Below are 69,469 nucleotides of genomic sequence, written 5' to 3'. Positions count from 1 at the left end.
ATTAAATGATTTTTTTATTTGAATTGAGAATTTATATTGATCCTACTGATGAAGAGATGAGTAGTTTTAACTGGAATCTATGTCAAAATAATTCCTTCAATATAGCTAAAAAAATGACAGCTGAGAAAGAACTTTATCATATATCTCATAAGCCTTTCACTCATGCCTATGTTAGTTCTTCCTAAACATTTTTAATTTTTTTGGTACAAATAACGCAAAAGAACTTAAACCTCTGAATTTTTGCAAATTACTGAAAAACTCTATTCATTTCTGCTCTTGTACATTCTTGTTATTTTGTTCTTGTACTAATTTTAACGGCAAAAAGCTGATCCATTCCCTTGGTGTGCGTAGGAGCTTTTGACAAGGCATAAATCTACAGTTGCGGAGTTTCTTTCTAAAAATTTCGACTGGGTAAGTACATTTGATGTAGTTTTTTCGCGATATCCTTAAGCTATGCACTTTCCATATGTCTTTACCGTATCTGCTTTCCTAAAGCAGGTGCGTGAAAGCATAGTAAGTTTTGCCGTGTATTTTCTTCTTAATTATGTCATCGTATTTACCTTTTACAGCTCTGTCCATATTCTAATGGTTAATTTCCTGAAGTTTCTTGCTTTTCTTTTCTCCTTTATCCCTCCGTACCTTTCAGTTTTTCCAAGAATATAGCTCTCAGTTACTGGAATCTTCCAGCTACATCACAAGACGACAAGGGATCAAGGTATATATGTGTATTATATTGTGTTTTCTTGAGAAATAACCTCGAGCAGCAATATATATATATATATATATATCAAAGTTTGCATTTTATTTCACATATACTTGGACTTATCCAGCACAAATCTGTCAAAAAAAAGAAGGAAAAATTAGCCAAATATCACCCACATAATCTTTACGGGGCATGAGAAATAAGTCACATTACTATTCTTGTCTTCATTAATGGATTATCAGAAAACACAGTGATCGGGTGCATCAAGTTGTGTTTTTAAATAAATTTGGACGAAGGTCTATTGATTTAATTAGTTCTGTGACTCCTGAGTATTTTTTATGTTTCTATTTCAATGCAACTTATTATTATTCTTATTGTTGCTTCTATTAGATGCCCTTCTAGCGGCAAAGTTTATGTGATTACGTATAGCTCTTTAAATATTAAGCACTTGACCAAGCCACTTACTATGAGAGTTAACTAACCAAACTCGGTTTTTGCTGTTGCATCAGTTATTAGCAGATATGCTGTTGGATCGCTCAAATTCTGCTGTGATGGTTCGGTACGTTAGCTCGTTGGATAACTTGAGGATCCTCATGAATCTTCTGAGGGTATATATGCTCCTCTTTCATTCATTCCCTTATGTATGTATATATATAGTGTAAGTAAATCACTTTCTCAAATTTTCTTTTAAAATTAAAAAAAAATTTAATTGCAGGACTCTAACAAGTCAATCCAGCTCGAAACTTTCCACGCGTTCAAGGTATGTTGTGGATGGAAAACCACGCAGGGTTCTCTTCATGTCTTCGAAAATGAGTGCTCTTTAATTAAGGTCCGAAATTTGAGATACTTTGATTTCGCATGTATTGACAGTTATTTGTTGCAAACCAAAACAAGCCTCCTGAGATTGTCAGCATACTTGTTACTAATAAGACTAAGCTTTTGCGGTTGTTGGCAAATATAGAGAAAGGTATGTATGAGCGCTCTCTATTTGGTGCATGCGTGTGTTCTCTGTGACAAGTGACGATATGTGTCCATGTCAAGAAATAAGCGTTATCTACTTTTCTCAGGTGATATAGTCTCACACGCAACCTACCACGTATATATATTGAGATTGAATTTGGGTATATAAGAAATGTCAAAGGATAATGTTGGGGACACAGACCAATTATCAAATCTAAAAACGTGTGTGTGTGTGTGTGTGTTTGTGTTTTTTCCTCCCTGGTGTAAGAGGTTGATTTTTTCTGGCCAGAGGACGAGCAATTCCAAGCAGACAAAGGGCAAATCATAAACGAGATTGCAGCTCTTGGTCCCTAGCAGTTCATGCATGTCTTTGGAGAATTGGGAAGTTCCATGTTGAATCTCTAGATTCTTCAACTTTTTCTTTTCTTTTTCTTTTTTAATTTTCTATGTTTCCTACGCATTTCCATGCTCACATGTGATTCTTCCTGTGGTACGTATACACCGATCAGGAAGAATTCAGTGCACACCAATGTAATTTTTTTTGGGTGCACTAATGAGCAAAGATTCATTGATAATTCAATATTTCTTATTGTTTATCCACACCGCGTCGTCCAGAAATCATGTCAAGCAGGTTTTGATAGTTTCAAAACTTTTAGAAATTGAAATAAATTGACAATTTCAAGCAAAGATGAACGCACTGTGGGATCTCACTTTTCCAATATTTTGGAAAGGACTAAAAATAATACTCCTCCGGTCCTTATTATAAGACCCAATTTGACTTTTTATTTGGTCCTAATTATAAGACCCAATCCATTTTGTCTCTTATATTTATGCATTTTTTCCAAGATAATCCTTCTAATAATGATAGTTTTAGCCAATATACTTAATTAGTAAGGATATTTTAGGAATGACAACACTTATTTATTATAAATAACCAACTTAACTTACTTCCTTAATTTCCTCAAATAAGTCAATTGGGTCTTATAATTAGGACCGGAGGAGTATATATTATTGAAAGCAGACAGAGTAAGACCTATATGATTACGGGAAGCTTAATCTTTGAATGATTAGAAGAACGTGTTTTATTTTAGTTACAAGTAATATTAGAGTTGTGTCCATAGTTAATAAATAATTCAAACATGGATCCCAAAACGAATGAGAAATTAAATTAAAAGAGAAGATATGATCATCTTGCGTTTCTTTTTGATATCTAGGTCCTTAATTATGAGATTTCCCCGATTAATTCGACAATATATTGTAATTATTCCTTTGAAAAAAAAACGTATTGTGTACTTTTTAATGTATCAACTCGCCAATTAGAATTTAATCACAAGTCTGTACCTAAAGATATATATATATATATATATATATATATATTTGTATAATACATATACTTGAAAAGTGTACTAAAAAGAGAAAAGAAAGAATGATTATGGCCTAGCTTCAAAGCAAAGCTAGCATAAGTAATAAAATCAAACAAAAATCATGGTTTCCCCGGAATAAATTTCCCAACCACCGTCAATAAGTATAGAAGCAACTTATATAGGATATTATATACGATATATATATTGTGTCGCCTTGCTAGATGTAGGAGTTCAACTTGAAGCAAGCACATGGAGCCAAAGCTTCCATTAATTTCAAATCCACCAAACGCACCCTTAAAAGCCTTTTCTTCAAAGTTAAGCACTCACTGTACTCAAAAAATCCATAATGGCTCCCATCGCTCTCATTTCTTCACAAACGCGTCATTTTCAAACGCAGAAAATGTTACAAAAGGACTCATATATGCTTTCACCTTCTTCCACTCTCCTGAACACTCCATCACCAAAATGCATCTTCTTCTTCCTCCTCTTTTCTTCTTCTTCTTCTTCCCGCTTGTTGCTTACTCATCCCATTGCACCACTCAGACTGCAACTAAATCCTTCCAAAAATGCATGACTCTTCCTACCCAACAAGCCTCCATAGCATGGACCTTCCACCCTCGTAACTCCACCTTAGACCTCGTCTTCTTTGGCACTTTCATTTCTCCTTCTGGTTGGGTTGGATGGGGCATGAATCCCACCTCGCCGGAGATGACCGGAACTCGAGCTTTGATAGCCTTTCCTGACCCCAACTCCGGCCAAATAGTCCTCCTGCCTTACATTCTAGACCCAACCGTTAAGCTCCAGAAATCTCCACTCCTCTCTCGCCCCCTCGATATCCACCTCCTCTCCTCCTCGGCAGCCATGTACGGCGGCAAATTGGCTACCGTACACAACGGCGCCACCATCCAAATCTTCTCAACCCTCAAACTAAAACCAAACAAAACCAAAATCCACCTCGTCTGGAACCGTGGACTCTACGTTCAAGGCTACTCCCCCACTATCCACCCAACAACCTCGACCGACCTGTCGTCCATCACCACCTTCGACGTCCTCTCCGGCTCCTCCGCCGTCCAACACAGCAACAACGTGAAGGCCCTGAGAGTTATCCACGGCACCATCAATGCCATCTCATGGGGACTCCTATTACCCGTGGGAGCAGTCACAGCTCGTTACCTCCGACACATCCAATCACTAGGACCCACATGGTTCTACGTGCACGCAGGGATACAACTCTTCGCGTTCACTCTAGGAACCTTAGGTTTCGCCATCGGAATATGTCTCGGAAGGCTGTCGCCGGGAGTTGAGTACAGCCTTCACAGGAAGCTAGGGTTCGCGGTATTCTGCCTCGGGGCGATGCAGACGGTGGCGTTATTGTTCAGGCCGAAGACGACGAACAAGTTCAGGAAGTACTGGAAGTCGTATCATCATTTTGTGGGGTATTCATGCGTGGTGCTAGGGTTCGTGAACGTGTTTCAGGGGTTCCAAGTGATGGGTTTGAGCAGATCGTACTCGAAGTTGGTTTACTGTTTGGGGTTGTCGACGTTGATCGGAGTTTGCATAGCTTTGGAGGTAAACTCATGGGTGGTTTTCTGTAGGAAGTCGAAGGAGGAGAAGCTGAGGAGGGAGGGACTCATTGGAACCTCTGAGAAAAGCAGCGGCATCCATAATTAATGGACTTCATTGGTGTCTCTCTTTTTTTGTGAGTTTTTAGTGTATTGATTATGAGGTGTATATGTATCTTTGAGTACATTTTACACCTCTCCCTCAAAATTTTTTTCCATCATTATTTATGGCAAAGTTTGGAAAAAGGGGAAAATAAATTTTTTACACTTTTTTTTCTGGCTAACTATAAGCATACCTTCACTCTAGCTTCCAAGTTTTTTGCTTCCTGTTTGAAATTTATTAAAATTTGTTATCAGGTAGGTCTTATAAAAAAGTGTACTCCTCTGATCCTATTTATAAGGCAGTTCCAACATGTTCTGCACAGACCAAGAAAAACCTTAAACTGTATTAATTCTTCATTAAAATATAGCAACTTTCCAACTTTATCCCTATTTAATATATATACACCTTTCAAAAAAAAATTATCTACGTTATAATAAATGAAGGACAATATAGTATATTCATGATAAACATTTAATGAAGTGACTTATAAATAGAATAAAAAAAACCTTCTCTCTCTGTCTTATAAATAGGACCAGAGCAGTAGTTTATAAGTGCAAAAAACTCTTCTCTTTCTAGTGTTGTTTTAAGTTTTTTGGGATTTGTTCTCCCGTGTTGCTTCCAATGAGAGGTCGATATATCCTGAAGAGGCCCGGTAAAATCACAGGGTATATTGAAAGAATTAATCTAGAACAACATTGATAGCAATAGTAATAATAATCCGAAAGATGTTATATGTATATTGGTTAAATATGGATGTGTTTTTCAAAGTTGAGATGAAATAAAAAAGGCCATGTTAAGAGGTGGTGAATGTGATGATATGGAAGACCAAAAAGCAGATACGAAAGTGGAAATATTTTCTTGGATTTTTGTGTCTGGAATGTTACAAGTGTGCGATGAATCAGAGGTTAGAGGAGTGCGTACGTACGTGGATGTGTCCAAAGTGGGAACTAGGAGGCGTGTCCCCCGGCCAATACTCAAAACAGTTTTGAGCCCTTCAATTCATCGTATTTGAATCATTGATATTTTCTCGTATTCTAAATATGAAACTCATTTTATAATATAATTTATATTATAAAATATATTTTATATTTAGAATCAGAAAGGTATTTGATGTGAATAGTCTATATTTAAAACTTTTAATTAATTATTTTTAAATAGAAAAAATTATTTTTAAAAAAATTGAGACTTAAAAGATTATTTCTATTTTAAATTCTATACATATTAAAATAATTATTCCGAACAAATAAAAAAAACCAAATTCAGACTATTGAAATAAAATATAAATGATTCAGATCTAATTAAATTATACTCATCCGGTCTTTAATATAGGACCCAATTCTTAAGTTGGTTTTGGTCCTAAATATAAGACTCCTTTCTCATATTTATCAATTTTCTCTAAATTACCCCTATGAATACTCCCTCAACCATAATCAAGTAAAAGAGGGAGAGGGGTATTAAGAAAAATGATTATGGTGTTTTAGGAAAAATGTGTCACTTTTTTTATAATTAACTAACTTACTTAACTTTCTTAATCTAATCAAATTAGTTAAATAGATTTTATATGAAGAACCGGAAGAGTAATGTTTATTGAAGTAATGAGCACCAAAACTTGTTTCATAGCACTGTAGAGTGAATTAATGACGCTGATGAGGCTGTAAAGGAGTGGACCCCACTGTAAGCTTCCTCAACGAACTAAACCCCAACTAAAATCAGTTATCAGTTATTTGCCACATGTTTTCTCCAAAAAGAATCTTACATCTTATTAATTTTATTTTAAAATTGAATAACTTTTAAATTTGTCCGTATAATGACTTCTTGCGGTGAATAATAAATAAGTACTATATAACACTTTTTACCTCATAAACAACATCAGAGGATTATATATAATAAATTTAATCATAAAAATTCTTCGTGTAATATATGAACAAGGCAAAAGGAAAATATTCAAACAACACTTACGGAAAATAATTACAATAAACATTTCAGGAAGTGTTTTACCGAATTTGTTTAGACAAGCCAAATCAAAGTATGCCAACGCATTTTTTTTTTATTCAAAAACATAATAGGTCACCAAATAAAAAAATTTCTGGGGCTGTGGAGTTTCTGGTTTCAAGTAGTTTTTGTTTTGAAAAACAAAAAAAAATCTGCGTGGTCATATGTCCTAAAAATAAGTTGAAATATATTCTAAACAATTAATTTTTTATATTTTAATTACTTTTATTCTACAACATTAGAAAAGATAAGGAGATCATATTGTTATTAATAATAATTATGTTAATAAAGAAAATTATTTTATCCTTCATTTTACTATTTTAGATATGCTTTTTAAAATAACAATTTCAAACAGTTCTTTTAAATTTTTTGTTTTGAAAATTTATTCTAAACACTACCCGAGAAAGTTCTTTTTGGTACCAAAAGATTTAAGAGTATTTGGTGCCAAAAGATTTAGGAGAGGAGGCTTTCAAGGGCTAGAACATGTCTTCAAACTCAAAAAACGCCACTGACCAACAAAATTCTCACATTAGCGGTAGAAATCAAACTCATGACCTTGTAAGTTGTAAACTGACTCCTTATCAACTAAAAGAACTGCTCCATAAAGTTGTTTTGATATCGTAAAAACATATATTAAGAACACCATGACATGTTAATTTCCCTTCAGAGAAAGAATCAGAATATATCTGAAGAGCTGGACACCTAAGGACGAAACCCCTTCAACGTTTTCTCACTAGAAATCAATTAAAACCTTGCTACAGTCTAACAACAAAGTCAAAAACAACCAAAATGATTGAGGAAACAAACACAACCTTTTGAGACATCACAGATTAAAACTTTACCAACAAGAACCAAATTAAAAAAATGTAAAAGAAGTGCTGCTTATCTTTTAATATTTGCCGCCACAAAAGTGAATGCATGATACACTTCCAACTATTTCCCGCAATCTGATTTTACACCTCACTCTCAAATCCCAAAAACTTAAATCCTAAAACCATAACCCAAAACTCCCAAAGCCTTAACATTCCCTTTGTAACTTTTATCTCTATATCTGATCTGACATCCTCAAAATAGGCACTCCAGTTAGTTCTACATAATCAAACATCTTATGTCTTTCATAAAAATAATATAGTAACACAGTGATCTGCAAAATTCACAATTCATCTGCTTCACTGCTTTTATCTTCACCTACAATTTCGTTCGTGTCTTCAAAATGACCTTCCTATGTAGCAATTCCTGCAAGTAACCACAGAAGAGGTTTCAGTGTTGGCATAACAGGATTATTCAAGTTAAACCAGAAAACAAACTATCATTAATATGAGTCCTCAATTGTCATTTTCTCAATCATCAAATCCAAGCCAAGTAAGCACATTAGATCATATAACAAATTCATGAACTAATATGTAGTAGGCTTTTGGAGGGTTGGAATTTGTGTTCTTAATTTTCACTTTCTTCAGGTTCAGTGAGCATCTCTTCATTTCTGCTCTGTACACAATTCGTCATTGCCCTCCTTATTCTTTTTCCATATAACATATCCTTGCGCATCAAGATCTAAGAAGCAGGGACACTAGAAAAGGATTGTGTCGGTATTCTACCTGTATCCATGCACCCAATATTAAGACTCATATTTCTCTCAATTCCCTCATGGACTGTCACGCAGCAGAAACTCCATTTATACTCTGATACATGCATAGAGCTATATAGCAAGCAGAGCTGAAGGGAGGGGAGATGGGGAAAAATGACATACAGTACTAACATTCTGGTCAGGATTAATGCTGTGCGATGGGAGAAAAGTGGTATGAAAGATAAAACAGCAAAGAATGAAGGGGGATTTAAGGGGGAAAAAATGAATCATCAACCGTCATAACATTCCCCAGTGCTACCATATGCGATATCTTTCCCACATATGCTGCATGCAAAACTAATTTGTTGTTCAAAAGTAATTATGTTTCAGAAGAATGAAGAAACAAAAAAAGAGGATCATTGGTAACTGGTAAGCAATTTTTCAGAATTTTTCAAAGAAGCTTCAACTTGAAGTTATACCCAAAAAATCTTAGCCCAAAAGGGGAAAAAAGGTCATGCAAAGAACATATTTAACGGCAAACACATTCAGCACAGACAATCAAGGAAATCAACTAAATCACACAGTTAGGTCCGCGGAAAGCAGATGCAATGCATAAAAAGAGGTCCAAATATGAACAAAAGGATTATGGAAGAAAATGAGAAAGGGGAAAAGGAGGAAAGGAAAAAAGCAGACAACAAACAGGAAGGTAAATAAGCGGAAAATAAGTACAACAGGTCATTCTAACAATATATATTTACACATCACTTTGAAAAGGAAAGATCCAAACCATATAAACTTCCCAAGTTTGTGTTATTGGAACTATAGCTGCCTAGCATGTGAGTGACAATTATTTCTATTGAAAGGCATGGATGTCCATACAGGAAGCTTGCCTTTTCAACCAAAAAGTGACAATTGATATGATGGATGTGATTGATAGAGGTGGGAACAGAATGATTAATAATACAGAGAAACTGAGACTTAAAAAGCCTTCATTATCATGCCCTTTTCCATTCATTTTATCCCATAACCTTACCTTTGATTTTGCGAGAAACCTCAGTATTATCCTACCTACAGAAAAATGAGCCAACTACATTCAACGCATTTGATGTTTTTGAAATCTGGATTCACATCCTCTCTAGTTTCAATAGTATTCTCATGCATGCCCTGAAACAAGAAGTTTGTAAAATCTACTCTCACGCCCTTCCTAGTATCAAAGAAACTACCCATAGGTCCTGTATTTGATGTTTGGATATGCATTAATGAAGCATTTTAATAATTTTCACAGCGTCAAATTACTCTACTATAAGTTGTTGGGAGAAAGGTTGGTGGTCTACAAGTTTTGTTGTCAATAGAAGGGAGATTTACATATAAAAGAAAGCTAGAGGGAGGATGGGCGTACGTTCCTCAAAATATTCTTAATCAAAGAGATCTCTTCAAGAAGCATCTGTGATTCTCAATGCACAGATCTCTAGCAGCAGAACAAAAGTGGTGTCATTTCTGAAGGGTTTGGAGACAACCCAATGTAGGCTCATGCTTTTGCCTAACAGAGGGATCATTTTGATCGGGGAAATGTTTGGGGGACTGAACTGAAAGGCCTTAAGTTTGGGGGACTCTCCGCAGAATACTCAATCAAAGGGATCTCTTCAAGAAGCATCTGTGACTCTCAATGCACGGGTCTCTAGCATCGGAACAAAAAATGGTGTCATTTCTGAAGGGTTTGAAGACATCATAATGTAGGGTGATGCTTTTGCCAAATAGGGGGACCATTTTGATTGGGGGAAATATTTGGGGGGCTAAACTGAAAGGCCTTAAGTTTAAAGAACCAAATTAAGAGGAGGCTTTGCTTTTAGGAACCAAAACCATGCGTTTCACCTTTGGAGGATTAAATTAAAAGAAAAGTGATTTTTCAGGGACTATAATAAATTATTAATTATTAATTTACTCAACATAAAACAGCAGTTCCACAGCAAGATGGGAAGCACACGATGAGTGGGACAAGGATAGTAATAGAAATGTCAAATGTGAAACCATATTAAAGAGTTGAATCAAGGAAGACAAAAATGTAATTTGGTAAGCATTTGAATATTCTTCGGAAAATCATGACAACCGAGAATAGAAAGCAGTCCTCCTCTTCATAAAGACTCGGTGCAAGAGCCTCCAAAAAATAACCGCACAGTCAAAACACAGTCTTGCCTTTTCCCCCAGCTCGTGTTTTTAGTTGTATACAATAAATAACTAAAGCATTCTAGTATAAATTATAATTATGTTCAAGTGCCCAAGCAAATATTACAATAATTAAAAGCAGAAATGAAATATAATAGTAGCTGTTCTTACCCCTATTTGGCTGTCTCTTATTAACAGTATAACCACCAACATAACCAGGAGAGCTTTTAGCAGAAACATCTGAAGCTGCAGCACCAAGCCCAAAACCAAAGGGACCAGATTCATCTAGCTCAGAATTTGAAGACCGCCAAGTGGCATCCCCATAAACTGAACTACTATTGTATAAATCAGCAAAAGCTCCGTCAAAAGCACCATTTGATGCAGAGTGTGATGATGTCGGAGCAATATTTGTACCACTGTTTCTTCCATAACCTCCGGTTCCCAGACCATAACCATTGTCATCTACCCCAAAGCTGAGGTTAGCACCACTAATCTGTGACACATTGTTCATTGTACCTTGGGCAGAAATTGATGAAGAACCCCAACTGACTCCAGCATTGCCATAAATACTTCCTCCAACATTCCCACTTCCTGATCCTGTGTATGCACTGGAGTTAGCAGAACTTGTTCCGTAATTAAGACTATCAGTTCTCCACAAGTTCCGAGTTACAGAGCTGAAGAAAGAGTTGTTTCCTCCATTATTACCATCATATCCAATAGGACTCCCAAACCTATTTGAGCTTCCAATATAATATGGATTTATTGCCCGACCGTAACTAAGACTGTTATTGAAATTTGCATTCCCTCCAAATCCAGGGCTCAAACCGGGCTCAAAATTCATATTCATTCCATAACCAGATCCAAATGGTGAAAACCCACTTCGACCACTTGCAACAGGACTGAATCTACCATCCACCCTGAGTCCAAAGCCTCCAACAGCACCTGGAGCATATCCCTGCGTGAAGCCAGTTAGGAAATTATTGACCCTATTCATACCATAGTTATATCCAGCGAGTGGGCTTCGGCTTGGTGCAGGTGATAGTTCCTTAGGAACTGCACGCTTGACCTCAACCATTTTACCATTCAATTCATGGAAGGTCTTAAATAAGACCTTCTCAACAGCTTCTTCAGAGTCATAAGTGATAAATCCAAAGCCTCTTGGCCTCTGAGTGTTGTGATCGTACATAACTACAACATCTGTTATTGTCCCAAATTGATCAAAGTACTTCTTGAAATCACTCTCTGTAACTGTGGACGCTAAACCACCAACAAATATCTTTTTCGTGCGGCCTGGACCAGGAGAACCATGGTTGCTGCTACCACTGTTTCTACTCAGTATGCTCTGGTCATCCCTTGGAACAGCCTTCTTGGCCTCAACCTAGCAATACATGAAACAGAATTCAAAGCATAGAAAAATTGCATAGGGTAAGTCAATCTGTCCTTGAAAGAATAATAAACCAAAGAAAAACAAGCAAGAGTATTACAGGAAAGACTACCTTTTGGTTCATTAAAAATAATAGTCAAACAAACACCATTAATAGAAAAAATTCTTAAATTTGCAGCACAAATCAAAGTCAAAACTTTTTTAAAAAAGGAAAGACTCTGATGGGCCAGAATTCAAAAAAGAAAACATCAAATTTTAAGGCAGGAATTAAATGGATCACAAAACAAGAAGTACCATCCTTCCATCAATGTTGTGCTTCTCTTTTATGACTCTCTCAGCAACAGTTGGGTCTGCAAAAACTACAAAACCAAATCCACGGGCTCTACCTGTTGTCCGATCCTTCATAATTACTGCTTCCACGACCTCCCCATAAGAACTGAAATAATCTCTAAGCCGCTCTTCATTTGTGTCCCATGATATCCCACCAATAAATAACTTACCATTGTCGGATTGCATTTTATCTACATTCAAAATTTGCTTCAGCCAGTAAGTGCAAATTCACACAAATGCAAGTGGAAGCAATATCAGAAGTGATAAAGCAAATCTTCCAAATAATAAACCAAGCACCTTATTCGGAACATAAAAGAGAAGGAAAGTCAATGATGGATCCAATTCATTACATAGCTATAAACACAAACCACAACCATCAAAAACAAAATAACAAAGGCATATCCCACGATGGAGTAAACCGAAAACTAATGGCAGTGCAACTATCAGATTGTTTTAGCATATATAGTTCCAACCACGTCATCAAATGCATTTACAAAACTGGCAAAAACAAAATTAATAATACCTCAAACTGTGGCAAACTCAGAAACTGTATTTACCACAGAAATACAGATGGTCCTGGATTCAATCAAAAAACATCGGATCCTTTAACTATCGGTAAATCAAACCCAGAATTAAGCACTCCTGAAAAAAAAAACCATAAATATTTTTAATGAGCAAATTCACCAAGATCCATAGGCACGCAAACTTTTAGCAAAGATGAAAACTTCGATCCAGATTTTGTCCAAACCCACCGATTCAAAAAAGGCGAAGACGCCAAATCTCGCAGAAAACTAAGATCTGAGGGGAGGCACAATAAGATTAAGGACAGAGGGAAGGTTCATTATCTTCCTATGCCTCCCCGCTCGTTCATTCGTCTTCCAGTTATCTTAAATTAGATTAACGAATGCAAATTCAGTTACCAAACCGATTGGAAGAATGCGTATATACAAACTATCGGGAAAAACAGAAGCTTTATGAAGAGAAGGCGAAGGAGAAACTGCGAGACGCTTGCTGTGTAAATTATATAGGGACTGAGAATGGTGGAAGATGATTTTTTTTCGTTTCGTTTTCTCAAGACTAAAAGGGGGAAAAAAAATCAAAAAAACCGGAATTGATTTGAAATTATGACAAGGAAATTTCTGAAAAAAATGGAAAATTCAGACCATTAAAAGGGTGAAAAAAGAAACAAAAAGGGAATCAGAGATGTTTTTCCTCGTTTCTTGAAAAAAAAATGTAAAAGAGGCAATGCTTGCGTGTGCTCTCGTGGAGTCCTTTTATACCTAATGGGGTAAAAACGTTTGTATTGGAAATTATGGCATGGAAAGCTTCATGGACGTATGGAATCGAAGCCCACTCGCTGTTGTGTGTGTCCCACCAGTTTCGTAGAGATCTTCAAGTTACAGCCTTTGATCTTCATGACCTTTTCATAAGAGCATAGACCTCACTTTGTGACGCGTTAATATTCGATCAAACCGAGCTAGTTGTTTGGATCAAGTTGACAAACCAGATTTGATGGCGTCAAGGATGTTGGGTGAGGGAATCAGATTAGCTGTCCCAGCTAATGCTCCGACCTCGTTTGTTCAATCAAAACATGTTTCAAGAAAATTTTTTGACTTTATTATCACAATTTGTCCACCAATTTTGGAGAATACCCAAAGATTATTAATAGCTTAATGACATAGGGTTTGGTTGGGATGATCAATTAATTATTTTAAAACCCAAAGATGAGACAGAAAATTAAACAGCGACATGGGACTGGAAGTAACCTTAAATCAACGTTGATTACAAAACATGCTACATCATGAGAACTTGTCTATGATTTGTTCGATCAATATCTATTAATTCAGGAATTTGAATCTCCTACCACGCATATTTAAATTCACACAGTCCTCAGTTACAATTATAAAATGGAACATTGACTTGAATCTTCCACTGTCTATCCTCCCAGCAAAATGAAATCTTGAAAGTCCAGCAACTTTGGAGACGAGGAAGAGTGCATTTGAAGTCATCAAAATATCACAAGAAACCATAGGAGATAAACCAAACAACTGAGACTACATTTATATATATATATATATATATGGAACATACAATGATAAAATAGCCAGAAAGGATGCTACCAATAATTAACGCCATTTCTTTTTCTTTCTTGCGCATTAATTATATAAAATCTTAGAAATAAATCACATTTCATTACAAGAGGAGAGGATGGTGTGGTTCTCTAATACAAAAAAGTTTTTTTGCATTTTTGAGAAATGTGTACAGTTTAATGAAAGCCTTGATTAACTGAGGAAACAGAGGAAACTTGAGAGGGCAATTAAAGTTTAAGACTTTATGAAGCAAAGTCATTGTTACGTATATGTTTATATAGTTCTAAAAGTAAATATTTTTTAGCTTGAAATACAAGCTTGCATGATATAAGTGTAAAAAACAAGAAACAAATTAAACTAATACCATCCCAAGTCCCAACATACCCTTATCAAGCCATTAGAAAAAGCATCAACCCTTTTTGCTGCAAAAATAGGTTGTGTGTATGTGTGTGACTCTAGAGCAGGCAAAGTAATTAATGGAAGAACAGGGTCTAAGTTGAAGGGAGGGATCTAAGATTTTTTTTTTTTCAAAGAAAAAAGTAATGATGGTACGATGCAAAACTGGGAAAAAGCAGTGGAGAAATCTGAGAGAGAAGGTGAAGAAGAAGAAGAAATAGACGGAGGCAAACAAAACAGTGACGTCGGTGGGATACAGTGCACAGTTCCCAGTAAGATACGGCAGTCACCTGAAAACGCCAACAGAAACAACGAATAACGCTGTAACACTCCAAAAACGACAGCCAAGAGAAAACTTTTGACGTCGTTGACAAGGATGGTCAAACTTTTGCCCTCTATTTTTTTTTTTTGGTAGTTTTCACTATCTTACTACTGGTTTATGTATCAATGCTGTGAGAACAGCACCAGACCAGACGCAGGGTTGGTTTGCAGGTGCTATTTATAAGCATTCGTAGGCACATTCATGAAAACCGAAATAAATTTTTTTTATATATTTACTTTATATTTCATAAATAAAGTTGTTTTTAAGTTATTCTAAACAAGTTATAAACTAATCAAGACATTGTTCATACAATCTTGGTAAGATCAATTTTAACTAAAATAATTTTTTTTTCTAATAATACATATAAACAAACAAATTACTTAAAATAATATTACATCCAATCCTTAATATAAAATCTTGTTTGACTTTTATTTTGATCATAAATATAAAATCTCAATCCACTTTGTCTCTCATATTTATGTATTTTTTCCCAAAGTAACCCTTCTAATAATAGTACTTCTAACCAATACACTTGATTAACAAAGATATTTTAAAAAAGACAACACTTATTTATTACAAATAACTAACTTAACTTATTTTCTTAATCTATTCAAATTAGTCAACTAACTCCTATATTACCTCCAGTCCTAATTATAAGAGCTAGTTGACTAGTTTGATGAGATTAAGGAAATAAGTTAAGTTAGTTATTTGCAATAAATATATATTGTCTTTCCTAAAACATCATTATTTGCTAAGTTGATTGACTAGAACTACTATTATTAAAAAGACTATCTTGGAAAAAAAAATGTATAAGTATGAGAGACAAAGTGGATTGAGATCTTATAATTATGATCAAAATAAAAGTCAAACAAAGTTTTATATTAAAGACCGGAAGTAGTATTTAATTGTCTAACTAAACTAATACAATCTTTTGTGATTGACCAGACCCACTGATAAATCATTAAATATTAAATAACATTAAAGAAGAACTAACTAAAAAACAGATTTGTTTTGGGTTATTGAAAAAAATTTAAAATAAAAAATAAAAAGAAAACCGGCACTTAACCTACTATTGTTTCTCCCATTCTGATAAATGCCTAGACCAGACCATAGGCTGATTTCTTGCCAAAACATTGGAACCGATTAGTCCAACTTAGTTTTGTCAATGTTTATAGTTACATTCCCACAAAAGGGAAGGAAAAAAAAATCCAAGTACGTAAAGAGAAGTCAGACTTTTGCATTGTTTCTTCGAAGTGATTAAAAGGGAAATGGAAGAGAATGCTGGATGAATGTTATTTATTTTCTGCTCATGAGAAAGGAAATGTTATTTATTCGTATGGCATGACTTTCTCTTCTGATCCTATACAACCTAACATTAAAGAAATAAAGAAACAAAAAGCTTAAAAAATACTTTACCATTAGAGGCTTTTCTTCATTCACATTCAAACCTTTTTTTCCCCCGCTAAGACATAAATATCCTTCTATTAGAGGTAATTACATTTGAAGTACTATCAGGTACTAAATATAAACACCTCTCCCAGCAGATATTCAAACATTAGTTCACCACATTGTGAGATATTAGTTTCTTCTTCTAGACTCAAACCCCCTTAGGCATTCAAACCCTTTTAGTATAATTAAAAAAAAAACGTCTTGACCTGGTTTACTCACCCAGAAGAGGGAAAAAAGACTCTAGTAACACGATCTAGCAGTGTGATCAAACGGGCAAAGGAAACACCGTTTCTCGCAGACTATCTACTTGGGGCATAAAATATTCCCCTTCACAAAAAGAATAAGAATATATTTGTAACTTATTCATGGGGACCCCAGCTGGTATCCCTTTAAGGTTTTCACACTAGTACTCAACATAAACCTTGGTACAATCTGCTGACAAAAAACCAAAACAAAAATGATGCGGAGTAAGAAACAACCAATTCCTGATCAGAAGAACCCACAACTTTGCGAGACATTACAGTTGAAAATCTAACCAACGAAAGGGGGAAACAAAACAAAAAGAAAGAAAGAAAAAGGAAGAGATGCTGTGGATCATTCTTATATTGCTGCCTCACATGTGAATGCATGATACACTTCCACTATATCCCGCAATCTGATTTTACATCTCACTCAAATCCCAAAAACTGAAAAATCTAACAGAAACTCAAAACTCAAGCCTTGACATTCCCTTTGTAACTTCTATCCCTATATCTCTGATCCTCAAAATAGGCACTCCTGTTAGCCTACATAACCAAACATCTTGTATCTTTAACGAAACAAACTAATACCAGTGATCCGTATACTTCAGAATTCACCTGCTTCACTGTTTCTTCTTCACCTACAGTTTCGTACGTGTCTTCAAAATGATCTTCCTATGTAGCAATTCCTGAAGAAAAGAGACAAGTTTCAGTGTTAGTATACTTAGTTGCTTAGTTTGTGCCAGGCAATAAACTATAATGAACATTTCGCCCAAGAAAAAGTGTAATGAACATGTTTCAAGTAAATTTGATTAATCTGTTTTTCCTATCCAAGTGATTTAATTCTGTGAAATAAAGTTAGAATGAAATGAACAGATGCCTTGGCAGAAGGGGAGTGGCAAAGGGCTGAATGTTAATGGCATCCACGTGAGGTACCAACCCTTGAGCAATCTAACTAAAAGGGATTGAAAGGATCTGAATTCCTTGCATTTAGCAGGTAAATGTACAGTGTGTAGATAGAGAGAGATGGATAAAAACAAGATGTGGGTAGAAAGAGAATAAGCGAGTTCCATGCCCATGTTCACTCTTATGCATCACACACTCTCTTAAATACACAACACATCATTGCAGAAAATCTCAATCCGGGATTAAAATATAGGAGTTCCATATGAAATTGATAAAAAACAAAACAGGATCACGTATTTAGATATCTAAAAAATGTATGAATGACGGTGTACGAATATTTTGGATATTATACATGATCATCGCCGTAACTTCTGAAAATGCACCTGGAAAATGACAGAAAAATTGCATTTGAGCTTCCTTAATTTTTTTATCCACCATCTATCCTTATCCGCCAAGATCTATGTCCATAATCTGACACTTGTAAATGCGTATGCTTCCTGGGTCAACACTCATTTTTCTCTCACCTCCCTTGTGGACTGTCACTCAGTAGAAACTCCTATCATATATGGCTCTTTTTTTGGTTATAGTTATCTTTCATTTCAAAATTAGATTTTATTTATTGGGCGCACGTAACCTCTAACTTTTCAAGTTCCATGGAAGTATAGAAGCTAACAGCAGCATAACGTTAGAATGGCTTTCCAAAATTGTAAAGGGAGAAGAAAATAAAGGCAGTCAAAGGATTTCTAAGAATCTTTTCTATCAAGCAGCATAAACATGACTTGTGGGTAGAACAAATGTATTCAATCATCACAATCAAAGCAAGGAAATATTGAAACCACACAATTAGGCCTACGTATTAAAATAGTCCAGAAGAGGATCACCGGGATTTCAAATGGAAGTGCGAGAAAAAAAGATCACAAATAGATAAAGAATAAAACATGGCAGAAAACCACAAATAGATAAAGAATAAAACATGGTAGAAAACAGCACAACAGAATTAATTTAACATTTATTCTTTGAAAAAAGAAAAGATTCGAAGACATTTAAATGTATTGTCAAGATAACCCACCCAAACTTAAGTAATTGGAACTCTAGCTGCCCAGCATTATCCATGTTTTCATCAAAAACACGTATCTCTAACAGAAGAAACGTATGCATATGTACAACACCACCTTTCATACAGTAGCAAAAACAACTCCATGAGTTGTTATATGGTCAGAAACCCCCCATTCATAAACCTTATTTGCCTCATAGCTTTGTCCTGGAAGTGCTTGACAGCAGCTTCATAGCTGGAGATGACAAAAGCTTCATAGCCAGAGAAGAGACTATGGGGATTTTAAATTTAAAGCATCATTCGCACTGAGTAGTGAATTTAATGAAGCAGGGGGAAGATTCATATAGAACTGATAAGGAATTTGCTTAGGACAGTGGGTATTCTTAAAACTACAGCCCTACAGGCAAATTTTGGCAGCTTCAGGGGGTTCTTAAGAACTGGAGCAGAGGCATTTTGGCCCTTATAAGGTGTTGGAAAGGATAGGTGTGCTGCCTAAAAATTAGAACTACCTTCAGAGTCAAGAATGCATCCAACATTGCATGTCTCCTTACTGAAGTTACGTCCACATCCTTTTGTGAAGCAAAGGAGTCCTCCTTATGACTGGCCAGAGCTCCTTACAAGCTCAGAATCAGAAAAGATTCTGAGTAAGATGGTTGGTAGACATAAAGGAGATATTATCACTGAAGTTTTGGCGTAATGGAAGGGCTTACTGGATGCAGAAACATCTTGGATGCTCCCTGTTCCAGTTTCAACAGAAGTTTTGAGATTTTGTGATTCCTTTTTTTTTTGGGGGGGGGGGGTTGTGTCGGGGCTATTGAGTGGTAATAATATCATAAATGACAGAGTGAGGAGTTATGAAAGTTAGTTCAGTGAGGGAAATATTAGAAAATAGCTGTTAAAATTGTTGCCTAAAAATTGATGTACCAACTTGTATTTTCAGATTATGTTGCGAATAATACAGTCGCATTACCAGTCTCTGTTCCTCAGTTTCTCTCAACTTTCTCCGTCTTCTCACTTAATTCCCTCTCAATTCTCCCTCTTCGTCTCCCTTCCCTCCCCTTCTCTCTCTCGTCCAAGTCACAAACCTACATCACACTCATACAGTCACTTTATTAATATTAATTGGGTTCTGCATAGAAATTACTTTAATACAGCTTTCTGTTTATACGTACAAAATGCATTAACATGTATCTAATCCCAATCAAACTATATTCTAAACTAATCAATGGGATAGTGTGGGAATGAATGATTAAAAAAAGAGCATATTTTCCATCGTCAGAGATCAATTGAATATGAATCTGAAATTAATTCATGATGCATACCAGATCAACGAACATTAAGTTATTAAACTAGCAAGAGAACAGCTCACCTATTCACCAAGACTACAGTGCAAAATTCTTAAAACAAACATTATAACAGTTAAACATTGCCATGTCATCTTAGATATAGAGTAATTAGTAATAAATATTTTGATCCTATCCATTCAGGCCACACAAGGGTTTCCGGAGGATGAAGAAAGAGGAGAAGCAAGAAAATATAATTACAATAGCTCTTACCTCTATTTGACTGTCTCTTATTAACAGTGTAACCACCAACATAACCAGGAGAGCTTTTGGCAGAAACATCTGAAGCTGCGCTGCCGAGACCATAACCAAAGGGAACAGACCCATCTCGCTCAGAATTTGAAGATCGCCAAGTGGGATCCCCATAAACTGAACTGCTATTGTAGAAATCAGTAAAGGCCCCATCAAAAACACCATTTGATGAGGAGTATGATGATGTTGGGGCAATACTGCCACCACCGCTTCCGCCATACCCTCCACCCCCCAAACCATAATTACTGTCAGCACCTCCGTAGCGAAGATTACCACTACTCTGAGACATATTGTTCAAACCAGCTTGACTGGAAACTCCTGATGAACCCCAATTCACTCCAGTCCCATATGAGTTTCCTCCAGCATTACCAGTTCCTGATCCCATGTACGCATTATTGGAATTTGCAGAGCCCGTTCCATAATTAAGACCACCAGCCCCCCACAAGTTTCGAGTCACAGAGCTGAAGAAAGAATTGTTTCCTCCATTGCCACCATCATACCCAATAGGACTCCCAAACCTATTTGAGCTGCCAACATAGTAAGGATTTAATCCCCGAGCATAGCTAAGATTGCTATTGAAGTTTGCATTCCCTCCAAATCCAGGGTTCAAGCCAGGCTCAAAATTCATACTCATTCCATAACCAGATCCAAACGGAGCAAATCCACTTCGACCACTTGCAACAGGACTGAATCTACTATCCATCCTCAGTCCGTAGCCTCCAACAGCACCTGGAGTATACCCCTGAGTGAAGCCATTTAGGAAACTACTGACCCTACCCATACCATAATTATATCCACTAAGTGGGCTGCGGTTTGGTCCTGGTGATAACTCCTTAGGAACCGCCCGCTTGACCTCAACCATTTTACCATTCAGTTCATGAAAAGTCTTAAGCAAGACCTTTTCAACAGCTTCTTCAGAATCATAAGTGATAAATCCAAAGCCTCTTGGCCTCTGAGTGTTGTGATCATACATCACTACAACATCCGTTATTGTCCCAAATTGATCGAAGTACTTCTTGAAATCACTCTCTGTGACTGTTGATGCTAAACCTCCTACAAATATCTTTCTTGTGCGGCCTGGACCAGGAGAACCATGGATGCTACTACTGTTTCTGTTCAGTATGTTCTGGTCATCTCTAGGAACAGCCTTCTTTGCCTCAACCTAATGATACACGAATCAGTATTCTTTGCCAAACCATCTTAAAGCAGAAAAAATGATATTAAAAACAAAAAAGCATCGAAGTAAACAAATTGAGACAATTTAACCGTTTTTGAGAATGGAGTAGTCTATCACACCATTCAACGAGAATAACTGCTTGAAAACTATGTAGAGCCTGAATTGGAAGGAGAATACACATAGAATTACTTACCATCCTTCCATCAATGTTGTGCTTCTCTTTTATGACTCTATCTGCAACAGCTGGGTCAGCAAAAACTACAAAACCAAATCCACGAGCTCTACCAGTTGTCCGATCCTTCATTATCACTGCTTCCACAACCTCCCCATAGGAGCTGAAGTACTCCCTAAGTCGCTCTTCATTTGTGTCCCATGATATCCCCCCAATAAATAACTTGCCATTATCCGATTGCATTTTATCTACAGACAAAAAATACTCCATCTCCTTAGTTCAAATACTACAGATGCAGGTGGCAGCATCATCGGAAAGGATAAAGACAAGCTTCCATAGGATAAACCAAGCACCAAATTTGGATGACAAAAAAGCAGGTCCGCGGAGGATCCAATTCATTTCAGAATTATAAGATAACCAAACCCGAACAAAACAATTGATTCAAAAGCGTATTCTCGGTTAGAATAAAATCAGAACTTAATAGCATTACCATTTATCAAATTGTTCGAGTACATGTAGTTCTATTTACGCCATCAAAGGCGTTTAGAGAATCAGCAAAAGCATTATGAACGATACATTTAATTATGACAAATTCAGAAACTGTATTTACGGTGTAAATACAGATATTCCCGGATTCAATTATGAAACATCGGATCTTCACCTATCAGAAAATCAGACCCAGAATTAAGCACTTCCAAAAAAACCATAAATATTTTCAATAAGTGAATTCATCGAGATCCAAAGGCACATCAAATTTTGCAAAGATCAAAACTTCAATCCAGATTTCGTCCAAACCCACCGATTCAAGACGACCAGGATGCCAAATCTGGGAGAAAACTAAGATCTGAGGGGAGGCACAATAAGAATAAGAGCAGAGGACAAGTTCATTATCTATCTATGCCTCCCCACCCTTTTCTTCGTCTTCCAGTTGTGTTTAATTAGATTACCGAATGCAAATTCAGTTACCAAACCGATTGGGAAAAAAATAAAAATAAAAAATCTATATATATACAGACTGCGGAGAGAACAGAAGCTATGTGAAGAGAGGGCAAGACAGAACAAAGGAGAAGCGAGGTGGCTGGTGTGAGAAATATATAGGGACAATGGAAATGGAAATGGAAATTTTAACCCTTTTTTTCCCCTGTTGGGCCTGCGATTTAAAATATTTATTATATATATATATATATATATATATATATGCACGCGCCCATATTTAAATAAACAAATTAATCTATAACACTTTCAGGTATTATTGTAATAACAGTAATTTAAATTTTAAAAATTGTTAGTACTACATGCGATGCCTCTTAGATTTTTCTTTTTTCTTTGTATGTAAACCTCAACAATGAGAAATTATTTAAAAGACATCGCATCTTTCTTACTTGATTCAATTTAATTGTTATTAGTATTGATCAACAATCAACATCAATTTATAATTATAAAAATAAAATAACCTAGGTTAGGTTGTAAGCAAGGTTTGAGCTGCAGATAGTGCTTATAATTCAAATTCAGATTGAAAAAGGAAGAGATGAGAATTAATATATCAATGAATATAACTAAAAATAGGGTTAAGATTTCAGATGTATCTAGCATTTTAAAGTATAACGCATCAAACGCCATGAAATATTTTTTTAAATGCGTCCAACACCCTAAAATATTTTTTGATGCATTCAACATCATGAAGTATTTTTTTAGATTTGCTCATCACCCAAAAATATTTTTTAGTACATCTAACTCCAAGGCAAAAAAATACTTCAAGGTATTGGACGCACCTGAAAAATACTTCAAGGTGCTAGATGCATCTGAAAAAATATTTCGGAGTGTTGGATGTACCTTAATCCTTATTAATATAAAAATACTTCAATATGAGTAATTATGCTATTTGTAAACAATGACAGAAAATTTTCTCAAATTTCATATAACATAGGGGAAAAAATGCGTCTCATTGTAATTTCAATGGAGTAAAGGACAAAAGTATTCTAAAATATAAATAAGAAATCGGAGAAAAATAAAATAAAATTTTATAAACTTTACTTTTTAATATAAAAACTATTTAATTAATTCAAGCAAATTAAAAAATAACTAACAGTTTTAAATGACAGAAAATGACTATATTTTTCTCAAGTGAAAGAATCTGTCCATTTGAGAAAATAATTAAATTTGATATAAAAATAATGAGACTGAAACATAAATTAACAAGTTTAGAATAAAGAATAACAGTATCTTTTTTTTTTAGCACTACATGAGGACATATTAGTTATTTTCTCACATTTTCATAATTTCAGTTTAGACTTTTCTTTCTTTCCTGTCATTTGGAAGTGTTAGTTGTCTTTTTTTGGAATTTCTTATTCTTGAAGTTCCTTATTAGTCATTGTTCCAATTAAGAAACCAAATAAATGAATTAATGATAAGAAATATTTCATAACCTCTCTAAAATATTTGTCTATAATATTAGATTATATACCAATTTATAAGATAGATAAACCAGTGTGCAGAAAATAACAAATACGAGAGAAAATAGATTAAAATTTTATATTTAGAATCAAATCTAACTTTTTAACTGGCTTCTATATTAAGAATATGATATAGCATTTTCTTGAATTAATATAATGTTTGGTCATTGTAGTTTACTTTCATTTTAATTTTAGTATATACATAATTTTAAATTTTAAATCTTAATCCTTCAAAAAGCAAAATGATTTAAATTCTATTAAAATATAAATATTGACATTTTAGACGGAAACAAACTTCAGAAACTGAAACCTATTATTTCCAACTAAACTTTTATATTGGTATGCGACAACCACATTGACGGATTATACATATTTTGAAAGGTAATGTAAAAGCAAGGATTGATTGGTGGAGCCGTGTAGGCAGTGCTGATTCCTTTTAGACAATTTTTTTTTTTTCCTTTTTTTTTTTTTTGGGTTTAGGGTAAAAACCAATTTGATTGGGGTAGACAGCTTTTTGGATGTGTGCATGGACGCAGAGAATTGAAACCCACTTGAGAGGGAATGACCCACCACGTGTAAAAGTCCCTCCATTTATTGCGTTTCATCTTCTTCTTCTTCTCACATTTCTGCTGTCTTCTTCATTCACGCTTTGCCCCTTCTCTTATCTCCCACACCTCACCCAAAATTACAACACCACATGGTTCGATGTGGTACTCTAATTAAAATTTCATGGGCCCACCTTTGCCCTATCATGGGCCCACCCCGAACAATATAAAAGGCCCAACTTTTCGTTGATCACGATGATATTGATACCTTACCTCCCTTTTTACCCACTGTTACTTTTTGTTCCGCCATCTTTTACCCACTGTTATAGTGACTTTTTGTAAAAAAAAGTTCATTTAATATTAACCTGCTTATGAGGTCCTTAATTGTAATTTTCCTCAAAATGAAAGAGATACACATGCTTTATCTTTGCCATTATTTCAACTGTGCGCATAAAGGTTACACTTAAAAACTCAAAATTAATAAAGTATTTAAATTAAGTACAAATTTTTAAAATGATCATCAGTAATGTTTTGTGTTTCGTGCTGTGTTTTTTTAACTAATTCAAAATTTTTACTTATATCTAGGAGTGTTTATAAGATGGGATGTCTCAGTCTTTTCGTCCCATATCTCTTCCCATTTGGGATGGGATATAACTGGAAGAAGACATTGACGTCTGATATAATTTGTTTTGAATTTTTTTATTTCACAACTAAATTTACATCAAGTATAAAAATTTATGATAAAACTTATATAAAAATAGATAAAACTTAACCACAAATTAGCAATAGAAATTAGCAAAGAAAAATTACCTAATTTGAAAGACAAAGACATATAAACTTAAAACATCCACTAAAAAGCATTGCACAATCCATACTAAAAAAAAATTGTAAACAACACAAACATAAAAATTATAATAATAAGTAAAATAAATTCATAAAATTTTAAAAACAAAGAGAGATAATATATCTGGACAGGATTGGGACCAGGATAAGACACCTCGATGTCGTGTCTCTTGTCCCATTTTGTCTCAAAACATTTTTGCCTCATCTTCTTTTTATTATCTTTTGAAAATTTTTGGGATGAAGGTGTCCTGTCTTAAAATAATTAGATCAAGATGAGATAAAATTGAACAATCTTATATGTTATATTAAAGTATAAGGAAAAATTATTTTTGAATTTTTAAATTATTAATACACACACTTATATATTTTAATTTAAAATTTTTATGCAAGTTCGTTGATCTAAAATTAAGCTTCAAACGTAAAAGCTTGCAGCGGAAGAAACTGATGATCGTGGGACACAGTGAAAGCGTCCCGCGTACTCTTCGAACGGTTTAAATGAATAAATTAAATTATTATTAAATGAATGGAATATCCGCTCCGACTTTCATATCATTGGCTGAACAAGCGAGGCTGCTTCTCCTTCCCTCCAAAACCCTAGCTCTTCAAATCTTTCCCTCCACAATTTCAAATCTTTCAAATTCCAAGCCAAAAATCAAATGGAGCAGAGCTACCATTCCAATTCCAATTCCAATTCCCCTATATATTCCGATCATGACTCTCCTTCATTCCCATCTTACCAGATCTCCTTCTTCCCAAACTTCCAACTCTTCTGCTCCTACCCCATTATTCATCAATGGCCTCCTCCAACAACTCAATTCCCTTCGCCCGTACCAATGATTTTTCCCAATCCGCTCCTCGCACTACTGGCGAGGTTCATGTTATTGTGGGACCAATGTTTGCTGGCAAGACTACTGCTCTACTCCGTCGTGTCAAGTCTGAGGCTGACAATGGCAGGTAGGTTTGACTTTGGGTTTCTGTTCTGCTTCCACAAAATAACGTCTTTCCTTTTAATATGAGGATTCCAACTGAATTTTGAACCAGGCATGATTTAAGGAATGAAATCGCGAATTGCGTGAATTACATGTTCTGTATGAATGATTAGAGATCAAATTTCCGTTTGCGCTTTTGGTGGAACAAGTGATCTTGGTTTGGAGGATTGGATTCATCTCTGTTTTTCTTTTTTCTTTTATTTATGTGAAGAAATGTGGCGATGATAAAATCCAGCAAGGATAACAGATATGCAATTGACTCAGTTGTGACACATGATGGGATTAGATTCCCATGCTGGGCGTTGCCAGACCTGTCTTCATTTAGAGCAAAGTATGGAGATGATTCTTATGAAAAGGTATTACCATTGATTATACTGCATAAATATGGCCCTCCGGTAGTCTTCATCTTAATTATACTCTGATGGGTACTCTTTATGATAGGATTCTCGTAGCTGTTTATGTATTTATTTTTGCTTTGGTGCCTCCAATTTTAGATCTTGTATTTTTCCCGGTGAGATGACGTTCTTTTTTTGCCAGAAAAGGTGAGCCTGTAGAAAGTTGCTCACTGTGAATCTATTTTGAGGCAGGCTTGAGAGGCATTGTCCTTGCTGCCTGATGAGAGGCTTATGTGTAAAGGGCAATGACGAGAACATTATTTTAGAATGTGTTGACAATAATTATGGCTATTTCTCTCTACTTAAATAATGGAACAAGGTTAGGTAATGATTGGTAAAAAATACTTGAATTCTAGAAAGAGCATATTTTGAGGGAATCCTAGCCTTTGACTTGATAACGTTGTAAGCCAATACGTCTGATGCAGGTGTGATGGTTTTGTTCTTGATTTGTGACCTTTTTTTATCGTTCAAATTTTGTGGGCGCAGTTGGATGTGATTGGTATAGACGAGGCTCAATTCTTTGACGATCTCTATGATTTTTGCTGCAAAGCTGCTGATAATGATGGTAAAACTGTTATAGTTGCAGGTCTAGACGGTGACTATTTGAGGTACTGGTCAAAAAGGAACTTTCTCTTCCTTGATCCCCTTTTTCTATGTAGCACTACTTACTATTCTGATTAACCACTTTAGGGCTTTTACGTTTATGTGCTATTAATCAGTTTCATTTCAAAAACTAGTGACATTCTTCTCATTATGGCTGTTTTGCTCTTTAGGAGAAACTTTGGTTCAGTGCTCGATATTATACCACTGGCTGATACTGTAACTAAGTTGACAGCCCGTTGTGAACTATGTGGCAAACGTGCCTTCTTCACATGGAGGAAGACACAAGAGACACAGACTGAACTGATTGGTGGGGCTGACGTGTACATGCCTGTGTGCCGTTTCCACTATGTCAATGGACAAATTGCCATGGAAACTGTGAGAAGTGTTCGGGAACCTCGTAAAGTGAAGAGTGAGTCCTTTCTGGAGGTGGCTCCAGTTATTTAGTGATATAATCATAATGACTTGGTTTGTGTTAGGTATAAGTTTAGTCAGTCTTTATAGTGAAAGCCAATTAGTGCCTTACAGATAGGATAACGTTGTTTTGAGTTGGAGCTCACGTGGTTTAGGTAGTATTGTCTGTTCCATTGTCTCGATTTTATGTATATATGCATTTAAGTTTCTTCTTGATCTTTTAGATCTGTACTTCTACTTTGATCTGGAGTGGACTATAGAAAGAGATCATGAGAGAGCCTGAACTGAGATCCTTACATGTTATGACAATTTAAAGAACTTCCAATACCAAACCTGTGCCAATGTGTTCTTTACAATTTACATGCTTATAAATTAAGAAAACTTATAAGAAACAAAAGTTTATTGGCAATGATATTTCCTTTACAACTCTATTAAACTCGGATTCAATCATAACTCATTTTTGCTTGAACAAACGTATGAGAAACTAATTCTCTTAAGTTTCAAATATAAGGTCTATTTAAAGGTTTTGGTTTAGTATAAGATTTCATTTCCTTTGCATATTAACTTCTTTTCTTACTACTCATTAATTGAGATGTTTTTATTTTTATTTATTAAATTATAACCATTAAATAACGAGATTTTTTTTTGAAAAACGCTACAAATGTTTTATATATTAATTATAAGTAACTAACTAATTTATTTTTTATATTTTGCAATTTGATTAAGGAAACTTTAAAGGCCGGAAGAGCATGATATTTTAGTAGACTAGTATGTTCTAAGAATCTTGTGATCCAAAGAAGGTATATTAAATTTATTGAACGTTACCATACATCAAAGTTTAAAACTGAATTGACCTATTGGCCAAAAAAACAAAAAACTGAATTGACCTAAATTCTGCAGGCTCGCCAGGTTTTAGGGAAAAGATTGTAACTAATTCTCAGCCTTTGGCTAAGATCAACTGCAATAATGCATCCATTTCATTCAAGAAGCAATTCAAAAATTATGGTGGAGCCTCTTCAAGTCTCCTCTATTGATGATTTGAATCGGGAATTAAGTCATAGTGGCAGGAACCATAACCTGCGTTCAAAAATTAAGCAGTCACATTTCAATAGTGTAAAAAAAAGCATAATACAAATTTACTAATTACCACTACCTCCTGTCCTCGATATAAGACCTCGTTTGACTTATATTTTGATTTTAAATATAAGACTCCAATCCATTTTGTCCCCTCATATTTATATATTTTTTTCAAAGCAGTCCTTCTAATAATAGTAATTCTAATCAATACACTTGATTAGCAAAGATATTTTAGAAAAGACAACACCTATTTATTACAAATAACTAACTTAATTTATTTTTTTAATCTTTTCAAATTAGTCCACTAACTCTTATAATTAGAACTGAAAGTAATATTATAATCTTGATACATCTCCGTTATTCACTATCGAGGGTGAATTTAATTCAGTCAATGCACCATGAAAAAAGTTGAGGGAGATATAAGTAGACTCTTGTAATCTCAAGAATTGAATCTGACTAAGAATTATATAGGCTAGTCTTATTAAACATTTAATCTCCTTTAAATTTATAATGCCAGTTGACTCAGCCATATCTATACTTTTTAAGATTCGATAACCAACAAACTCAAAATGAGTCATATAATGTAAAAGGTGTAGGTGGGTTGATGCTCAGCCTGTACAAGTGACGTGTACATAAATATTGATGGAATATCAATGATAAATAATGCAATCCCAACTCAACGCATCAAAATTATGATATTATTATATAAGGGGCAATATATCTAGACCTAAGTGCTTGGATTATTAATCTCTAAATTATAATATTTCTCTGATTTTTAATATGAGATAGTAAAAATTATTTAACTAATTTGAATAGATTTAAAAAACTAAATAAATTACTTGATTTTAGTAAATATAACATGATTTTTCTAAAATACTTTTATATAACGTTAGAATATATATTAGATTATTTTCCAAAAAAATAATAAATATGAAAAAATAAAAGGATTAATAGAAGTTTTGGTTTTTTAAATTTATCCTCATTTTGATTTTAATCCCTTAAATTTCAAATTATAAGTTTTGATCCCTCAAATTTCTTTTCATTTAAAATATTAGTTCTTATAATACAATAAAAATCTTGACTATGTTTTTCTTAGAAGAACCAAAACTTATGACTTAAAATTTAAAAAACTAAAATCAAAATGAGAGTAAATTTAAGAGACTAAAGATTATATCACCTCAAAATAACATAAATTAAAATTTTACATTTATTATTAAAAATTAACAAATTGGAAGAACAAAATTATAATTTTGAATCTTCTCATTACAATTTCCAAAAGTGGAGTGTATGTATTCGCATCAAGTAATCGTGATGTCATCGCATCACATGCCTTAACTTTTTCAGTGCACATGGAGGCACCTTTTGCTGATCTCAATGCCAATGATGCTGAACATGTCTTTGATAAATAATTGGTTTATCCCAAAAGCACAAAGGACAGTTATCAAATAAAATTTGTTTTGACATACCAAGGAGTCAGCTTAGTTTATGGGAAGATAGAAATATTTCTGCTGCAATTTGGATTGGTTTCCTCCGTGAAGTACTCTCAGATGACATCGGAGAGCGTGCCTTTAGGACTGGTTGGCACAAAATCTAAGAATACTTCTCACTTTGATCATAATAAAGGAAAAGTTTGTTCAATATTTTAAGGGAACATTTCAATGGATAATTATAAATCTGGCCAAATGCCATTTGGGGATACTATAGTTATAGAATTATATTCTAAAATGTAAATTACATAGATTTTTCTTGAATTTTATTGGAATTATTTAGGATCCTCTTTCAATTACACAAATGACATAAATCTCAAATTTTGCCAAAGTTACATTACATTATCTCGTATTCAAAGCATACGCATCTCACTCAAAGTAAACCATAATTCTGTATTTTTTAAGAAATTGAAATTGAATTATTTATAAATTACAAATGGTGCACTACACCTTAAACTTATATATTTTTCATTTTTTTCTTGAATTATGTTCAAAATTGCACAGCCATGCATTTCTCATATTTTTCAAATGTCTCATGAAAATACCGAGAATGCTGACATGTATGTTTGTGTAAAAATCAAGGAAAAATAGTGTAATTTACTATTGAACATGTGACTAAATTTTACACAGACAAAGTGTTTAGGAAAAATAACAGAAATATGCCTGTTCAGTGTTTAATTTTAAAAAAACAAATAGATCAAACAACTACTTCTGTAATAATTTTGACTACTTTTATAATAGTTTTGACATGTCAAATCTGTCAAAATCACTTATTTGTTATTTTAAAATTCACGAGGTATTTTTTTTTGGTCATTCTCCCAAGTGTTTATCTAGCTTAGTAAATCCCAAGGGAGGTTTGTGTAATTTATTTTGTGATCGGAGAGACTTAGGTAGGTTTTGAAAATACCGAAAAACAAAAACAAAGAAATTAAGGCAAAAGTGAACTAATGGTGGTGTGATACGTACTGGGATCTTCTTGTGTGATAATGGCAGCACCTCTGAAGTAGCAAGATCCTCCAGAATGCTTGAACTTCTGGAAATAGCTGTTGAAAGCAAAGGAAGCATGGCTCCTCATTGTGTTTGGGAAGAAGCAACTTTGCTTCGCTTGAATCTTACTGCAATCTGCTCCTCCTTTCCCACATGCCCAATCCACGGCTGCCTGCAACTCTTCATCAGGTGTCTGCTCATCTGCTATGCACCACTGTTCATCTTCACCATACACTGCATACATATGTGTGTGTGTGTGTGAGAACAATAATGTAAAGTTTAACAGATAAAAATGAGAATAATAACGTAAGGTTTGATTTGAGCTTCTGTTTACCTGTTTTTGGCGGAGTCATTGACAGAAAAAGCAGCAAAACCATTAGTTTCAGTGTCCATGCAGTTGCCATTGTTGAAGCTGCTTGAAGCAGGTAGGAGCAGAAAGACTTTGTTCGCAATTCAAGACTTGTGGACTAAAAAAGAAAGGCCAAGCAGCAAGTTTTATAATGACATTTATCCTTCAGATTTGTTTTAATCTTTTTCTTTTACCCTTTTGCGTGTTCTTCCAATTCAGTGTCTCACTTTTCCTTGTCATGAAGCATCTGATACTTCATTGCACATATAATATTCAGTTTATTATAAAGAATCATTTTGGTACTACCCTAACGTATAATCTTCATGGATTCATTTTGATAAAAGGAAGCATCTTTTCGGTTCTCTTAGACATGATACTATAGAAGATTAGGTGACCCGGCTAGCCAATGCGATACGATAGATATCCGACCCGACTTTGACCCGACCCATGAACACCATTTGGGTGCCTTTAAGTCAAATTAGATGAGAATGAAGATGGGATCATGTGCATAAATTGTCAATTAAACAAGCAACTTGCCAGTCACAGATCCATGACAGTGAAAGGGATATGGGTCAGGCACATGCAGAGCACAATGATATCCATAAAGTTCTAAAATACAAAAGAAACGTTATCTCCAGTCATTGTCAAGTTCAAAGCTTTCTTTCACAAAGATGCTTCTGAACCTAAAGCTTTCTCTGTTTTCCCCACTAATCTAATTAGTGTGGAGAATATAGTCATTAGAAGAAACTGAGATTAATACTTATCCCATTTATAAGGTAATTTTAGCATATTTTATGTGGACTAAAAAAAATCTTAAACCGTATTAACTCTCTATTAAAATATAATAACTTTATAGCTTTACCCATATTTAATATATACGATTTTCAAAAAAATTATTATCTATACTATAATAAAATAAGGACAAAATAGTAGACTCATGTTAAAAATTTAATAAAATAACTTATAAATAGAAAAAAAAAATATTCTCTTTTTGTTTTATAAATAGGATGAGGAGTATATATGATGATAAGACACATGTTGATTGAATGTGAGCAACTTGAGCTTCACATGGGATGGAATTTTGTGATGTGAGGATACATAAAAATCCCTGAATTCAAGTTTTTCTTTCCCAACAAGAATTTCAAGCTGTGATCTGATTAGCCTATTGTCCGGTAAATCAGTTCAGCAAAATTGAATTTTTTTAAAGAAAGAAAGAAAGAAAACAGTGCTTTTGGGACTCTGGGGCATTAATTCCCTTCTGGGGCATTAATTCCCTTCCTCCATGATAACTTTGGAAGTCCATTCTTCTAGTAAGTAATGCACTTTTTTTGCAGAGTTATTTTCAATATTTTCCTCGTACTATGTCCCCAGAGAATGATTTGGTCTGTGTAATTTAAGCCGCACAAATAGTCAACATTGATATATTTATAAAAGTTGTAGATCGCACCATATAGTGTATATAATATTTATAAATTATGAATAATGAAGTTCATTTTAAAAGTTCTGTGCAAATGCATGCCACAAGTCCAATTGTATTGATTATTATTCTCCACTTTCCCATTATTTGTCTTCTTTGCATTATTATAAGTGCCATTATCTTTTACTCATCACATTTGGAGATGATCTTATTTCTTACACATAAATACATCTTTCTACCAAATTTGAATAATTTTCATAATATTTTATTTTTTAAATTTATTTTTATTTTGGAAACTGTGGAATAAAAAAAATAAAATATTAACTGTCAAAATAAATTCTGAATAGGCTGGCTGAAGGAGCATGGTTGTTTCCCCCAAAATAAGAGAATCCCAACACGATCAACAAATAGTCAGTCTGAAAATGGCATCCCTTTTTTCAATAAAAGAAAAAGCATTTAAGCATACTCTAACAATATTAAGAATTTTAAAATGTCATAAAAAAACCATAAATTTTTTTGATGGAATTAAAAAAAATTTAATTTTTTCCAACTCTCATCTTTCATATCTTTACTCATCTTCCACATTAATAATCATTTTTAACATTTTCAATAATTAATCTGTCAATGTTTTAACAATCATTTTAGATATTTTTAGTATTTATTTTCCGTGTTTTCAATACTTATTTTTCATTAATAAAAATATGAAAAATAATTATTAAAAATATTTCAGTTGACTAATAAAAAAATTTAAAAAATTGAGTGCTAAAATGTAAAAGAGATATACTGCAAATATGAAAGATGGGTAGTTAAAAAATTAACTCAACAAAATTATTCCAACCAAAGGCCGTAGTCTTCTTGTATCTTATATGTCATTTCCCCCTTTTTCATTAACAAAGTTTAACCTAAATATAAAACATCAATTCACTTTATCTACAATATTTATCCATTTTATTCACAAGTAATATCTCAATGGTGATTACACATATTAAAAAGTTTTCATAAAAAGATAATTTTAATACACATGATTTATAAGAATATTTTAATAAAGACAACATTTATTTATTACAAATAACAATTCTAGCTAATTTTCTTAACATACATATGAATTATCTAGCTTTTATATTAAGTAATGAAGATAATATTTTTAAATATGCTGCAAATCCTACTACTGAGTACGCCTAATCCAGACACTCCTCACTGAATACTGCATAGAGAAAAACCTTCAAATTCTTCTGTTTTGGATTTTTTTTTTTCCTTTGGCAAAAAACAAAGGATAAGACATGCGGTGGATGGGCTTATCTCTTGTAAAAACATAGTAAATGTAGGGATTTTTAAATCATTTTTCTCATATCCAAATTAAAATACTACATTTATTTGTAAAGCATTTATCAAAACACTTCAGAGTGACTTGCATAATTTAAAGACTACTCTACTCCTAGTCACATATTTAATTATAGAACCTAACTTTTATTAAATTAGTTTTTAAAAGTTTAATTGTCCAAAATTATAGTTGATGAGTCCTAAATTATTATCAGTCCTCGCCATTCAAAATTTAAACAGCAGAAAAGGAATCGCAAGCTGTTTGACAAAATGCCAAATAGAAAAAAAAAAAAAAAGGTGAAATGAAAGGTTGTGGGGAAGATGTGTCTAAAATTATTACAGGAGGACTGAAATGCGGAGACAGAAACGGATGTTGTAGCTCTAACTTGTGCCTTGTAGAGTAGCCTTTGGAACGTAACAACAACTTTCCGTAAAGCTAATTGGAGATGGGGTCTCATCAGTCACATGCAAACTTCACGTCCATGAACATGCTTCGTTTTTTTCCTGGTATGTCATCTTTTCTAATCACTTTTCAACCACTCAATCTTGTGTGTGAAATTGTGTCAAATGAAATTTCCATTTAATTTTGATTTTTCCATTGAAAAGGGAGATCTCTTTAGCAAGAGATAATACAGATAAAACACTTTAGAATCTCTCTTAACCGGTACTAAATCACTCCCAATATACATAATCATTGCTTTCAAGATCTTATGTATCATTTGTAACCCCAGAAAATTATAAAGTATTTTTTTTTTTGTTAAAGTATAAGTATCCTCCTACTCGAGACAATCCTATTCAAGGCACTATCGGACACTAAATGTGAGTACCTTTTCCTACAAGGATTTGAACCTTGGTTCACCATGTTGTGAAGAACTAGCCTCTTCTGCTAAATCCAACCTCCCTTGGTAAAATTATAAAGTATTGATTACAAATAAAATTTCCTTTTCAGTACAAGTATTTCGTTTTTTTTTTTTCATCACCATCCCAATAAACAACCCTATCCCACAGAAATTAGAAAACTGGCGTCACATAAGCTGCTATGAGAGGGACTAATAGCTTTATTGAATAAAAAATCACAAGAATCAAGAGTGCAGCTAAACTAAAAGAATAAAATATAAAAGTAGTGCTCAACTGAACAACCCTTTTTGGCAAAGAATAAGAATAAAAGGAACAGCCATGTTTGAAGATCCTTAAATATATGCCTCATTCAAAGGCCTGCCTGCCCAGCTTGTGCCTTTTCATGATAAATTGTCGGCTGTGCTGGTGCTCATATAATTACTTTGACTCCACTTGCCAAAAAGGAAGGACGGAGAGCATAGGCACAAGATCATGCACAATATAAAGTTTTGCGCATACAAACATAAAGTTCGACATAAAGCAGCACTTCAAACTAATCAGAACCCACATATATATCATATTTTCGTTCACATTGCAGGGAATATTAATTACAACAACAGGAAAAAGATTAGACCACAGAGACCCTGTATATAAGATCGTTCTCCAGAGGAGAAGGAACGACCCTCTTGTGAATTTAGACACCAAAACGGAAACAAAAGAAGAGACAAAACAAAAGCTTCAACCAAGTCCTTTCCTAATTTATGTTTTCTAAAGAAAAAAAGATATTTGCTATACGTACATATAAGCAGAGGTTCTACTATGGTTCCAGCTTCAAGGAAACGACTCGTGATTGTCTGTTGCGTTTTGCAGCCTTTACAAACACTACAGAAAGGCAAGATGGTGCCCACCATGGCCGGCGAACCTTTTGCTCCCCTTTAAGACAAGCCACTGAAGACATGAAGAGTTTTTCCCGGATAAGTTAGAGATGCTTGACATATTTTTCAAGGCAAAGAAAACTTTAATTCAGCGCTAAAGAATTCTCATCACTACTATTGTGCCAACAGTCCTCCTTGCGAGAAAAATTTACAATATAAAAGAATGACATTCCATATCTCCTTAGATAAATTAACCAGGCATGTTCGATCCATCCATGATACAATAAGTTAACGATAATCAGACATTTTCTGTCAACAATGCTGAAGCCTAGGAACTACTTTTGCATCTATGGCAAAGGGTATTTCAAAGAAAGTGTGGATTTATAACCTCCTTTCCCAAACCAGGCGACATAGCCATGCACTGAAACTCTACTAGTGGTTACTAAACAAGTGAAGTGACAACTGTAAGATGTGGCTGAATACTAACTTCTGGATAGCTTTCACAAGCTCAAACCAATGCTAAAATATCTACTCCTCTGGTTCTATTTATAGAGCAAAGAGAGAAGGTATTTTTTGGTTCTATTTATAGGGTACTGAGAGAAATTTTTTGTATGGATGTACAATTTTAACCCTCATTTATTATTATATTGACTTTGTTTATATGAGGTATAATGTATATTAAATAAGAATAAAATTGGAAAGTCATTAAATTTTAAATGAGAGTTAATGAAATTTAAGATTTTTCTTAGTCTTTGTGAAACATGCTGGAAGTGCCTTATAAATAGGACTAGAGGACTATGTCTAATACTTACACCTAACTTAAATTTCCTTGGATCGTTAAATGACAACGAACAAAATAGTACAAATACTGTAGTTACAAAATCTTATTCACTGCCCCTGTCTACACACCTATAATCAAGAGATAAAATGAGCATAATTATACACTAATGTGTGTGAGGAAGGTGAAAGGGATGAGGGGAAGCTAGAGGGGGAAAGAGAAACCTTTGATCTGCCTCAATTCCTTGCACAATGTAATGAAGTCTCCCCACTTCATGTGGCACCGTCTTATGAAGCGAAGAATCTGCTCTGTAGTGAACATTGACATTCCTTCCAGGTATTCTCCATTAACACCATTTTCTTTAAAGATTTGACGGTAACTACCAAGATTTATCTTTTCCAACCATAAGCCAACATCCTGGAAAACAGAAATAAGGTGCACAAGGAAACTGTTATTTTTCATATTTCTTATATCCTTATCCTTATCTACATTGAATGTGTGTGCATATGCGTGCGGGTGTTAAATCTCATATACACTGCAGCCGAAAAAGGTGCATTATAGGTCATTATTACCAACACCGCCAATGAAGAAGGAAAGTCCTATTCGCCAAGATTAGATCCTCTTAACATAAGTTTTACCAAATCTGTGCTATTCATGACACAATTAATCACAGATGAATTAGACAAAAGGAAGCAACAATTGAACTTAATGAAACAAATGCTCAAGATAGTCTTAGACCTAATGCACATAACCAGGTAAGTACTTATTAATATTTATGAAGAATTCAAAGAATTAGCAGAACTCCGCCCAGTCTTATCATTGCCTAGCTAGCTTTAGAGACAGGTCCAACTCTGCAATAGAAGGGTGATAGCTCATGAATTCAGTCTACTGCTATTTATTTAAGCAAGCTTTTATCATGAGAAACAGCAATCAGATTAGATGGAAATCCATTTGGTTTTCCGTAATTAATCAGTTCAAAATAGTTAAGAAACTACTACCAATTCGATGAAAATCCATTTGTCATTATGCAAAAAGAGTCATTGTCCGAGCAAGTTCCCTTGGTTTTAAGCTTATATAGGATTTGGTCTGGTATCTCTGAAAGGACGGAAAAGAAAAGGTCCCCTAAGAAACTTCTGAATAAAAAATAGTCATAAGTCTTCACAGTTCGCAGAAACTTCAAAAATCAAGTACAACAAAAACAAAAGTTTTATCACACCATTGGGATGTGTCTGAGACCAATTCTTTGGATAAACCATTCTAGAATGAAGTAGTGCTCAACAGTTCTTAGTTCTAAACTTACAAGATAATTGTTAGAGCAAGGCATATACATTGTTTATAAAATACAAATCTAACAAAAATTCAAATTTTCATCAGCAAAATAACAGAACAGCAGGTATAAAATGACACCAATATAAGAACCGTTGGTCCTACCCAACATTATAACCATCCATGCGATGCAAGTCTTATGAGTCCAACAGATGGATCTTCATTCAAAGCCATGGATGTTCTTTTGTTGAATGTCAAAGTATATTGAATCCGAAATTCAAGCCCTTTCTGTCAGATAATATATTTGCAAAACTTAAACAATTACTGGTTTCAATTGAAATACTGAACAAAGTCACCTTTGCAGGTCTGGGGAACTTGAATCAAATCTAGAAGATTTGGGACCACCAATGTGAGTTTTGTTTGATTATGAGAGTTCCAAGCGAGTGTCCACGCAAGCATAATTGTCAGATCCCACATAATGAGATGAAACTTGACTTTACCTAACCAAGTTACCCACTTGCATGGCAATAGCTGGATTTAACTTCCCAATTGACAATAACTACCTCCGTCACTTCTTTGATTAGTTAATTTAAACTTTGTTCATGATTTATAAGAACTGAAATCTTCGACTCAAAATAGTCTGACTTCAAAATGCAAAACAATAAGACACGATGAGGGGAAAAAAAATACAAAACAAATAAGAACAAGATACTGTTAACACGCCATCGGAATCGAATTGCAGCACAAGATAGAAAAGAAGAGAAGCGCTAAATCATGAAGAACCAGTTGTATCGTTCATATAATTAATCACCCAAGTGAATTAGCATCACAACCCGGACTATCATAAAGCACGAGTAATTATTCTGCCCAAAGAATCCAGTATAGCTAAGAACAGCAGACAAGATCTAAGTATACAGTTTCCGTCGAAATCAAACAATTAAAGCGGTGTATAGTCAGAAATTATTCAAAAAAAGATTTTAACAAAAACCAACACCGTCTAAACAAGGGAATCGAGAAAGAGGGGAAGAAATTGGTGACCTCAACAGTCCAGATAAAGAAATCTAGAGGCTCCGGCTGCTGACCTCTGCTCATTTCCCGAATCAAGCTTACGAAATACACCTAAACAAAGGCGCATCAAAACCAAAAAGTTAAAGCTTGTCGAGAAAATTCTTCACAAACTTTCCCAGATGAGAAATTGGCAGGCGGATGCGTCGGAAAAGTAGAGAACCCAGTATCAAGATAAAAATTAGAACAGCAAGATCTCAAGCACTCAACCTCCCAATGAAATTGAACAAAAAATTGGAGTAGCAGATGGTACTGAGTATACTTACCGTGCGCGAATGGGTTAATATGCAGTCAAAAATCAGCAGAAAAATTCTCCATTTGAGAGTAAGTAGACATCAGACAAGGACGGAGAGAGAGAAGGAGAGAGACCGATGAGAAGTGAGAAAATAAAAGAAGTCGGGCGAGAAGGAGAGAGAAATACCCACTCGTCTCTTTATGGCCACCTGCCTACTCAGCCTGGAATTACATACCTGCTGCGCGTTTCCGGGTTTGTTCTTCCTCACGCGACTCCACGCATCGTACACGCACGCGCCAACGTTGTCGCCTACTCGCCTCCGATTCTCCGAAGTCCAAACCATTTCCGCAGAATGGGGTTAAGACAAAATTACATCTTTACAACTGTCCTTAGCCATCCTTAACTTACTACAACATTAATATAATTATTGGTGACTAAAAAATATGATTACATAATTTTTTAAATTTTGCGTTATATGTAAATAATTTATCTGACTTAAAAATTTATAATAACTTTTAAACTTTTACATATATGTAGAAAGATCTAATTAGCCAAAAAAATGATCAAGTTAGTAAAAAGTTAGCTTATAATCCATTTATTTAAATCTTGATATTAATGTGAAAACCTTATTAATGAGTGATATGAAAAACTTAATTGGTTTCACTATTGTTTAAATAAAATAACATAATATAACAAGGAATGTGATTACATATGACATAAAGTTAGAAGGCCATATATGCACATAATTTAGGGGTTATCTAAATGTGAAAAATCAAGGAGGTATTCGTTTCATTATGTATCATGACCTATTAATAAAAAAATTACAATGAAGTTCAGAGTAAAAAATATAGTTACTAAAAATTTTTAATGACAATCTGCGATAACAAGTTTCGGGATAATAACGGTAACTGTTTACTTATCATTAGGATTTACTAATATTTTTTATCTTATTGTAATTCTCTTTAAAATAATTGAGTACGTGAAATTATCAATCCAAATTTAAAAAGTTGATGGTGTTTTCCGGAAGAGTTCCATTTTATTTGTTTTTTAATACGTTGTTTTTGATCGGTTGGGCCTGTGTTTTCATGTTCAATCGCTTTTTAATACATTATAATATCATGACATTATTACAGAGAATCTACAAAATCCAAAGTCATTATGACTTTTTGCTACTCTAAATTATCGAATTGCAGTTAACAAATTGAAATAATATCATGCATATGCTTTTTGGACATACAAGCTGGTGAATTGCTTATGAGATTAGAAAAAGAAATTAAAAAAAAAGGAAACGGATAAGGCTGTTAAAAAAAAAAAGAATTGAGGAAAAAAGTTAGAATTTTATTTAATACGCACTCCCACTCTTTGCGAATGCGTAGTTGATAAAATATGAGAAATGATATGAATCTTAGAGTTGAATGGTAAAGAAGGTAACACTCTTGAGTAAGATTTCAGGTTTAAATTTTACGGATGATAAATATTGCATTAAAAAACTTCATTTAATTAAGACCTTATTACAATTGGGATTATTCAATAGTTATCATATGTAAAATAATTTGCAGCAGAGAGAGATATTGAAAGAGAAAGATTTTGGGCAAAATTGAAAATCTTATCAGTCAAAAAAATTTAATAAATTTTTATACATAAAAGTATTAATACTCTGTAAATTTCATACACATATAATACCACTACTCGAATTTAGATATTTAGACATTCCTTATCAAGAAAGTTTTTGATAGAGTTCTTCCCCCAATTTTCTCAATAAAATTTGTATTTGAACCATCACACATCAAAACTAACCTATACAAATTATTACTATCCCGATCCTGATTATAAGATCTCATTTCCCGATTTTGATTATAATTAGGATCGGGATAGTAATAATAATTTGTATAGGTTGGTTTTGATTGTCATGATTATAAATAAAGTCTTATAATTATAACAAGAGGTAATATTATGCTACGATATATTATATAGTATTATAAAAAAAATAAAGAATTGAACCAAGTTTTATGCTTTTGGTACTATCTTAAAGATGGTAACTACACACTTTTATTGAGAAACCAAGGTTTGGGGGCATTTACACACAAAATTGTTGGCTAGATAGCTAATTTTACTTTATTTTTACCATTTGTCTTGATTTGTGGCTATTGCCTATTAGGCAACAAGGAGAAGACAACAACAATAAATCTTATCTCATTAAATAGGTTTAGTACATAAATCAAACTTGTTAAGTTAAAAAATCTTAATAAAGGGCTTTATTAAAAAAAATTTCGACTTTTAATTACTAGACCCCCTATATTGAAAATGAGAAAGACTTGCATGCAAGAGATACAAAGACAAATTCGTTAATCAACCATCATAGATAATCCTTGGATATTACTCCAAATCAGCATCTCTAGAGTATTTAATTAATGTTTCATTTTCATTAACTTTAATTCTATCATTGTCTTTTGAGGATGCCACAAGCCTTTGGGAAGAGAATTGATTGGATAAGTGGTAACAAATTCACCTATGAAATTTTAGTACACAACCCACATAGCTTTCAATAAACATTTCAATTATTGAACATAAAAATGAGTGATGACAAGGAATCACTTCCCATTTTGACTAATAACTGAATTAGTTATAATTAAGTTACCTCCTCTATCTCCATTTACAAATCAAATTTTGTTAATTCATATAAATTAAGAAAATTAATCAAAATTAATTAATGCTTTTTTAAAATTGGCATATCTTTCCAACAGAAGAAATCTTTAATTCAATGTAACAAATTTTAGCCCAATTTCAGTCATCTCTCTGTCATAATTACTTAAACCATATTTAAGCTAAAAGCACTAAGAAAAAATATGCCATAAAAATTAACTTAGAAAGTAATATAAAAGTTAGAGAAAATAAAATCGAGACAACAAAAATAAATTATTTTATTTTTAAATATTTCATGACAAATGACATATTCTATTTACAAACATAGCGTATTAACATTACACATCAAAGGCCTCATCTATTTATTTTTATGTTTTTGCGTATAAGTATTTAAAAAAATATTTATATATAAAAACAAATAATTTTTTAATAATCAAAAGTAATAATATAATAAGTGGAAAATAGGAGTAAGTGTACACGTGGAGCACATGAAGAGAAGCGTCGTCTGCGTTGGCCTGCTCCAGTTACGCTGGGGCCACATTGCCAACGTTGACCTGACACGTGGTTGTGAATGTATCCCCCGCATTCAACTCATTTTGTATGATATAATATTTTATTTGATTTTTATTTGGATCATAGATATAAGATCTTGATATATTTTATTTCTTATATTTATATATTTTTCTCAAAATAGTTCTTCTAATAATAGTAATTCTATCCAATATATTTAATCAGTAATGATATTTTAGAAAAAACAATATCTAGTTATTACAACTAACTAACTAAACTTATTTTCTTAATCTCTTCAAATAAGTCAGCTAACTCTTATATTTAGAACAGGAGACAGTACTATATAACTTTTTTTTTGCCCTTTCACGCGATGTATTAAATCAATCCCTTTTTACCATATTTACGAGGATATACATATATATATATGTAGTGCTAAGAGAATTTAAAAAAAAAATATTTAATTTTTATATGGAAGGTGCTTTCTCATGTATCATTTTCCGCTCACATAATTAGATTCTTTTTCTTTTTGAAAAAAAAAGGAGAGACTAATATGAAATCTAAATATTAGATTTCTTCTAATTTTGTTCCATGCATAAAGGCTAGCGAACAAATATCAACCGCTTTGCTCAAATATCGACAACTCTTGCCACTCTCCCTAATACTTCTATGAGTTAGTGCACAATACTCTTCTAATCTTAGTTGTAAAATAGAGAGGGGATATTTTCTCACTCGATTAAATTTTTAATACAAAAGTATTATTTTACTTTTAATTTATTATCGTGTATATTATTCTTTTCTTGAAAAGTATATACTCAATGGGTCTCTAATATAAAAATTGGTTAACTAATTTGAGTAGATTAAAAAATTACTTAAATTAGCTATTTGTAATAAATAAATAATATTTTTCCTAATTTTTTTTACTAATTAAGTGTCATTTGATAAAATACTTAATATGTGTAATTATTATAAGGGCTATCTTAAAAAAAATAAATAAATGCAAAGTGGATTAAAATATTATATTTAGATCAAATTAGCTTTTATATTAAGGACAGAATGTAATATATTGAATAAGAATAAACTTGAAAATTTTAAGATAAAGTTAACATGGTTTATGATTTTCTTGATTTTAATAAAATGTACTAGAAATGACTTATTCAATAAAATAAAAAATAAGTTAAAAAAATAGGCGATATACGCACTTGGGCTGACTTTTGAGTTCAATGGAAAGTGACCAAATAAAGAACGTTGGGAAAGCTCCGAGCTGATGTGAATGCAAACTGTAGTTTGTTTGTTCATGTTTATTCGTTTATCCATCGGCTGCTTTGTTCCTGTCCGTTTTCCGAAGACTCTTGTGTGGCCCTCTTTTAATTTCATCCTCCACTTGATACCCACCATCTAGTGTTTTTCTCCAAAATTCGCCATGATTCCTAAATACTCCTCCAGTGCTTAATATAAGATTTGTTTAACTAATTTGATTAGATTAAGGAAGTTAGGTAAGTTAGTTAATTACAAAAAATATGACATGTTTTTCCTAAAACACCATAATCATCTTTCTTAACATATTTCGTCACTCACTTGCTTGATTATGGTTGAGGAAGTATTATAAGGGTAATTAAAAAAAATTGATAAATATGAGAAATAATCCTTATATTTAGGACCAAAATTAACTTAATAATTGAATCTTATATTAAGGACCGAAGGAATATATTTAACAACGTTCAAATTCTTAATGATTTTATCTGATTTAACTCCATGTAATATTAGGAAAAATAAAAATACAATCCCTGTATCTATAAAATGTCTGTTGTAAGTACCCCTTAATTAGGAAAAATGAAAAAAAAGGTACTGTCCTGTACTAATTTATTTGCAGTAAGTTTAAAGTGCATAGGAACTACTGATTTTTTTTTTAATTTCCTAAATTTAAATTACTGAAGATCAACTTATTGCTAATGTTATTGAAATTTGTGTAAATCATGAAAGGCATAATTGGAGGTAAATTAGATTTGATTAAGGCAAGAACTGAGATTAACACGTACTATAGGATTAATAATTTTTCTGAGTAGTTTAAAGCCAATAATCATTGGTCCAGTTCTTAAGCAGGAAAACGACTTTGACGTAACAAAAACATTTCTTGAAGAAAGACAAAGGTCACGGACTTCATTCTTCTTACGTTCCTTATGGATAGATACCAATTAGCATAATTCTTTTTTTTGTTACATTACAATTTGCGAGATATATTCAATATTTATTATAAATATCCTTATTTAACATGAACAATATTTTTATTATTATATATGCTTATTCAGAACCATATTTTATCCACAAAATTAATTTTTTTAATGAGGAAAATAGATATGAACACCCCGAGATTACAACCGGAATTAGACTCATGAACTCTCAAGATTTTTTTTTTTTTTTTTGTATTGTAACGGCATTCGGATGTCAACCATCATCCCTGCCCAAGAACTTCTAGGATAAAAGTATTAATAATAACTCATTTTTATTATTATTAAAACATTCAGTGACAAAATATCTAATATTTGATAATATTAATTAATTTGAATTTAAGTCAAGTTGGTTTTTACATGTACGGAAACTCTCTTAAATGTTAGCATAACGTTTCGCCCCCTATTCACGCGACTTAAATGTATGATCTGAATCGTATTAAGTTCCTTATTACTTAATTTACACGAAAAATATTTTATTTTTCAACTATTGTTTTTTTTATTTTTAAAATAGTGTTCATTAATTCAAAATATCGAGGGCTGAACATGAGGACATTTTAAAGCAGAGAGGTGAAAGATGAAAAGGATAAGATCTTAATGTAATGACATCTCATGGTCAGTGTTTGAATTTATAATTTGTGAATGAAGGCAAATTCATAGAACTGAGGAAGACGTTGAGACAATACATATTCTAATTCTAAGTCAACACATTGGGGCCTTGTCTCTTTGGACTGCGATCTTTCACCTAAACTCTATACAAACAAACTACAAATTACAAAAACCTTCATAACCAATCTCTTGACATGTATGGTTCAAATCAATTGAATAGTTTGTTTACATTGGAAAGATATCGTTGGGAACCAGGCCTTCAATGTCTGATATCACACCACTTGCAGCTAGTTCCCTGCAACATGTTGCTTCCCTTGTTCTATTAGTTTTGTTTCTACTCCTTCATATTTTATTATTATGATGATTAGATCAAATGAATAGCAATGCCTCTTTAATCCTTCCTTTCTTTTTCTTCCATTACTTTCCACGAACAGGGGAAAATCATGTTCATGGAAGTTTTCGCTGGCTGCTGTAGGGAAACGAACGTACTGCCCATCAAATGAATGAACAAAGAATATATCATCTCAGTTAGTGAAGGTACATGCAAAGGCCTCGTCCAGGATGAAAATGAAAAGGAACTGTTAACAGGAGATTAATGAGATCAGGAGCTACTGCAAAAAAGGTGACTGACTCATGGATTATTACAGCCCGGATTATTTCAAACACAAACCGTCAGAGCCCAGAAATGAAAACAAATCACCAGCATCAGCTGACTAACAAACCTTGTACTCCAGGAGAAGAGAAAAGCAGCAAAGAAAGAAGCCTCTAACCAAAAGAAACATAAATTCAACCACTACATGCATATAACACTGTTATAATCCATAAAAGGCGAAAAAAAGGGTTTGTTTGGTCTCATAATCTCAGATGGAATCAGCTTGTACTCATGATTGACGCCATTAGTATCCAGAATCAGAAGTTGAATAACGGAATAAGTAACTTGAAGCATTGACGATGCCTGAGAGGGCGTTATTCAATCCAAATATTGAGTTTGGATGTTGATACATTTGGAATCAACAACACCAATTAAGCTTAGATTCATTCATCAATCCTCCCTGGGGTCAAGAGATAAAGGCTCACTTTTCGCAGTGGAAAGGGAACCATCTGAACATTTTTCACTTTCAGTGTCATTACCATTAGAGAGGCACTTCTCAATTGGTGGGGCTACAACAAGGGAACCATCTGAAAATTTTTCACTTTTAGTGTCATTACCATTAGAAAGGCACTTCTCAATTGGAGGGGCTACAATATCTGCAATGAACTTTATTAAAGAGCAAAGTCCACCTAAAAAGTTATGATCAATAACACCCGCTCCTTCCACAACATGGGCAAAATCAACAAGTTTAACGGCAGCACCTGAACTCTTTCCTTTTAGCACAGATTCCTTGTCAAACACGATAAGGGCTGAAGAAGCATAGAAATGGAAAATTGTTTGAACCTCAAACCATGCCTTGAGCTCCAAAAGCTGCGCTAAAATTCCAGAAGAACCACCATAAACCTCAGACGCAAAAAAGCAATCAGGTTGCACATCATGATTTTCAGGTGCATTAGAAGAAACAAACTTTTTCAAAACCAATTTGACATCCTCTGCAGCTAGAGTTTGCAAAAGCTTCCTCTTGGGCTTCCAGAATCCAGAATCCTTGGAGACAAAGGCCTTCAATCCTGATATCCTAAAACCCAGTAAGAGACTAGAGCTTGTTTGATCTTTCTCCACGGACTTGCGGATGTAGTCCTCAGAAGCTTGTGGATACCATGTCCTGGAACCAATCTTAATATCTATGATGGATGGATTTTCATAGCTGGAGACAAGATTTTGCAAGACCAGGTGAGGATGCAAGCCAGACCCGTCTGATGCATACACTTTCTTGGTGCCATAAAAGACAGGAAAATATCTGCGGATGTGATCTGGAATCCTGGCATCAGAATAAAGAGATTCATAGAATTCCACCTCTTGGGAACCACGATTGCCACTTTGAAGAGGCTTATAGAAGCAACCACAATCATCTACTAGGGGACCGAGATGACCTTCTTCGGCTAGATGGCCAGCAACTTGATGTGCTGGGACCTTTAGCATTGTTCCTACAAATTGGCAAGAGCACCAACAAAATGACACCATATAAACATATGTTAAAGAGATGAATAGTTTAGCTCTCCAATCTGTTTAAAGAAAAATTTATGGGTTGAAACTTTTAGTTGAAGTATAAACGGTATTCACAATTTTATCTTCATTAAAAGCACTTCAATCAGTTCCAAAATGCTGGCATATACCTTATACATAATCAAATCTAAAGGGTTATCTACTAAGGACACCAGTCAATGGGGAGGGTGAAACCACTGACTATTGCAACCACTGACTATTGCACGTATGGTCAGGAATAAAACGCATAACAAAGGTCAAATGACAGTATTTTATTCTTAATCATTCATCCAAGATCTAATGGTATCTCACAATAAAACAATGGCAGGTAGTATGTATTTATCTGCCAAAGGGGGAAAAAGGATGACTTCACTCAATTCAAAAAGCACTACACTGCTGCACAGAACAACTGATTTAAAATTTACGATAACTTCCTGGCTTCCTGCAAAGAAGTTTTTTGCTTTCCCTCGTTCACCGGGGCTTTGTTTATATTTTGTTTCTATAGATCTTATAAAAACAAAAAGTATATTTTGCACCTCCACCAACAGGCCATTAGAAGCACATTTCAATAGTTAAATCCCAAAAGTAAACCTTGATACTTGAACTGCCACCATTAGACAGAGTAAAGTACATATATAATATTACACCGAGATATCAAGTCCAAACCCTCACGAAGCGATTTAATAATTAAAAAGTTGCGCAGATAAAGTTGAATTCAACGACTGGAACTCATGAAATGACCAATGGTTCCTAAGCCAGAATCAGAATGGACAGAGGAACAATGAAATGAAAACAATTCAATATTCCAGGAAAAATGAACCAAACCCAATATCCCCCAAGGAAATAAACGCCATCGTAAATATCCACATGCAAACTACGAGAGAGAAAGAGAGAGAGGACAACAATTGCTCATCAAATCAATAACGGAGCAGAACTGGAATGAAACATAAACGTTGTACCAAGTACATCTGGAGTTACGTGTTGGGTTGTTTAGGGAGAGATCGAAATTTGTGAAAAAAACACAGGCTATGGAATACGAACCCACCGCGACCAGATCCACTATGTCCTGAAGATACACGCAAGAAAAAGGCGAGCATAAATGCGATGTGCATTAATAACAGGCGAGGACATCTCACAGTAACTGAAAATACATCTTTACCCTCGACTACAAGCTCTATCTCAAATCGAAGTGATGCCCCATCGGGACGAACAGGAATTGGGTTCACGACCTCCTTCCTCCTTACAGCGAAATAGAAACAAATCCATCAAATTCTCCCGCAGCTACCCCTCGGATACGGGTAGGTTTGATTTTGAGGCTTTTTGATCTTTATGAAATTATTTTTTAAAATTTTTTTGGTCCCAACAGCTAAATCTAAAATATAAAGCCCGATCAGACCTCTATATCCCAATAATGTCATAATTACCCGCTACCTAGCCAATTACTCGAGGAAGAGGAAGACACAAGCAGCGATGGCGCCCTGCTCCGCCGTGCAATCGCGTGTTCGGTCCCTTTCTTTCGGTGCGACGTGGTCCTCCCCTTGAGTTTGTTCCCATTGGCTTCGAGCTCAGCCCCGCTCAACCTTCGCAGCCCCCTCTCCCAAAACGACGTTCCCTCTCGGTCCTTCCAGTTCCATCTCTCGTCTCCACTTTCTCCTCTGTCGAAAAATCCAAAAAACACGCGCCCTCTGCACCAACCTCCAGCTGGTGCCTTTACTGAAAAAAATTAATACTCCTCCGGTCCTTGATATAAGATCCATTTAATTAATTTGATTAGATTAAGGAAGTTAGATAAGTTAGTTAATTATAAAAAATGTGACATGTTTTTCCTAAAATACCATAATCATCTTTCTTAATACCTCATCTTCCCCTTCTACTTAATTATGGTTGAGGGAGTATCCATAGGGGTAATTTAGAGAAAATTGATAAATATGAGAAATGGGTCTTATATTTAGAACCAAAACCAACTCAATAATTGGGTCCTATATTAAGGACCGGAGGAGTAATAAAAAGAATATTAAAATCTTAATAAACCATTTTATTTTTAAAATTATAAAGATACTATGATAGTTACAAAAATTTATTATTTAAGATACAACTTTACAAATTATGAGTCAATTCTTTATTAACTGGATTAATCTTTATTGATAAGAATCAAATGTATATTTTAACTTATAATAATAAATTAAAACCTTTTTAGGCAAATTTAAATTATTTTTGAGTTTTAACTTAAAAAATGAACTACTTTTATCGCCCAAAAAAAAAACTGGGTTGTTGGTATGTCAAAACTAACCAATCATTGTTCTACTTTGGCAATTTTTGCACATTTTATGTCTTGAAACAGGGTTTTCTCATCAACCCAGTTTGCTGGGTTTATAAGTACAATTGGAAAGAAAGTTACAGGGACCTTAGTTTTACCTCCAGCAGATTACGCCTGCTCAATCTTTTCATGATTATTTTTTGTAGACTTTAACCTGATCTTATTATTACCTCAAATCCTAAATATAAGATTTAGTTGACTAATTTAAGTAGATTAAGAAAATAAGTTAAGTTAGTTGTTTGTTATAAATAGGTATTGTCTTTCCTAAAATATCTTTGCTAATTAAGTTTATGGGTTAGAATCACTATTATTAGAAAGACTATCTTAAAAAAATAAATAAATATGAGAGATAAAGTAGATTAAGATATTATATTTAGGATAAAAAAATTAAATGAGATTTTATATTAAAAAAAAATCCAAATATCAATTGTCACTTGTCAGTGTCGTTTTTTCTCATCATCCCTCAGAATCTCTAAATTCTACCCGTCTAAATCGACCTGAAGGCCCACAATGCACCACATCATCAGCCCATTCTCTCCTTCGACTTCTCTCTCCTCTTTTGACCCCCAAGCGTTGGCTAACAAATCATCTCCCTGACTATGGGTTATTTTGGAACTCCGTTCAAAACGGATTTTTAAACAAATTCACATAAGTCAAGATAAAACTCTCTCTGCACATTTATCTCGTATCCTGTGAAGTACGTTTAAAAAACTATTTATAAGTCAATCCAAATAAACTCCCACCTCTATTCCGTAGTAGACCAATTCTCTGTCGTTGACTCTCTCTCTCTCACCTTTGCCACTGTCTCTCTCTAAACAGAGGCCATCCCAACGAACTGAATGGAGTTTGGAGACAAGATATTGTGATATACTAACTTGGTCTTTAATATAAGATCTCATTTTATTTTTATTTTGGTCTTAAATATAAAACCCCAATCAACTTTGTGTGTCATATTTATCTATTTTTTTTTTCCAAAATAGTACTTCTAATAATAATAGTTCTAGTCAATATATTTGATTAACAAAGATATTTTAGGAAAGACAACACCTATTTATTATAAATAACTAATTTAACTTCTTTTCTTAATCTATTGAAGTTAGTTAACTAGTTCTTATATTTAGGACTGGAGGTAGTATTTTTCTTCCATTCTTTAATGGATGTTTCGGGTTCTTGCAATGGCATCGTCGCAAAATGAGAAGTTATTCTCACGGGATCATGTTGACTAACAAAGTGAGCAGGTGTGCATTATCTTGTACGTCACTCTCAAGTTGATTAATAAATTTCTCTTTTGTAAGGAGGATGAACTTTATTGCAAGACAGGAACTAATGATCCAGCTTGGAAGCATGAAGTCAATTAGGTGGCTTGGATTATTTTGGATCTGGTTCTTGTTCTGCATTGGGCTATATTAGAAAAATATCCAAACGTAATTTTATTATCCTATCAGGTATGTTGTAATAAATAGTATGGGGCTGCATTTTGATGGCGGCATGTCAAAAGATATATATATATACTCTTTCGATTCTTAATATAAAACTCATTTAACTAATTTGATTAGATTAAAGAAGTTAGGTAAATTAGTTAATTATAAGAAATATGACACATTTTTCCTAAAACACCACAATCATCTTTCTTAATACCTCATCTCCCTCTTTTACTTGATTATGGTTAAGAGAGTATCTATAGGGATAATTTAGATAAAATTGATAAATATAATAAATGGGTCTTATATTTAGGACCAAAACCAACTCAAGAATTGAGTCCTATATTAATGACCGGAGGAGTACATATATATATATATGTATGTGTATATATTATATGTAAGACTAGCACTAGTTGTGTTCATTATCAGTTCATATGGATGAATTCAAACCATTCCATTTTCCTTTCCGCAAAATAGTAAATTGCATGAGCAAAAACTATCCAAAAAATGGTAAAAGGGGTTTGTGATAAACAAACTTCTTTTTTGTAAGGAGGATGGACTTTATTACAAGCCAGGAACCAATGATCCAGTTCTTAATGAAAACAATGTCTTCCTTAAATACATCAACCTATGGCTTAGACTGAAGCCTTTTTCTTCATAAGTGAAAACCACTTCATATGCCCCAAAAGCTTTGTTGGTTTCCTGAATTGAAAGTTCATCGCTACAAAAGGTGCTATTGCGATGCCATAGACCTCTTCCTTGTACATCTTTATGCTCATTTTGTTGGCAATACCTAAAAAAAATAATAAAAACATGGTTCAAGTCGTATCTAAAGATACTATCTCTAAGAGTTATTCCATCACACATGTTAGAATAAAAGGCGGCACTCTCTATGATTAAACAAACCCTTCTTGTACAGAGCAAGGTGACAGAACAACAGAAATTTAAAACTTAAGAGAAGAGAGAGGAGGAGAGTTCGGGGATAGAACTCAAAAGCACATTGACCATCCACCACACTTTGCCTTTTATAAGCAGATAATATGTGAACGTTGGGCTATCATAATTGTGATTAAAGATGGTTTTAATGATAATTAAAGGGACAATTTTAAAACAATTGATTAAAGTGAATTAAAACATTTTAATTCCATTAAATCTGGTTAACGAAAGAACAAAACCGACTAATTAAGATACATAAATACTTCAATAGTCATTTCTAATAAAGACTCATCTTCTTAGCCATCTTATTAATTAGCTCAAGCTCACATGTTAGTAAACACTAAGGTTTTCTTAATATCGAGTAATATGAGATTTCTTTTGACACACTCACTCGTATACTGAAATGCCAACACATTCAAGGTTGATGGTTCTATCTAGCTGCACAAGAGATGCTCGGTTCTTAGATTCAACCCATACGCCAAAAGTGCTGGTACTTTATGAGGACTCGCAACCTCCACATGATAATATAGTCGAAGACTAGGGAGGCCAAGAGGGTTGCGATCGCTGTCAGTGGTCCCAGTGCAATGAAAAATATTTTGCTCATATGGCAGAGGCTCTGCATAATTCTTAATGACTGGGCACTCGTAAAAAGGAAGAGGAGCAGAAAGAGGCAAGTCGGTGGGAAATAGGAGCTTGAGATTGAGAAAGAGTAGCCCGTGGGGCTGTTTGTTCACCAATTGCGTCATTAATACTTCTTTGGAACAGATGGATTCCCGCAAGTTTTGACAACTTGTATATGGAACAGACATATAAACTTGGATCGTTCTAGCTTTGACCTACTACGGCAGGCATCTTCAACAATATTATTGGAAGAATCTCAAGTAAATTTAACCAAAAAAATCTAAATTTAAATTCAGGTTTATACTTTTAACAAATTCCTAATCAGGCTGTGGGGTCTAATTAGAAATTTCTAAATGTTATTATATAATTAGAATGACCATCTTCAGTTAAAAGAAAAAAAATTATTTTATCCCTTTCAAATGATTCCTCATCTTTTACGATTATTTTTTAAGACAAAAAAACATATAAATAATTTTAAAGTGCTTAAAATTTGTATATATATCTAAAATTATTTAAAATATTTTAATAAAAAATGTTTAATTGGAAATATAAGTAGCCTTTAAATAAATATTTTTTATTTTCATTTCTCATCATCTGCGTTATAATGTAAATTATAACAATTTAATATTAAATATTTCTTGCAATTAAAATATTTTACAATTTTAAAATAAATATTTCCAACCTGAAAAAATATTTATTTACAGAATACTTATATTATAATTTAAAATGTTTATTAAAATATTTTAAAAGTTTTAGTTATATATGCAAAATTTCAAACACTGAAAAATTATTTCTATGTTTTTTGGTCTAAATATTACTAATAAGAGATGATGAACCATTTGGACAGGATAAAATAATTAATTTTTATCTTTAATTAAAGAATATTAAAAAAAATTTAATTACATCTCATGTCCTGATTAAGAATTTACTAATATTGGGATTCTCCCAATATTATAAGATCATCTAGCTTGTGCATGACGCCAGAATAATACTTGCCACCCCACTTGGGACCTTACGGAGTTCATGAAAGGACTCGGCTGGTAAAAGCCCACACACGCAATCATGATCATGATACACAACTTTTTTCTGTGTTGGCATGAAAACAAAAGTCAGAATGCGACAACAAAAGATCCATTCTACAACGACAGGGCAGCATGGATAATCTGAGGCAACTAGAGCAGGATCATTCGAATCCCTCGAATACTTCATATGGGCAGAAATCGACATTGTACAAAAAAATTACAAATCATAGCAAAATTGATCATGCAAAGTTTGATATTCATCCACTTCATTAGATAGGATTTCATGCGCCAACAATGAAATCCTACAACCATTGAACAACATAAAACTATATAGAAGTCTAAACTGTAGTTAAAGTTCATTTCAAATTTGCACAACGTCATATTTCTGCCAAGAGCTTACTGGCATTGGAATGGGGCGTTTATTGTCCAGCACTCGCATGAAGTTCAACTGCCAGTGGATTTGTCTGCAGCTGGACAATTATTGCGGACCAGCATGATGTCACCAGCTACAGGTCCTCAGTGCTCCACAGCCATATTTTCTGTGGAGGCTTCTGAGGCTGCTTCTTATGAATCTACTCAAATTTTGCAAACAGCCACGATGCCAGTGACACCACTAATATTCAGAAGTTAAAGGAGAAAGCAATTTGAAGGACCGATGATGCATAAGAGGGCATATTTTCTTTGGAATTGATATCAACAATTAAGCTTAGATTCTTCAATCCTTCCTGGAGTAGTGATGAAGGCGAACTTTTCACAGAGAAAAAAGACCCATCTGAAATGGTCACTTCTGGTGTCGTTACCATTAGAAATTCCCTTCTCAATTGGAGAGGCCACCATATCTCAAATGAACTTTATGAAAGAGCAACCCCCTTCAACATGGGCAAGATCAACAAGTTTGATGGCAGCACCTGAACTCTTTCCATTTAGAACAGATTCCTTTTCAAACAAGTTAAGGGCCAAAGAAGAATAGAAACGGAAAATGGTTTGAACCTCAAACCATGCTTGAGCTCCAAAAACGGAAAATAGTTTGAACCTCAAACCATGACTTGAGCCCCAAGAGCTGTGCTAAATTCCAAAAGAACCACTATAAACCCCAGACACAAAAATGCAATCAGGTCGTGCACCATGATTTGCAGGTGTATTGGAAGAAACGAACTTATTCAAAACCAATTTGACGTCCTCTGTAGATAGATTATGCAGAAGCTTCCTCTCAGGCTTCCAGAATCCAGAGTGATATCCAGAAACCCAACAAGAGATTCATAGATCTTTTTTCATGCCCTTCAGGATGAAGTCATTAGAATTGTGGATACCATGTCCTGGAACCAATCTTAATATCTGCAATGGATGGGTTTATGTAGCTGGAGACAAGATCTTCCAAGACCAGGTGAGGATGTAAGCCAAGCCCATCTGATGCATTGATTTCCTAGGTACCATGAAAGATAGTGGAGCATCTGCATGTCAGAAATAAACAGATTTATAGAATTCCAACACAAGGGAACTGCGTTTATCACTTTGAAGGGGCTTCAAGAGGCAGAGAGCAACATTTGCTCCATCAAATTGATAACGGAACAAAACTGGAATGCAGCTTAGACATTGAAGCAAGTGAAGTTGAAATTACCTGTTATGTTCTTTAGGGAGGTTTTGAAGTCCGTGAAAAGGATTCAGGCGATGGAATGTAAACCCACTGTGACAAGACCCACAATGTTAAAAAGATCTATGCAGGAGGAAGAGCATGAACGCCATCTGCATTAGCAAAGGTGAACAGAAATCACAACACCCGGGGTAATGCATCTTGAATGTACAACTTTGCCCTCTAGCTCAATATGAATAAATGTCCTCTTGGGAAAGGGGACAAGGAGTTGATCTGTGGCCTCCTTCCTCTTTACCGTCAAACAGGTAAAAATCCCAAAGTTTTGAATCCATTAATATCAATTGTGTCATTAATACTTTTGCGTCACTTCCATTCAATAAAAGCATTGACCAATTTAACCTATATATCTAGATCATAATAGCATTCCAGAGTAATAAGCTTCCCTTCTCAAATATGCTGTTTTCCAATGATATACAATATCACAAGTCAAATAACTCCAGTTTTTGCCTACATCCTCCAACTGTTGAAAAAGGTGTAGAATTAATGAGGCGTCAGAAGAGAAAAACAAGTAAAAATTTTAAAACCAATGAATGCAAAGTGGAAGTGAATTGCAACTAGGATTTTAGCAAGGCTTGCAGCCTTTAAAGTTTTAATTCTTTGCCAGTCAATCCTGGCCAGAACTACAGCTACTGTCAGGCAGATCCAATCTGTCCTGAATTCTTACAAGAGTTACATGGCTCCTATGGGGGCAAGAAACAAACCTTAGTGAACAAGAAATCCTAGATTTGGGAACCTATACACATCGAAAAAGTAGAATTCCACCCCCAAATAAAAAGACATAAGTGGTTAATTCTCATGTTCTCTAGCCAAGCGTGGCATAGTGTACAGTTAAATCTAGAATAGTGTCGAAAAATTCTAAATTAGAAACCAAACAAGTGTTTCATTGTTGCCTATGAAGCATTCGCGATTGTAGCAGCATGAAGAAGTTCATCAGGAGTTGCAGCTGGATCAAGGTCCCAACACCTTTCTGGCAAGTTGCTTGTCTCTCCCTTCAGCAACCAAGAAGGCACTTGGTGTGAAAAGCGTAGCATTTCTCTTCTCGGTATCCATCTAATTGCCTTTTTGTCAGAATTTGTTTGATACACTGTTTTAAATCCATCCAGCTTTATAAGGGGACTAACACAAACACCAAGCTCCTCAGAGTAATCATCAAGAACCTCCACCATTTCATACTGATGCCTCACTTCATCTGGAGTCGCTCTATTCCAGTCGGGAGACCAGTTTCGATAAACAGCCCAAATATCTCCACATCTCGGATAAATCCGAATACAACCACCTCGACCAGCCTTCTCCCGTGCTAGAAGATGAGAGAAAACATTTACCTGGTCAACAACATCAGAATTGAATGCCCTGAAATTTCCACAAGATTTCGTAAAACCAGAATCCATCCAGTTCACTGGGCCAAACTCACTATCAGTCTTTGAGTTCAAATAACTAATATGAATCTTAAATGGATTCACAGAGATGACCTCACGGATTAGACAATATAAACGAGGCATGCCATCTTCCTCATCATATAAAGCCCATATTTGCTTTGGCCTAAAGCACTGCTCTGACCTGTCTTTATCAAAGTCATGAAAGTCAGAATCCGGGACAGTGATTGTGACGGAAGCAGTTTTCCTATGCTCTAATTGATGGTCAGAAACACTTAGACATGCTCTTTTATATTCCTCTCTATTGACTTGACCAGCTTCTGCTAGAGATTTTGCTTTCTCCCCAACAGCGGCAGCATCAGATGCCAGTTTCATCTCCTCCAGTTTCTTCTGAATATCCGCCTTGGCCTTCTCAATCAGTAATTTTCTCGCATCAAATGCTGGTGCCACGGAATACTGCTTAGTTTGGACTTCATTTGCACAGGAAACTTTCTGGTCATGTACAATGCTTTCATTCCCATCAGCTAATCTTGATTCAGAAGCCGATTTCAATTCCTTTTGTTCACAGGCATTTCGGAAACTGGCTGCAACAACAATTTTCCTTTTTTTGTCAGGTCTAGTGGGCTTAATTTCCTGAGGTTCGTTACAGTGGAATGATACATCTGAATTTACATTGTGCACAGTCTCTGCTAATTGATGCCTCTGATCAACTGGTGGTTTGATTCTTGGTCTTCCTCTCTTCCTATTTCCATTGACCTTACAAACAGAATCAGAAGATAGGGGAGTCGAACCATTTCCATTGACATGTCCACCAGGACTCCACTGAAATGAAACATTTGAAACATACTCATATCCATGTGGAGAATGATATCCAGTGATACCATTGCCATTGAAATAGGTAGTACTGGTAGGCACATAGGTGACATTATCAAATGAATGACCTCCATACCCATTGCCCGGCACATATGACCAAGGAGTATAAGGGAAAGAACCATTTGCTGGGGCTGCCCCGGTTTCAACAGCAACAAAAGTTCCCCGACAGTTTTTACATGAAAGTCTCTTATTAACATACTTACGCAAGTACTCATACTGGACATTACATGAAGTGCAAATGGTCCAGAAAGTATCATGCCGACCATGAGAAGTTGGTAAATTGAAACACTTGTTATAACCTGTAGTTCCTGCAGAATGGACTGATGACAAATTCGTCTGATTGACCCCAGCAGCCGTTTGTGTATTTCTCTTGCGATCATAAGAACTTCGCATGGCACCATCTGATAGCCAAGTCCAAGCTTCGGATACCAGCTTAAAGGCCCCGTCAGCTCCCACACATTTGTTCTTATCCGGGTGAAGCAACACAGCCAGCTTCCTATACTGTTTCCTAACGGTCTCTTTATCTGCTGAAGGTTTTATTCCAAGAATTGAATAATAATCTACTTCGCCATTATATTTTGCCTCAGAAGCTACATAAACTTGAAATGTAGCCACCATTTGAGGTATTCCCTCCAATTCAGGACACATTGTTTTTGCCTTTAATGCATAGCTTTTGGCACCTGCAAAGTCTCTCTGAGCAAATCGCTTCTCGGCAACCTCTATTGCTTTAAGCGCCTCCTCTTTGCTTGCTTCCATGTAGGAACCTGGGGCTCTTCAGAATTCCACTCTTTTAGCAAAAGCTATGACCAGCCCAGCATAATGATCCGTCACAAGGCTTCCATCGTCGCATCTGGACTCTGTCTGCTAAAATTTTTAGTAAAGAAAGAATAGTTTTAGTTTGGAGGCTAAGAAAATTTTCATTTGACATCCACGAGCAACAATACGTAATACTCTCAACAAATACTCAAATTCCAGCATAAATTCAAAATTTTATTTTGAAGGGGGGAAAACCGTCAACTCAAATAAAACAGGAAAATATGCATTAGCAGCAAATCTTGCTACTGAATTGATCCCACAAAAGGTCGCAGAAATTTCATAAATAAAACACTTTGATGCTCATAAGGCAAGAACTATTTCCCGCAGAATTGTTCCCAAGCATCGAAGAAAATGCAGAATAGATGCAACTGCATACAGTGGCTTCTCCTCGAGAAGTGAAGATGCAGGTTTTCAAACAGCAGAAAATAACAAAATAACTAACAATAACTGAGAAAGATCAAAGCTTGAGAGATAACAGGGGTAGCCGTAGAGGAAGACGAAGGTTGAGCGTGAAATAAAGAAAGACTACCTCACCAAAGACGAAGAAGACAAAGCCGAGAGTGAGTGAGAGCGCCAAGCACCTGAGAATAGTAAGAGAACGGCGACGCCCAGGACCCACGAGCAGTGAGTGTGTGAGGGAGGCGCGAGGCGAGAGAGATCTGCCCTGTGCCCAGAAAGATTGCGGCGACGGAGATCAGGGAATGAGGCGCGAGAGAGACTACCCTGAAAATGACAGATTATTACAAATTTGCCATTTCAAAAAAGAACACAGAGCACCTAACTTCACCCTGGAAAAAAAGAAGGCAAGGAAACAAGGATGAGCTTTTCTTTTTGGAAGAAAAAGGTTTCGGAAATCAACAGTACAGTTAAATACAAAATATTCATCCATATATTTTTTTTTCACTTTTATTTCAAAGAACTAAAAAATTATTTTTTCGAAAAATCAAACTGCCAACATCAATGAACATTTCCAGAAAACAAAGCAACCATCTAATGCCTTGAAACCCTCCAAAAGTGGGACATTACCAAACTTTTAATCGGCAACCACCGATCGAAACCTAGATTTTCACACAAGAGTCCTCAAAATTTTACACCCAGAATGCATTTATTTTTATTAAAAAAAACCGGATTGTATAAAAATATTCTGTTACAGAAATTAAAGAAAAAGAAAAAAGAAAACTCACAGAGATGGGGCAGGAAATGGGGATTGAAGACCTAGATCGGCACATGTACTTGGGATCCCAGCTGAAGCAAAATTGAACAGAGAGCAAACTGCGAATTCTCACGACACTGAAAACGTGGAAAGGCAAATCGATTTGTAAGTACAAAGTGGAGTGTGCTAAATAAATGATAAAGTTCAAGGCAAGGGGCGTTGGTACAGAAAGGAAAAGGAGAAAGTGGGGAGGTGCAGGTTCCCAGATTCGGGTTGGGAAGTGGATCCGATCCGAGTTCGGGGAGATGTGGCGGCGGCGATGGATAGGACTCAGGAGCTTCAGCCGATCGCCGATCGGAGTGAAAGTTGAGAAACGAAATCAGAATTTAGTCAAAAATAAATAAATAAAATGGGGTTATTTATTGCATTTACTCAAATTAATTAATAACTCTTAATTATTAAAAATTAATAACAAACAGTTGTACAACAGAACGGGCACAGCTGGGCCTTTATTGCGTCATAATGTTTTTACTTTATTTACATATTCACAAGTATTTTGGAAGATCTCCTTTATTTTGAATTTTGTTGATTTTAAATTTAATATTTCAATTTAAAGATTTGTGATGAAATATTTAACTTGCTGAGAACTTTATTTAAAAACACTGTAATAGTATTGAGTTTAAAAAAGGTTAAAGTTTTAAATAAGTTGAGTAACAACTCCTTTTAATTCTCAGAATAATTACTATAAAATTTCGGATAATAATTTTTTTGTCAGTGGAATAATTAATGTATAAATTATCGAATTCAGGTAATTAGGTAGAACATTTTGAACAACATGTGCATAGTTAAGTGGGAGGGTTGGAGTTAGGGGGAGGATTGGGTGGTTGTTGATGTTAATGTTGTTAGAAATTTGGGTAATGGTTTGGTCACTGTTTTGTGATTATGAATAAATAATGGTATGTTGCGCGAAGGAGTGGAATTTCACTATTCAATATTTACTCATATTCTTTTTCGCCATATTTGGCACAAATGAAGGCAGGGTAGGGAGAATGACAAATGGAGGAAGAGGCAACTTTCTGGGGTATTGTGTGTAATGAAGGGTCTTTGGTTCATAAGAATGTGATAAAATGTAGTGTGATAGAAAATAAAATGTAATCGAATGATCCTTACATGATTTTATTTGGTATGCTATTAAGGAATTGATGCAAAGTTATGAAGACATTTAGTTATATACTCCTCCGGTCTTTAATATCAGATCTAATTATTAAGTTAATTTTATCCTGAATACAAGATCTATTTCTCATATTTATTATTTTTCCCCCTAAATTATTACTATAGATATTCCCTCAACCATAATCAAGTAGATGAAGGAGTAAGGATATTAAGAAAGATGGTCATAATGTTTTAGGAAAAACATGTTATATTTCTTATAATTAACTAACTTACCTAACTTTCTTAATTTAATCAAATTAGTTAAATGTCTTATATTAAGGACCGAAGGAGTATTACACATAACTTGATAATAAAAACAAATAATTCAACACACAAAAGTTTCCCCTATTCATGTACATATATATATAGAATTAAAATTAGGTATTTTTCACCAAAATATACAACAACCATGTTCATATACAATAAATTAAAATATAATTGAATTTCTATTAATTAAACTTGTGTGACTACAAGGTCGATGAAAGAAGATCAGAACGTTTCTGTATATTTATACTTACCTGGCGTTCCGCCCCTCTTATTAAATATTTCTACCGTCTCTGTCGGGGCATATGATTAATCTATCCATCATGTTCATTCTCGTTACAACCACGCAACATAATTTTAATTGTTCAAAGAATCTAACAAATAAAAAAAGAGTAATATTTTAACAAATTTTATATACAGTCTATTTTGACTTTGAATTTGTCCCTAACAAATTTATTGTATATATTGAGCATGACAGGGATATTTAATTTGAAAATTGAAATCAAGATTCAAAAACAGAGGAGTGTATAAATTAATTAAATAAAACGACTATGGTCCCATCTCAAGATGCTGACTTGAAACTATGTTTGCCGTCTCCGCAATTTCTTCCCTGTACATAGTGACATATCCTTGTGACTGACATCATCTTTAATCATAACATTAATTAGAAACTCACTCCCCCCCCCCCCCTTAAAAATCTAACCTACCTAGAAATTGACTCTCTCGAATTGAAGCAGAACAACCTTTATGAACCCTAGTGAAGTGACTTGTCCCATAGCTCAGAGGTCCATCTGGCCGGATCCTGTCCATGTCATTTGGATCGAGGTGGGCTAGCCCCAAAATTGAAAGCCCAACAAAATTAAGAAACTGACAAAAATTGGGCCATGCTGGACATGTGATGTGACGTGTCAAGTCAACACAAGCACTGGCATGCTCAAAAGTCCCGCTTGTCTCAACTCCCTAGGATTCCTAGGTAATCACCATGCCTTTCTAAGCATATTTTCATACACCCTATATATAATTTTTCCACAGAAACCAGGGCAAAACATAAATATAACTATTACAATGCTAGTCACGAAACGAAGTTGGCTGATCAAGTATCTCTCTATTCTATAATGACAAAATTGAAGCTTAAGGAACGGATGAAAATAAAACATTTAGCTCCAGACCTTTATGGTGGAATCAGCAAAATCCTTGAACAAACTAAAGCACAACCAACGTGTTTGCAGCTCTGAATTCTCTACACATTAGGTGAAATCAAGCAGCAATATCATGATAACAAAGGTTAATCTGCAGGCAGCATAATCTTTCTTCAAGTCGCCATATCCCACGCTGAAAATTTGTAAAATGGCACCAAGGAAAAGAGATAGAAAGAAAATTATGGTTCTTTTTTCCCCGTAAACAGTCTAGCATTCATCTTTGCGGGTATTATCCCCTTTTCCCTGTGAGAGAGACATTTGAGAAAACTCGTCGCCCGTGTGCTCAACATCCCCACTACAGATTGTATCATACGCATGCTTCTTATGAGGCGTGACTACTTTTTCCTGCGCAAGAGAACACAAAAATCAGAATACTGCAATAGAAGGATTCCACAGCTAAAGTACAGCACGGATGATCTGAAGCATTAGAGCAGGATTATTCAACTACCTTGAATATTTCAAATGGACAGAAATCAGAACCGTGACAAGCCTGCACAAGGAAAAAATCACACATGGCAACAAAATTAACAATGCTAAGTTTAAATAGGATTTCATACACCAACATTGAAGTCCTAAAACCACTGAACAGAGTAAAAATTATAAAAAGTCTAAACAGTAGCTAAGATTCAATTTAAACTTGCGTGCCATCACATCAATCCCAAAAGCTTACCGGCATTGGAATGGGATGTTCATTGTGCAGCACTCGAACAAAGTAACTGCTAGTGGATTTCTCTGTTGCTGGACACCTATAAAGGATTAACATGTTACCAGCAAAAGGCACCACAGTGCTCCCCCGCCATTTTCTTTTCTGCGGAGGCTTACGGGGGGGCTGTAAAGGTTGCTCCTTCTGAATCTGTCCAAATTCTGCAAAAAGCCAAAGTGACAATGAGATAAACACATCGCAAGTGGCAATTCCAAAATAAAATGATCCATGATTTAAGTTTCATTTATTCCTGTTATCACTGTAAAATCCTCACCAGATCCTTCAAGGAAAAGACCAAGCAAGCAAGAGAAAGGAACAACAGTTTTAGCATGAGCAAACCGAAGTCTTGCCTTTTCATGGCTTCCAGGAGTTCGTTTTTCTACAAAAATAACCAGCAAAATGGAAATATGCTGAAGGAAAATTTCATCCAGACATCGTTCAAAAGGCAAATCAACCATAAATACTACAGAGACACCAAAAGTTCTCCTTTCAAATTTCATAAAGAAAAAACTCAACCAATAGAACAGTGGAAAGTTCAAAATATAGTATTCCAAAACATGCGTTGTAAAATCCATATATTATGAAAAACAAACAAAAATCTATAGTGGAATGGGGAAAAAGGGGGGGGGGGCAAAACCCCACCAAACACAATCAAAATATGAAGAGATAGAATCATTAACACATTCCAGCCAACAGTTAAATCCATGATATCTGAACAACAGATATGAATACTAGACTATCACTTCATAAGCAAATGATCATAAATAAGACAAACTACGTATTTTGGGAAACAAGATTTCTTCAAGATAGGTAATGTTTACTACAGTCAAATATGAATCAACTTATAATAACTTTATTGCAGCAAAAGTCCAATCTTTTGTGCAAATTCATTTGAGTTTCTTCCATGAATGATGTTGAAAGCACTGCCCACACCCGAGTGCCTGTAATAACAGTAACGTGTGTGTGGATGTCTACCTTCTTTAGCCTGACTAGCTTGCTGCACAGTTATATTTTCCGTGGAGGCTTCTGAGGCTGCTCCTCATGAATCTACTCAAATTTCGCAAACAGCCACGATGCCAGTGACACCACTAATATTCAGAAGTTAAAGGAAAAAGCAATTTGAAGGACAGATGATGCAAAAGAGGGCATATTTTCTTTGGAATTGATATCAACAATTAAGCTTAGATTCTTCGATCCTCCCTGGAGCAGTGATGAAGGCAAACTTTTCAGAGAAAAAAGACCCATCTGAAATTGTCACTTCTGGTGTCGTTACCATTAGAAATTCTCTTCTCAATTGAAGAGGCTACCATATCTCAGATGAACATTATTAAAGAGCAAGCCCCTTCAACACGGGCAAGATCAACAAGTTTGATGGCAGCACCTGAACTCTTTCCATTTAGAACAGATTCCTTAAGAACAATAGAAACGGAAAATGGTTTGAACCTCAAACCATGCTTGAGCTCCAAGAACGGAAAATGGTTTGAAACTCAAACCATGCCTTGAGCCCCAAGAACTGTGCTAAAATTCCAAAAGAACCACCATAAACCCGACACAAAAATGCAATCAGCTCGTGCACCATGATTTGCAGGTGTATTGGAAGAAACAAACTTCTTCAAAACCAATTTGACATCCTCTGTAGATAGATTATGCAGAAGCTTCCTCTCAGGCTTCCAGAATCCAGAGTGATACCCTGAAACCCAACAAGAGATTCCTAGATCTTTTTTCATGCACTTCAGGATGAAGTCATTAGAATTGTGGATACCATGTCCTCGAACCGATCTTAATATCTGCAATGGATGGGTTTATGTAGCTGGAGACAAGATCTTCCAAGACCATATGACGATGAAAGCCAAGCCCATCTGATGCATTGATTTCCTAGGTACCATGAAAGATAGTGAAGCATCTGCATGTCAGAAATAAATAGATTTATAGAATTCCAACACAACGGAACTGTGTTTATCGCTTTGAAGGGGCTTCAAGAGGCAGAGAGCAACATTTGCTCCATCAAATCGGTAACGGAACAAAACTGGAATGAAGCTTAGACATTGAAGCAAGTGAAGTTGAAATTACCTGTTATGTTCTTTAGGGAGAGGTTGAAATCTGTGAAAAGGACTCAGGCGATGGAATGTAAACCCACTGTGACAAGACCGACAATGTTAAAAAGATCTATGCAGGAGGAAGAGCATGAACGCCATCTGCATTAGTAATAGGTGTACAGAAATCACAACACCCAAGGTTATGCATCTTGAATGTACAACTTTGACCTCTACCTCAATAGGAATAAATGCCCTCCTGGGAATGGGGACAAGGAGTTGGTCTATGGCCTCCTTCCTCTTTACTGTGAAATCGGTACAAATCCCAAAGTTTTGAATTCATTAATATCAATTGTGTCATTAATACTTTTGCGTCATTTCCATTCAATAAAAGCAATGAACAATTTAACCAATATATCTAGATCATAAAAGCATTCCAGAATAATAAGCTTCCCTTCTCAAATATGCTGTTTAATGATACACAATATCACAAGTCAAATAACTCCAGTTTTTGCCTACATCCTCCAACGGTTGAAAAAAGTGTAGAATTCATGAGACGTCAGATGAGAAGAATAAGTAAAAGTTTTAAAACTAATGAATGCAGAGTGAAAGTGAATTGCGATTAAAATTTTAGCAAGGCTTGCAGCCTTTACAGTTTTAATTCTTTGCCAGTCAATCCTGGCCAGAGCTACAACTGCTGTCAGGCAGATCCAATCTGTCCTGAATTCTTACAAGAGTTACGTGGCTCCTATGGGGGCAAGAAGCAAACCTTAGTGAACAAGAAATCCTAGATTTGGGAGCCTATACACATCGAAAAAGTAGAATTCCACCCCCAAATAAAAGACATAAGTGGTTAATTCTCATGTTCTCTGGCCAAGCGTGGCATAGTGTACAGTTAAATCTAGAATAGTGTTGAAAAATTCTTAATTAGAAACCAAATAAGTGTTTCATTGTTGCCTATGAAGCATTCGCGATTGTAACAGCATGAAGAAGTTCATCAGGAGTTGCAGCTGGATCAAGGTCCCAACACCTTTCTGGCAAGTTGCTTGTCTCTCCCTTCAGCAACCAAGAAGGCACTTGGTGTGAAAAGCGTAGCATTTCTCTCCTCGGTATCCATCTTATAGCCTTTTTGTCTGAATTTGCTTGATACACTGTTTTAAATCCATCCAGCTTTATAAGGGGACTAACACAAACACCAAGCTCCTCAGAGTAATCATCAAGAACCTCCACCATTTCATACTGATGCCTCACTTCATCTGGAGTCGCTCTATTCCAGTCTGGAGACCAGTTTCGATAGACAGCCCAAATATCTCCACATCTCGGATAAATCCGAATACAACCACCTCGACCAGCCTTCTCCCGTGCTAGAAGATGAGAGAAAATATTTACCTGGTCAACAACATCAGAATTGTATGCCCTGAAATTTCCACAAGATTTCGTAAAACCAGAATCCATCCAGTTCACTGGGCCAAACTCACTATCAGTCTTTGAGTTCAAATAACTAATATGAATCTTAAATGGATTCACAGAGATGACCTCACGGATTAGACAGTATAAACGAGGCATGCCATCTTCCTCATCATATAAAGCCCATATTTGCTTTGGCCTAAAGCACTGTTCTGACCTGTCTTTATCAAAGTCATGAAAGTCAGAATCCGGGACAGTTATTGTGACGGAAGCAGTTTTCCTATGCTCTAATTGATGGTCAGAAACACTTAGACATGCTCTTTTATATTCCTCTCTATTGACTTGACCAGCTTCTGCTAGAGATTTTGCTTTCTCCCCAACAGCAGCAGCGTCAGATGCCAGTTTCATCTCCTCCAGTTTCTTCTGAATATCCGCCTTGGCCTTCTCAATCAGTAATTTTCTCGCATCAAATGCTGGTGCCACGGAATACTGCTTAGTTTGGACTTCATTTGCACAGGAAACTTTCTGGTCATGTACAATGCGTTCATTCCCATCAGCTAATCTTGATTCAGAAGCTGATTTCAATTCCTTTTGTTCACAGCCATTTCGGAAACTGGCTGCAACAACAATTTTCCTTTTTTTGTCAGGTCTAGTGGGCTTAATTTCCTGAGGTTCGTTACAGTGGAATGATACATCTGAATTTACATTTTGCACAGTCTCTGCTGATTGATGCCTCGGATCAACTGTTGGTTTGATTCTTGGTCTTCCTCTCTTCCTATTTCCATTGACCTTACAAACAGAATCAGAAGATAGGGGAGTCGAACCATTTCCATTGACATGTCCACCAGGACTCCACTGAAATGAAACATTTGAAACATACTCATATCCATGTGGAGAATGATATCCAGTGATACCATTGCCATTGAAATAGCTGGTATTGGTAGGCACATACGTGACATTACATTATCAAATGAATGACCTCCATACCCATTGCCCGGCACATATGACCAAGGAGTGTAAGGGAAAGAACCATTTCCTGGGGCTGCCCCAGTTTCAACAGCAATGAAAGTTCCCCGACAGTTTTTACATGAAAGTCTCTTATTCACATACTTACGCAAGTACTCATACTGGACATTACATGAAGTGCAAATGGTCCAGAAAGTATCATGCCGACCATGAGAAGTTGATAAATTGAAACACTTGTTATAACCTGTAGTTCCTGCAGAATGGACTGATGACAAATTCGTCTGATTGACCCCAGCAGCCGTTTGTGTATTTCTCTTGAGATCATAAGAACTTCGCATGGCACTATCTGATAGCCAAGTCCATGCTTCAGATACCAGCTTAAAGGCCCCGTCAGCTCCCACACATTTGTTCTTATCCGGGTGAAGCAACCCAGCCAGCTTCCTATACTGTTTCCTAACGGTCTCTTTATCTGCTGAAGGTTTTATTCCAAGAATTGAATAATAATCTACTTCGCCATTATATTTTGCCTCAGAAGCTACATAAACTTGAAATGTAGCCACCATTTGAGGTATTCCCTCCAATTCAGGACATATTGTTTTTGCCTTTAATGCATAACTTTTGGCACCTGCAAAGTCTCTCTGAGCAAATCGCTTCTCAGCAACCTCTATTGCCTGAAGCGCCTCCTCTTTGCTTGCTTCCATGTAGGAACCCAGGGCACTTCAGAATTCCACTCTTTTAGCAAAAGCTATGACCAGCCCAACATAATTATCCGTCACAGGGCTTCCATCCTCGCATCTGGACTTTATGTCTGCTAAAATTTTTAGTAAAGAAACAATAGTTTGAGTTTGGAGGCTAAGAAAATTTTCATTTGACGTTCACAAGCAACAATACGTAATACTCTCAACAAATACTCAAATCCCAGCATAAATTCAAAATTTTATTTTGAAAGAGGGAAAACCGTCAACTCAAATAAAACAGGAAAATATGCATTAGCAGCAAATCTTGCGACTGAATTGATCCCACAAAAGGTCGCAGAAATATCATAAATAAAACACTTTGATGCTCATAAACCAAGAACTATTTCCCGCAGAATTGTTCCCAAGCATCGAAGAAAATGCAGAATAGATGCAACTACGTACAGTGGCTTCACCTCGAGAAGTGAAGATGCAGGTTTTCAAACAGCAGAAAATAACTAACAATAGCTGAGAAAGATCGAAGCCTGAGAGATAAAAGGGGTAGCCGTAGAGAAGACGAAGGTTGAGCCGGAAATAAAGAAAGACTACCTCACCAAAGACGAAGAAGACAAAGCTGAGAGTGAGTGAGAGCGCCAAGCACCTGAGAGTAGCAAGAGAAGGGCGACGCCCAGGACCCAGAGCAGTGAGTGTGTGAGGGAGGCGCGAGGCGAGAGAGATCTGCCCAGTGCCCAGAAAGATTGCGGCGAGGGAGATCTGGGAATGAGGCGCGTGAGAGAGACTACCCTGAAAATGACAAATTATTACAAATTGCCATTGCAAAAAAGAACAGAGAACACCTCGCTTCACCCTGGAAAAAAGAAGGCAAGGAAACAAGGATGAGTTTTCTTTTTTGTATAATTTTTTTTTCACTTTATTTCAAAAAACCAAAAAAAATTTACTTTTTGAAAATCAAACTGCACCAGTCAGTGAAAATTTCCAGAAACCAAAGCAACCATCTAATCCCTTGACACCCTCAAAAGCGGAAAATTACCAAACTTTCAATCGGCAATCGGTAACCAATTAACAAAAACTGATCGAAACCTAGATTTTGCACAAGAGTCCTCAAAGTTTCACAACCAGAATGCATTTTTTTTTTATTAAAAAAACCGGATTGTATAAAAATATTCTGTTACAGAAATTAAAGAAAAAGAAAACTCACAGATTGGGGCAGGAAATGGGGATTGAAGACC

General features: G+C 34.9%; 10 protein-coding genes and 2 pseudogenes across 22 annotated transcripts in view; 3 read left to right on the top strand and 9 right to left on the bottom strand.

The window, feature by feature from the left end:
* LOC114717072 (putative MO25-like protein At5g47540) overlaps positions 1-2,350 on the top strand; it is a 5,171-nt gene extending 2,821 nt beyond the window's left edge. Inside the window, exons 6-11 of the mRNA XM_028902156.1 lie at positions 352-411; positions 647-715; positions 1,213-1,311; positions 1,419-1,463; positions 1,574-1,670; positions 1,953-2,350. Of these exons, the coding sequence (XP_028757989.1) occupies positions 352-411; positions 647-715; positions 1,213-1,311; positions 1,419-1,463; positions 1,574-1,670; positions 1,953-2,017 (435 nt within the window). The 3' untranslated portion in view covers positions 2,018-2,350. The remainder of the gene's footprint in view (positions 1-351; positions 412-646; positions 716-1,212; positions 1,312-1,418; positions 1,464-1,573; positions 1,671-1,952) is intronic.
* A 791-nt stretch (positions 2,351-3,141) lies between these two features.
* LOC114717063 (cytochrome b561 and DOMON domain-containing protein At2g04850) lies at positions 3,142-4,859 on the top strand. Its single transcript, XM_028902147.1, has one exon. The coding sequence runs from the start codon at positions 3,277-3,279 to the stop codon at positions 4,696-4,698; it is 1,422 nt and encodes a 473-aa protein (XP_028757980.1). The 5' UTR covers positions 3,142-3,276; the 3' UTR covers positions 4,699-4,859.
* Positions 4,860-7,414: 2,555 nt separating this feature from the next.
* On the bottom strand, positions 7,415-13,214 carry LOC114717057 (heterogeneous nuclear ribonucleoprotein 1). 3 transcript variants are annotated; one of them, XM_028902135.1, is made up of 6 exons: positions 12,878-13,214; positions 12,649-12,767; positions 12,090-12,316; positions 10,583-11,789; positions 8,280-8,333; positions 7,415-7,920 (listed from the first exon to the last, which is right to left on the bottom strand). In XM_028902135.1, exons 3-6 carry the CDS (start codon positions 12,309-12,311, stop codon positions 7,907-7,909), a joined length of 1,497 nt encoding a protein of 498 aa, XP_028757968.1. In that variant the 5' UTR covers positions 12,312-12,316; positions 12,649-12,767; positions 12,878-13,214; the 3' UTR covers positions 7,415-7,906. The 3 variants fall into 3 exon arrangements, with proteins under 3 accessions (XP_028757968.1, XP_028757970.1, XP_028757969.1); XM_028902137.1 differs by lacking the exon at positions 8,280-8,333 and having other exon boundaries at positions 12,878-13,213; XM_028902136.1 differs by lacking the exon at positions 7,415-7,920 and having other exon boundaries at positions 8,318-8,397.
* Positions 13,215-16,686: 3,472 nt separating this feature from the next.
* On the bottom strand, positions 16,687-22,568 carry LOC114717011 (heterogeneous nuclear ribonucleoprotein 1). Of its 2 annotated transcripts, XR_003737675.1 has the most exons (5): positions 22,325-22,568; positions 21,547-21,773; positions 20,138-21,338; positions 19,552-19,666; positions 16,687-17,310 (listed from the first exon to the last, which is right to left on the bottom strand). XR_003737675.1 is itself a non-coding variant. In XM_028902091.1 (4 exons), the coding sequence occupies exons 2-4, from the start codon at positions 21,766-21,768 to the stop codon at positions 17,297-17,299; spliced, it is 1,437 nt and encodes a 478-aa protein (XP_028757924.1). In that variant the 5' UTR covers positions 21,769-21,773; positions 22,325-22,568; the 3' UTR covers positions 16,687-17,296. The 2 variants fall into 2 exon arrangements, 1 of the variants encoding a protein (XP_028757924.1); XM_028902091.1 differs by lacking the exon at positions 19,552-19,666.
* A 3,408-nt stretch (positions 22,569-25,976) lies between these two features.
* LOC114717012 (thymidine kinase) lies at positions 25,977-28,093 on the top strand. Its single transcript, XM_028902092.1, has 4 exons — positions 25,977-26,320; positions 26,567-26,711; positions 27,237-27,358; positions 27,524-28,093. The coding sequence occupies exons 1-4, from the start codon at positions 26,160-26,162 to the stop codon at positions 27,795-27,797; spliced, it is 702 nt and encodes a 233-aa protein (XP_028757925.1). The 5' UTR covers positions 25,977-26,159; the 3' UTR covers positions 27,798-28,093.
* Positions 28,094-28,552: 459 nt separating this feature from the next.
* LOC114717014 (glucan endo-1,3-beta-glucosidase 12) lies at positions 28,553-31,741 on the bottom strand. Its single transcript, XM_028902095.1, has 4 exons — positions 31,650-31,741; positions 31,295-31,549; positions 28,729-28,841; positions 28,553-28,694 (listed from the first exon to the last, which is right to left on the bottom strand). Exons 1-3 carry the CDS (start codon positions 31,717-31,719, stop codon positions 28,792-28,794), a joined length of 375 nt encoding a protein of 124 aa, XP_028757928.1. The 5' UTR covers positions 31,720-31,741; the 3' UTR covers positions 28,553-28,694; positions 28,729-28,791.
* Positions 31,742-35,771: 4,030 nt separating this feature from the next.
* Positions 35,772-39,626, bottom strand: LOC114717013 (uncharacterized). The gene is made up of 4 exons (XM_028902094.1): positions 39,489-39,626; positions 39,196-39,276; positions 37,116-37,308; positions 35,772-36,186 (listed from the first exon to the last, which is right to left on the bottom strand). Exons 2-4 carry the CDS (start codon positions 39,247-39,249, stop codon positions 36,056-36,058), a joined length of 378 nt encoding a protein of 125 aa, XP_028757927.1. The 5' UTR covers positions 39,250-39,276; positions 39,489-39,626; the 3' UTR covers positions 35,772-36,055.
* Positions 39,627-45,944: 6,318 nt separating this feature from the next.
* On the bottom strand, positions 45,945-49,258 carry LOC114717056 (inositol polyphosphate multikinase beta). 8 transcript variants are annotated; one of them, XM_028902128.1, is made up of 4 exons: positions 49,003-49,258; positions 48,738-48,817; positions 48,538-48,644; positions 45,945-47,520 (listed from the first exon to the last, which is right to left on the bottom strand). In XM_028902128.1, the coding sequence occupies exon 4, from the start codon at positions 47,513-47,515 to the stop codon at positions 46,487-46,489; it is 1,029 nt and encodes a 342-aa protein (XP_028757961.1). In that variant the 5' UTR covers positions 47,516-47,520; positions 48,538-48,644; positions 48,738-48,817; positions 49,003-49,258; the 3' UTR covers positions 45,945-46,486. The 8 variants fall into 8 exon arrangements, with proteins under 8 accessions (XP_028757961.1, XP_028757963.1, XP_028757960.1 ...); XM_028902130.1 differs by having other exon boundaries at positions 49,010-49,258; XM_028902127.1 differs by having other exon boundaries at positions 48,738-49,258.
* Positions 49,259-54,056: 4,798 nt separating this feature from the next.
* LOC114717020 (inositol polyphosphate multikinase beta-like) lies at positions 54,057-55,638 on the bottom strand (annotated as a pseudogene).
* Positions 55,639-56,090: 452 nt separating this feature from the next.
* On the bottom strand, positions 56,091-60,118 carry LOC114717016 (uncharacterized). 3 transcript variants are annotated; one of them, XM_028902098.1, is made up of 4 exons: positions 59,988-60,118; positions 59,793-59,898; positions 59,138-59,396; positions 56,091-58,656 (listed from the first exon to the last, which is right to left on the bottom strand). In XM_028902098.1, exon 4 carries the CDS (start codon positions 58,546-58,548, stop codon positions 56,437-56,439), a length of 2,112 nt encoding a protein of 703 aa, XP_028757931.1. In that variant the 5' UTR covers positions 58,549-58,656; positions 59,138-59,396; positions 59,793-59,898; positions 59,988-60,118; the 3' UTR covers positions 56,091-56,436. The 3 variants fall into 3 exon arrangements, with proteins under 3 accessions (XP_028757931.1, XP_028757929.1, XP_028757930.1); XM_028902096.1 differs by having other exon boundaries at positions 56,091-58,653; positions 59,793-60,118; XM_028902097.1 differs by having other exon boundaries at positions 59,138-59,331; positions 59,793-60,118.
* Positions 60,119-64,452: 4,334 nt separating this feature from the next.
* Positions 64,453-64,866, bottom strand: LOC114717019 (inositol polyphosphate multikinase alpha-like). The gene is made up of 2 exons (XM_028902099.1): positions 64,633-64,866; positions 64,453-64,548 (listed from the first exon to the last, which is right to left on the bottom strand). Exons 1-2 carry the CDS (start codon positions 64,864-64,866, stop codon positions 64,453-64,455), a joined length of 330 nt encoding a protein of 109 aa, XP_028757932.1.
* Positions 64,867-65,786: 920 nt separating this feature from the next.
* Positions 65,787-69,010, bottom strand: LOC114717015 (uncharacterized; annotated as a pseudogene).
* Between the last annotated feature and the right edge of the window lie 459 nt (positions 69,011-69,469).

This window comes from Neltuma alba, unplaced genomic scaffold, assembly GCF_004799145.2.
Source record: "Neltuma alba isolate B1F8T4 unplaced genomic scaffold, ASM479914v2 tig00011705_pilon, whole genome shotgun sequence".
In the NCBI taxonomy this organism is placed as follows: domain Eukaryota; kingdom Viridiplantae; phylum Streptophyta; class Magnoliopsida; order Fabales; family Fabaceae; genus Neltuma; species Neltuma alba.
Note: the sequence above shows the minus strand (reverse complement) of the source record. Positions and strands in the feature narration are given on the sequence as shown.

Excerpts from the sequence above, each read along its gene's own strand:
- LOC114717056 (XM_028902127.1), bottom strand. The coding sequence starts at position 47,515 with ATGCTAAAGGTCCCAGCACATCAAGTTGCTGGCCATCTAGCCGAAGAA.
- LOC114717063 (XM_028902147.1), top strand. The coding sequence starts at position 3,277 with ATGGAGCCAAAGCTTCCATTAATTTCAAATCCACCAAACGCACCCTTA.
- LOC114717016 (XM_028902096.1), bottom strand. The coding sequence starts at position 58,548 with ATGGAAGCAAGCAAAGAGGAGGCGCTTAAAGCAATAGAGGTTGCCGAG.
- LOC114717012 (XM_028902092.1), top strand. The coding sequence starts at position 26,160 with ATGGCCTCCTCCAACAACTCAATTCCCTTCGCCCGTACCAATGATTTT. Across the intron at positions 26,321-26,566 it reads TCTGAGGCTGACAATGGCAG|AAATGTGGCGATGATAAAAT; the intron begins GTAGGTTTGACT and ends ATTTATGTGAAG. Across the intron at positions 26,712-27,236 it reads GAGATGATTCTTATGAAAAG|TTGGATGTGATTGGTATAGA; the intron begins GTATTACCATTG and ends TTGTGGGCGCAG.
- LOC114717019 (XM_028902099.1), bottom strand. The coding sequence starts at position 64,866 with ATGAAAAAAGATCTAGGAATCTCTTGTTGGGTTTCAGGGTATCACTCT. Across the intron at positions 64,549-64,632 it reads TTCTTGGGGCTCAAGGCATG|GAATCTGTTCTAAATGGAAA; the intron begins GTTTGAGTTTCA and ends ATTGTTCTTAAG.
- LOC114717013 (XM_028902094.1), bottom strand. The coding sequence starts at position 39,249 with ATGAGCAGAGGTCAGCAGCCGGAGCCTCTAGATTTCTTTATCTGGACT. Across the intron at positions 37,309-39,195 it reads TCTTTATCTGGACTGTTGAG|GATGTTGGCTTATGGTTGGA; the intron begins GTCACCAATTTC and ends TCTGTTTTCCAG. Across the intron at positions 36,187-37,115 it reads GGAATTGAGGCAGATCAAAG|TGGCTTGTCTTAAAGGGGAG; the intron begins GTTTCTCTTTCC and ends TCATGTCTTCAG.
- LOC114717011 (XM_028902091.1), bottom strand. The coding sequence starts at position 21,768 with ATGCAATCGGATAATGGCAAGTTATTTATTGGGGGGATATCATGGGAC. Across the intron at positions 21,339-21,546 it reads ACAACATTGATGGAAGGATG|GTTGAGGCAAAGAAGGCTGT; the intron begins GTAAGTAATTCT and ends GTGTATCATTAG.
- LOC114717057 (XM_028902135.1), bottom strand. The coding sequence starts at position 12,311 with ATGCAATCCGACAATGGTAAGTTATTTATTGGTGGGATATCATGGGAC. Across the intron at positions 11,790-12,089 it reads ACAACATTGATGGAAGGATG|GTTGAGGCCAAGAAGGCTGT; the intron begins GTACTTCTTGTT and ends ATGTATTGCTAG. Across the intron at positions 8,334-10,582 it reads TAAGAGACAGCCAAATAGGG|TCCATGAGGGAATTGAGAGA; the intron begins GTAAGAACAGCT and ends GCTGCGTGACAG.
- LOC114717014 (XM_028902095.1), bottom strand. The coding sequence starts at position 31,719 with ATGGCAACTGCATGGACACTGAAACTAATGGTTTTGCTGCTTTTTCTG. Across the intron at positions 31,550-31,649 it reads AATGACTCCGCCAAAAACAG|TGTATGGTGAAGATGAACAG; the intron begins GTAAACAGAAGC and ends ATATGTATGCAG. Across the intron at positions 28,842-31,294 it reads TATCACACAAGAAGATCCCA|GTTATGGTTCCTGCCACTAT; the intron begins GTACGTATCACA and ends TTTTGAACGCAG.